Below are 72,089 nucleotides of genomic sequence, written 5' to 3' on the forward strand. Positions count from 1 at the left end.
AATCTAGTGTGTTGTTTAAGGTCGCTGCGTCCTTGTTGTTATTTTGTCTAGAAGATCACTCCCTTCTGGCCTGATGTGACAGTGGGGTGTTAAACTCCCTTACTATACTTGTATTGCTGTCCGTCTCTCCCTTAAAGTCTACCAAAAAATTTTTTCATATATTTAGGTGCTCCTATATTGGGTGCATATATGTTCATAAGGGTTATATCCTCATGTTGAATCAATCCATTTATTATTACGTGGTGCCCTTCTTTGTCCCTGTTATGGCCTTTGTTTTGAAGTCTATTTTGCCAGATATAAGTATTGCGACCCAGGCTTTGAATTTTTTGTTTCCATTTGCATGGAATATTTTTTTTCATCCTTTTACTTTCAGCCTCAGTGTATTTTTGGTTCTGAGGTGGGTCTGTTGTAGACAGCATATATATACATAATGTTTTCTTATCTATTCAGCTATTCTATGTCTTTTGATTGGAGCACTTAATCCATTTGCATTTAAGGTTATTATTGATAGGTACTTATTTATTGCCATTTTTAAATTCTGTGTTTCTCTCTCATCTCTCTCTCTCCCTCTCTCCTTCTTAAAACAGTCCCTTTAGCATTTCTTGAAATGCTGGTTTGGTGATAATGAATGCTTTTAGTCTTCCTTTTGTCTGGAAGGAAGACTAATTCACTTCCAATTTTAAATGATAGCTTTGCTAGACAGAGCAGTTTTGTTGGCCACTCCCTTCTGGCCTGAAGTGTTTTCTGTTGACATTTCAGCTGACAGCCTTATGGGAACTTCCTTGTCGGTAACTGTTTCTTTCTTGCTGCCTTTAAGATTCTCTCTGAGTTTGACCTTGGCCATTTTAATTATGATGTGTCTTGGTGTGGGTCTCTTTGTGTTTATTTTATTTAAGACCCTCTATGCTTCCTGAACTTGTGTGACATTTTCCTTTACCAGGCTAGGAAAGTTTTCTGTCATTATTTCTGCCAACAGGTTCTCTGTCCCTAGCTCTCTTTCTTCTCTTTCTGGTACCCCTGTGATGCAGATGTTGTTATGTTTCATGTTGTCCCAAACTTCCCTTAAACGAGCCTCCTGCTTTTTAATAATTTTGTCTTTTTCTCTGTTCTGATGGAGTGATTTTTTTCTATTTTGTCTTCTAATTCACTGATTTGATCCTCTGTCTAATCTATTTAACCACCAATTCCTTCCAGTGTATTCTGTATTTCAGATATGGCATTCTTCATTCCTGCCAGATTATTTTTCATGGTTTCTATATCCTTCTTCATGGTGTTGTTACTCTCAGTAATTTTCTTGAGCATCCTTATAACCATTACTTTGAATTCTACATCTGATAAATTGCTTGCTTCCATTTCATTTAGCTCTTTTTCTGGAGTTTCCGCCTGTTCTTTCATTTGGGACCTATTTCTTTGTCTCACCATTTTTGCTGTCTATTTGTGTTTATTTCTATGTTTTAGAAAGGATTGCTATGATTCCCAGTCTTGTTGGGATGATCTTCTGTCTTAAGTGTCCTGTGGCTCCCAGTGGTGCAGTCTTCTTGATCTCCTGAGCTGGATGCTCTAGGAATGTCTCTTGTGTGGGTTGTTTGGCCTTCCTCTTATAATTGGGTCTTGATTGCTGATGGCTCTTTCATGGTTAGGATCTACCCTCATGCAAATGGAAATGAAAAAAAGCTGGGGTAGCAATACTCCTACCTGACAAAATAGGCTTCAAAGTGAAGGCCATAACAAGAGACAAGAAAGGTCACTACATAATACTAAAGGGGTTAATCCAACAAGAGGATATAACCCTGCTAAACATATATGCACTCAATATAGGAGCACCTAAATATATTTTAAAAACTTGTGTAGGACTTTAAGGAAGAGATCAACAGCAACACAGTCATAGTAGGGGACTTTAACACCCCACTAACTTCACTGGATAGGTCTTCCACACAAAAAAATCAACAATGAAACAGTGACTCTAAATGACACACTAGATCAGATGGATTCAATTGACATTTAAAGAACATTTCTCCCTAAAGCTGCAAACTGTACATTCTTCTTAAGCACACATTGGTCATTCTCAAAGATAGACCACATGTTAGGACACAAAATAAGTCTCTACAAGTTATGTGGAGAAAAGGGAACCCTAGTACACTGCTGGTGGGAATGCAGACTGGTGTAACCACTGTGGAAAACAGTATGGAGTTTCCTCAAAAGATTAAAAACTGAACTGCCATTTGACCCAGTGATCCCACTTCTAGAAATATATCCTAAGAAACCTGAAACGCCAAGCAGAAAGAATATATGTGCCCCTATGTTCATAGCAGCACAATTTACAATAGCTAAGATCTGGAAACAGCCCAGGTGCCCAACAGTAGATGAGTGGTTTAAAAAGCCACGGTACATTTACATCATGGACTACTATCAGCTATAAAAAAAGATATCTTACCCTTTGAAGCAGCATGGAGGGACATGGAGAGTATTATGCTAAGCAAAATAAGCCAGTCAGACAAAGACAAGTATCATATGATCTCACTCATATGTGGAATCTAAAGAACAAATTAAACCGATGAACAAAATAGATCCAGAGACATAGAATCATGCAACAGACTGATGAATCTCAGAGGGAAGCCAAGGGTGGGTGGGTGGGTGGGTGGGAAGAGATTAACCAAAGAACTTACATGCATATATGCATAACCCACGGACACAGACAATAGAAGGCCAGGGGGAGGGGGCGGGTGCAAGATAGAAGGAGTCATGGAGAAAAAGGGTACATCTGTAATACTTCCAACAATAAAGATAAAATCAAATAAATAAATCAATAATCAAAGGTCTCCTCTTCAGCTAGTCTTCAGTTGGTAATTCAGGGTGAATGTTAGTTTTATTTAGTTTTATTTCTAGTTTGGGTCTGGGAGGAGATGCAAGAAAGATCCACCTACTCCACTGCTATCTTAAAAACTTCCTGTAGCACATCTTCTTTATTTAATCATCTATTGAAGGACCCTTTGGTTGTTTCCTTGTCTTGGCCAATGTGAATAATGCTGCAATGAACATAGTGGTGCACATGTCTTTGTGAATAAGTGTTTTCAAAATTTGGAGTAAATACCCAGATAAGAAATTACTGGGTCATATGGTAAATCTATTCTTAATTTTTTGAGGAACCTCCATACTGTTTTCCATAGAGGGTGTATCAGTTTATATTCCCAACAGCAGTGAATGAGGGTTCCTTTTTCTCCACAACCTCTACAGCACTAGTTATTCCTTGTCTTGTTGATAATAACCATTCTAACAGGTGTGAGGTGGTATCTTATTGTGGTTTTGATTTGCATTTCTTTAATAGCTAGTGAAGTTAAGTATCTTTTCATCTATCGGTTGACCATTCATATGTCAGGTGTCTGTTCAGGTCCTCCGCTTACTTTTTATTAGGGTTGTTTTGTTGGTTGGTATTGAGTTGTATGAGTTTTTTATGTATTTTGGATATTAACTCCTTGTTAGACTGTTGTTTGCAAATATGTTCTCCCATTCAATTGGTTGCCTTTTTGTTTTGCTTGTGGTTTCTTTTGTTGTACAGAAGCTTTTTAGTTTGATATAGTTCCATACAATTATTTTTGCCTTTACTTTCCTTGACTTTGGGGTCAAATTAATACAATCTTCTCCAAAACCAAGGTCCATAAGTTTAGTACCTTTATTTTCTTGTTTCAGGTCTTATATTTAGGTCTTTGAACTTTTTAAAAAAGTCCTGACCTGAGGATTTTTTTCTCATTGCTTTTCAGTGTGTGTGTGTGGGGGGGGGGGGGGGGGAGACAGACATCATGTGAGAGAAACACATTGATTGGTTGCCTCCCAAACACACCCTGCCCAGGGCTAGGGATCAAGCCTGCAACTGAGGTATGTGCCCTTGCCCTGAATCAAACCCAGAAGCCTTGTCTGTGGGCCAGAGCTCTAACCACTGAGCAAACTGGCCAGGGCTCTTTGATCCATTTTGAATTAATTTTTGTATATGGGGACTAACAGCAATCTAGTTTCATTCTTTTGCAGTGGCTTTCCAATTTTTCCTGCACCATTTATTGAACAGGTTTTTCTTTCCTCCATTGTATATTTTTGGCAACTTTGTCAATAATTATTGCCCATACTACATGTGGATTTATTTCTGGCCTCTCATCTCTGTTTCATTTGTCTGTGTGTCTATTTTTCTGCCAAAAACCATGCTGTTTTGATTATTGTCATTTTGTAGTATAATTTGAAGTCAGTGAGTGTGATACCTCAGGCCTTGCTCTTTTTCCTCAGGATTGTTTTAGCTCTTAGGGTCTTTTGTGGTTCCATACAAATCTGATGGGGTGTTTTGTTTTGTTTTGTTTTAAATGATGGGTTTTTGTTCTATTTTTTTTGAAAAATGCCATTGAGGTTTTGATGGGGATTTCAATAGATCTGTATATTGCTTTGAGTAATATAGACATTTTAACTATGTTGGGGAGTATGAAAAAAGGGAAAGACTTAGGGTAGAAGAAGCAACAGAAAAGAGCCTAGGCAAGGCTCTGCTTTGGCTCCCTAGAAACGTTATAGGAAAGCTGTATGCTCATTGGGAAATAAAGATCACAGTGACAGAAGTGAGCCCAGGCAAGGCTGCTTTTAGCTCACTGGAAAGTCAGAGAAAAAGAGGGCCTTGGAGCAAGTCTAATGGGGACCCTTACGGTTTAGGAGGAAGTAAAGAAGTTCATTCCTGAGGAGCATGAGCATGCTCTAGAGCATGCTCACACTGGTATCCTTTGTCTTGAGGGTTTATCTCTCTTCTGCAGGTGAGAATCTTAGAGGAGATTTTTAGGAGATATTCATCAGCTTTCCAGGTGCATTTTTAATATGCTGATGCATCAAAATGAGTGTATAGGAGAGTCTGGGATTATTCTTTCATCTGCTTTACTGTTTTACTTTTATCCTGTGTTTGACGCCAATTGGGTTTTTGTTATTTGTTCCCCTGACTTCATCCATTCTTGGGTTTAGCTGGCACAGAATGCATTAATTGTTCTGTATTTCCCTGACCACAGTGATTTAAGCTATGTATTCTCTGATTAGGGAGGTAAGTTGCAAACCATTTGCTCTAAAGTGTCCTTGGTTAGGGAAGATAGGTCTTGCAATTCACTAGCTGGCAATAAGTTGTTCCAATTTTTAGGTCTTGTTTAATGATCTTGTCTCTGTTTTCCCATTCAACTTGCCCAGGAAAATTCCTAGCTTTTTACTGTCCTCCCTTAGAGACTTGTATCCTTGAAATCTTTTAGGGATAATAAGGGAGGTTTGTCTTCAGTAACTGATTCCTGCTGACAACGGCCATAGTCCTTGCCTGTGTAGGGTATGGAGGTCTCTCCTTGCCTGATCTAAAGGAGACAAGGGAATGGGAAGAGGCTGGAACAGAGAGGCAGTTGGCTGATTCTCCTAAAGTAGAGATGGGCTGGAATCCCCAAAGAGTTATCAGCTTGACATGATTAAGGAAGATAAAGTCTTGGAATTCACTAGGTAGTTGTAAGTTGTTCAAATAATTTGGCCTTGTTTAAGTATCTTGTCTCAATTTTCCCATTCCATTTGTCCAAGAATTTTCCTAGCTTCTTACCATCCTGCCTCAATTGTGTCTTTTTCAGTCTTTTTAAATAATGCTGTGTAGTTTTTAGTATATAAATCTTTCACATCTTTTGTTAACTTTATTCCTAGGTATTTTATTCTTTTTGTTACAATTGCAAAAGAAATTGTTTATTTTCCATTTCTTTTTCTGAAATTTGTTAGTAAATAGGAATGCAATGGATTTTTGTACATTAATTTTGTATCTTGCAACTTTGCTGTATTTGTTTATTGTTTCTAATAGTTTTGGTGGAGTTTTTAGGATTCTTTATATAAAGAATCATGTTATCTTCAAAAGGTGATACTTTTAATTCTTCATTCCCAATTTGGATGCCTTTTGTTACTTTCTCTTGCCTGATTGGTTTAGCTAGGACTTCCAGTCCTATGTTTAATAAGATTGGTGAGTGGACATCCTTGTTTTGTTTCTGATTTTAGAGGAAAACTTGCAGTTTTTGACCATTATGTATGATATTAGCTGAGGTTTGTCATATATGGCCTTGATTATATTTAGGTACTTTCATTCTATACCCATTTTATTGAGCATTTTAATCATGCTGTATCTTATCAAGTACTTTATCTGCATCTATTTATATTATTTTTATCCTTTGTTAATATCATGTATTACATTGATCTATTTGCTAATGTTTGATCCATCCTTGTGCCCCTGGAATTAACCCCACTTGCTTGTCACATATTATTTTTTAATGTGTTCTATTTGATTTGCTAGTATTGTGTTTAGGATTATTGCATTTGTATTCATCAGAGATACTGGTCTGCAGTTTCCTTTTTTGCATGTTATTCTTGCCAGGTTTTGGTATCAGGGTTATGTTGGCCCCATAAAATGTGTTAGGAAGTATTTCCTCTACAATTTTTTGGAAGAGTTTGAGAAGGATAGGTATCAAATATTTGAATGTTTGGTAGAATTCACAAATTAAGTAATCCAGTGTTAGATTTTTATTTTTTTGAGAGGTTTTGATAATTGTTTCAATTTCCTCACTGTTGACCAGTCTATTTAGGTTTTCCAATTCTCATGATTTAGTCTAGGAAGTTTATTTATATATTTTTAGGAGTTCATTCATTTCTTTTAGGTTGTTGCATTTGGTCACATATAGTCTTTCATAGTATTCTAGTCTTACCCTTTGTATTTCTGTGATGTCTATGGTAGCTTCTCTTTCATTTTTGATTTTGAGGTTTTTTTCCTTAGTCTTTGTCAAAAGTGAGGTCTGTCAAAATTATTACTCTTTGAAAAGAACCAGTCCTTTGTTGTATTAATTTTTTGTATAGCCTTTTTTTTCTATTTTATTCCTTTCTGCCCTGCCCTTATTTCCTTTCCCCTGATGACTATGGGCTGCTTTTGGTCTTCTTTTTCTAGTTCTTGAAGATGTGATGTTAGGTTGAGATTTTTCTTGTTTCTTGAGATAGGTCTGTAATGATATAAACTTCCCTCCTATTACTGTTTTCACTGCATCCCAAAAGTTTTGCTATGTCATATTGTCACTTTTATTTGTCTATATATCTTTTGATCTCACCTTTTTTCTTTCTTTCTTGGCCCATTTTTTAGTAGTATGTTGTTTAACCTCCACATATTTGTGGGTTTTATTTTTTACTTCTCTTTTGCTGTTGATTTCTAATTTCAAAGTATTGAGGCGAGAGAATATACTTGGTATGATTTCGATCTTCTTAAATTTGTTGCTGCTAGTTTTGTGACTAAACACATGGTTTATCCTTGATAATGTTTTCCATGTGCATTGTAGAAGAATGTAAAATCTGATGTTCTGGAATGAAAAGCTCTGAAAATGTCTATTATGTCTATTATGATCTAATGTGTCATTTAAGGCCAGTAATTCTTTACTGATTTTCCATTTGGATGATCTATCTATAAAATTTTATACAGCATGGATGATGGATTTTTATTTTTGCCACTGGGTTATCAGTGGTTTTACAAAATCTGTTATACTCATGACATTTTTAAAAAAAGTTTTAAATTGATTTTAGAGAGGAAGGAAGAGAAAGAGAAACATTGATGTGACAGTGAAACATCAGCTACCTCTGCATGCCCTCTAGTGGGGATTGAGCCTGAAACATGGGCATGTGCTCTGCCCAGGAATCGAACCAGCAATCTTTTGGTGCACTGTATGACACCCAACCAACCGAGCCACACCAGTCAGGGCTTATGACATATTTTGATGCTAAGATTGTTCCATATTTGGACAGTGTGACCTTATGTCATATTTCAATAATTTTTTGAGCACTTCCCTACTTTTTGCCCCCACAAAATGTTCCAACCCCATTAGTGTTTTCTCTGTTCAACACTAATATATAGAGCACTGCTTCTTTGGATATGAGTGCTGGATAATCTCATTGCTACTGGGATGTCATTGCTTCTATGTCCTCCGCACTAGGAGATTATATATGTACCACAATTCTATGTATTTCCATAATAATCTATATATCTTTAAATACCATGACTATGCAGTCTAACACCACTGGGTTAATTCTAGCCTCCTGCTTTCCATATTGCAACTTTCTTTTCCAGCAATGTTAAACTTGGCTACCAGCAGATTTACTTACTCTCACAGATATTTACTTCTTTGATTCTAGAATAAAGTAGTTTCAGAATTGCTAATCTATTATCATTGTGTAAATCCTACCCATTGAAGTTAATTATTTACTTTCTGGGGGTTTTTCTGTCCTAGCCTGAGGGAATATGGTCACATTGTCTTCAAAAGTTGCCTGGCCAGGCATGGCTCAGTGGTTGAGCGTCAAACTAGGATCCAAGCGATCAGGGTTCGATTCCCGGGTCAGGGCTCATGCCCTGGGTTGTGGGCTGCAGCCGATCAATGACTCTCTCATCATTGATGTTTCTATCTATCTCTCTCCCTCTCCTTTCCTCTCTCTGAAGTCAATAAAGATATGTTTAAAAAAAAAAAAAAAAGAATCAACCTAGGATCCAGGAGATCGTAGTTTGATTCCGGTCAAGGCACATGCCTGGGTTGTGGGCTCAATCCCCAGTGAGGGGTGTGCAGGAAGCAGTCAATCAATGACGACTCTCTCATCATTGATGTTTCTGTCTCTCTTTCTCTCTCTCCCTTTCCCTTCCTATCTCTGAGGTCAATAAAGATATATTTTAAAAAGTTACCTGGGTTCACTTTTTTTTCTCCTTTATTGTGGGGAAAATATTTGTTTTTGCTTATACTCTAGTCTAAGGTCTCTCCCTTTGTTGATTTAAAAAATATGTATTACATTAACATGATCCCAAAAGTAAAAAGTAAACAAAAAAGCATACTCAGAAAAGTGTCACTTCCCCTATTCCTAGTACTAAAATTTCCTGTATAGTGGGGTTTTCTGTTCTCTTCCCCTGGTCTCTTCATGCATGAGTGCCACATCATTTTGATTATAGGGATCTCTTAGTATTTTTAAATATCTGGTAGGTCTGGTATCCCTATGTGCCTTTTCTTTTTCAGTGTTAGCCTAGCTATTGTGTAAAACCTATACTGTTACTACTTTGGAAGAAATGACTAAATTGTTTTCCTCCAGTAATTCTCCTTCCTAACATCTTTTCTCCTTATGGCCCTTGTCAGTATCTGAAGGTTTCTTAGTGAGGTACTCATTGGTTGTCTGCTATACAGATGTTCCTGGATATTGGGGCTCTTTAATATTCAGTAGCATATTTTTGAAGGCTAGAGCACTCTGTGGTACACTGTAGGTATGCATTATGCACAAACCCTTTGTACACATTTTTTTCATTAGCTATTCTGATAGGTGTTTAGTCGTATTACATCATGGTTTTAATTTTTCTATTTTCTTGATAATTAATGAACCTGTGTACCTTTTGACATCTTTATTGACCATTTGAGTATCTTTTTTTTCAAAGTGGTAATTTGCGAACATTCAAAATGGTGGCAAAGTAGGTGGATCCTACACTCACCTTCTCCCAGAACCAAACTGGAAGTACAACTAAAAGAACAATCACCCTGAATAACCAAGTAAAGACTAGCTAAAGAGGAGCCTTATAATCAAGTATTTACAGCATCCACATCAAGACTGGTAAGAAGGGCAGAGACATGAAAAGGGCTGGCCCTGCTCCCACAGGTGGTGGTTAAGGTTCCAGAGGGATATCTCAGCTGTGGGAGGTTTACCCTAAGAAATGTGGAGCCTAAACCCCATGCCAGGCTCCACAGCCCAGAACACCAGAGCCAGGAAGAGGTGCCCATATAACATCCAGCTGCAAAAAGTAGAGGGGTTACTATCTGCCAAGGAGATATAATCTGCACAAATTTCATGTGTGCACACTTTAGGAGACAAAGGCACCTTCCAAAATTGAATCAGGAATAATCAGAAAATCTGAACAGACAAATACAACTAGTAGAATTAAAGCAATAATCAAAAAACTCCCAACAAATAAAAGTACTGTACTGGACAGCTACATGGGCAAATTTTATCAAATATTCAAAAAAGAACTAAGACCTGTCCTTCTCAAACTATTCCAAAATTTCAAGAGGAGGAAAAACTCCCAAGCTAGCATTATCCCAATTCCAAATCCAGATAAAGGCACTACAAAGAAAAAAAATTATAGGCCAATATCCCTGATGAACACAGATGCTAAAATCCTCAACAGAACATTAATAAATCTGATATAGCAAAACATTAAAAAGATGATACACCATGATCAAGTGGGATTTATTCTGGGAATGCAAGGTTGGTACAACATCCGCAAATCAACAAACGTGATATGTCACATAAACAAAATGAAGTATAAAAACCACATGATCATATCAATAGATTCAGAAAAAGTATTTGATATAATCCAGCACCCATTTATGATAAAAATTCTCAGTAATGTGAAAACAGAGGGAACATACTTCATCGTAATGAAGGCCATATATGATAAACCCACAGCCAACATCATACTCAATGGGCAAAAACTAAAAGTGTTTCCCTTACAATCAGGAAGAAGACCCGAATATCTGCTTTTACCACTCATATTCAACGTAATACTGGAAGAATGAGCCAGAGCAATCAGACAAGAAGAAATAAAAGGCATCCAAATTGGAAAGAAGGAAGTAAACTATCATTATTCCCAGATGACACATTGTACATAGAAAACTCTAATGACTCCACAAAAAAACTACTAGATTTAATAAATGAATTTGGCAATGTAGCAAGATACAAAATTAACACCCAGAAATCAATGGCATTTTTATACAGTAATAATGATCAGACATAGAAACTAAGAAAAAAATCCCATTTACTACTTCAACAAAAATAAGGTACCTAGGAATACATTTAACCAAAATGGTAAAAGACCTATACTCGAAAAACTATGGGACATTGAAGAAAGAAACTGAGGAAGATACAAATAAGTGGAAATATACATTGTGGTCATGGACTGGAAGAATGAACATCATTAAAATGTCCATACTATCCAAAGAAACCTATAGATTCAACTTAATTTCCAGTACAATAGAAATGGCATATCTCACAGATCGAGAGTAAACATTTTAAAAATTTATGTGGAACCAAAATAGACCCTAAATAGGCTCAGCTATCTTGAGAAAGAAGAAAAATGTTGGAGGTACCACAGTACTAGATATCAAACTTTACTACAAGGCCACTGCAATCGAAACAGTCTGGTACTGGCATAAGAACAGGCAAATAGATCAATGGAACAAAATAGCCCAGAAATCAACCCACACCTACAGATCAGTTAACATTTAACAAAGTTGGCAAGAACATACAATGGTCCTGCCTGGTGTGGCTCAGTGGTCGATCACCGACCCATGAACCTGGAGGTTAACGATTAGATTCCTCGTCAGGGCACATACCCGGGTTTCAGGCTTAATCCCCAGTTGGGGGCATGCAGGAGGCAGCTGATCAATGTGAGGTCTCTCATCAATGTTTCTCATTTCTGTTTCAATCTCTCTCCCTTCCTCTCTCTCAAATCAATAAAAACATTTTTAAAAATTTAAGAAAAACATTATATATCAATGTGTCAAAATGGTATCTGACAATATTGAGCAGGCATTTCTAATAAAGTTAATTAGGGACTGAAGGAAAGAACTGAGCACACAAAGCCTGTTTACCGCAAATCTAGAGCAAACATTACACTTAGTGATTCCCATTAAATTGGGGAAAACAATTAGATGCCTGCTATCACCACTAATCCTAAATCTTGTACTGGAAATTATTTCTGTTACAATAAGATTAATTAATAATAACTAAATATTCAGTAAAGAATAAAATTATATCTCTTTGCAGTTGACATAACTGCCTAGAAAACCAACAGTCTAGTAAAAATAAATTTAAAAGATTATTGGGTAATAATGAAAGCTATGACTGTATCCATATTTAAAATTTTAATGACAATATCACCATAAATACAGATATAAGCCAGATCTTGGATAAGGTAAGTTTGTCATTTATAACACAAGGTAAAGGATTTCTATCTAGAATGTTATTTTTAAGAATCCCACAATTCTTACATAAATGTTCTCTAAAAATGAAATATAGACAAAAAGCATGAATTAGCAAATTACAGTGTTTACCAATAAGCAGATGTGAAAAGATGCTCACTATTAACTCACTATTAACCAGGGACATATCAAAGCACATGCCAGAAGCAGGGATATAAATGGGGAAATAATAACTTATCATGATGAAGGGGTTGTAAATTAGCACCACAATGATGTTCTCCACTTCTCCAGGAATATCTAGTGAGGTTGGAAGTAAATATAACCTGTGATCAGGCAACCCCACACAGAAACTTTTGATAAATATCTCACAGAAACTCTTGCTTATGTATAGCAAAACACACACAAATATTCAGTAAGATATTAAGTGAGAAGTTGTATATAACCTAAAAATTACTAATAAAGGGCTAAGTACATATAGTATATTTATCTAAATAATAGGCCTATGGGTTTTTTATTCTATTGAAAAGCACCATTTAAAAAAATTGTAAAGAATTAGCTAGTTGAATAGCATGGTAAGTTGCTTTCCTCACTATATAGTTAACCATACACCTGCCATAATGCTGACATTTCCATCCTTGACGCCACCCTTTTTGGTTACAATAACATCTACCAAAGTGGAATCTCATCTGTAATAGGTATTGGGAATGGGAGTTCTATAGTGAAGTCTGATACACAGGCTTAGATAAAATTAAACATTTTTCATAGCCTTTTGATAGACAATGTGATTTTTTTCCCTTAAGAAATATCGTATACAGCCCAGCCAGGCATGGCTCAGCGGTTGAGCGTCGACCTAGGATCCAGGCGATTGGGGTTCGATTCCTGGTCAGGGCACATGCCCGGGTTGCGGGCTCGATCCCCATTGTGGGGCGTGCAGGAGGCAGCCAATCAATGACTCTCTCATCACTGATGTTTTTCTCTCTCTTTTCCTCTCTCTGAAATCAATAAAGATATGTTAAAAAAAAAAAAAAAAATATATATATATATATATATATATAGTATACAGAACTTCCATGCTTGTTTGACCACAAAATCATTTTCCAGTACCATTAAATACTTATTTTATGGAACACACTTTCAGAAATTTTGAGTTAATGTACTGTCTCTCAAGAAGACCTCTAACATAAAAATGTGAACTGAAGGAGAAAGACCTATTAGCAAAAATTAATTTTATTATAGCATTTATACTCTTTTCAGCATTACATTTTTGTGTAAACATTGTAATGTTTACAAATTTAAATTTTTTTGAAATCATGACTGGGAAATATGTATTATAATAGATGGTGAATGATTATTCACTGGCACCTGTCCAATCTGCCTATTCTGACTAATGTACTGTTTGACTATAGGAACATTATAGAATTTTGGTTCAAAATGAAGTGCGTGGCAATACTCTTTTTTTTTTTTTTAATTCTCACCTAAGGGTATTTTCTCCATTGCTTTTCAGAGAGAGTGGAAGGGGGAGAGAGAGAAAAACATCAATGTGAGAGAGACACATCAATTGGTTGCCTCCCGCACACACCCTGACTGAGGCCAGGGATCAAGCCTGCAATCCAGGTACGTGCGCTTGGCCAGAATCGAACCCTGGAACCCTTCAGTCCAGGGGCCAACGCTCTCACCACTAAGACAAACCGGCCAGGACTGAACGCCTTTTTAGATCTATTGTTCATCCTTTTTAAAAAGCTGATGAAGATAAGACAAGAATAAGAGAAACAATATACATATATTGGAGCTGAATTATGCCACTTTTTCCAACATTGTTACATTGCTCAAGTTAGAAAACCTAAAATCTGGATACCTAACTAAATCACAACAGATCAGGACCCTGGATATTCCTGGCAGATCATTTTATGTTTTATAATCATTTTAATAGACTACTGAGTTCAACTTACTAAACTCTATTTGAAATGTTTACATATATCTTGATACTGGTCCAGATTTTACTTTTTAGGGGCTATCCTCATCTATTAAGATAGTGCATTACAGAATGATCTGGCAAAATTTTAGTAGAGGTTATCTATTTTTTAAAACATTGCCTACAAAACTATTGATTCTAGTTTTCAAAAAAAAAACACAAGATCATAACTACATTTAAATTTCTTTTCCTTTGTTTATTGATCTGTTCAGGGTTTTTTTATAGTATCTAAGTCAATTTTGATTATTTATGCTTAAACCAAAAACCATTTTATTGAATCTCATGATTTTGAGGGTCAGGAATTTGGGCAGGGGCTCAGTTGGTCAATTCTTCTGTTCTATATAGCAATAACTGAGGTCACTCAATGGTATTCTGCTGATGGTTGATCTGAAGGATCCAAAACTATTCCACTCAACTGTCTGGTGTCTTAGTGGGCATGTCTGGAAGACTGGGTACTTTTCCCTCTCTGTGTATTCTCAGGACCTCTCCATGTGGTCCCTTCAACAGAGTAGCCAGACTTTTTAACCTAACAGTTTAGGGTCTGAACTTAAGCATATGCCAAGAGGTGAAATAAGATGTACCAATCAAGTCTGGGTCCAGAAACCGGCACAGCAGTACTTCTACTATATTCTACTGGTCAAAGTCTGTCCAGATTCAAGAGTAAAGGATGTACATTCCACCTCTTGATGGGAGGAATATCAATGAATCTGCAGTAATATTACTCTGCCACAGTATTATATTACCATTTTACAAATGAATAAATTGTAACAGAGCAGTTAAGCATCTAGTTCAATATAACACATGCAGGAAAGTGATGGGATAGAGATAAGTATCTTTTCCACATTTGTTATACTAATATTAGTTTGTAGAATGAATGTGAAATTTGTCAGGTTTGAGTGATGGTAGAATACATTAAATTATAAATAACCTCTTATGCCAAGTCAGTTGCATGTATGAAGCAAAAGGAATTACTAGATTCATAGAGTGTTATACAACACAGGACTGAAAAGACTTTCTTATAGTTTTACATTATGAATTTTCAGATGATGGGTAAGGTGTGAATGTTGTCTAAAGGCCTTTTTACATTCCTTGCACTCATAGGGTTTCTCACCAGAATGAATTCTCAGATGTTGAATAAGGGACGAATTAAGTCTAAAGGCCTTCCTACATTCCTTACATTCAAAGGGTTTTTCACCAGTATGAATGCTCTGATGTAAAGTAAGTTTTTGGCGCAATCTAAAGGATTTCCCGCATTCCTTACACTTATAGGGTTTCTCACCAATATGAATACTCTGATGTTGTGTAAGTTGCGAGAGTAGTCTAAAGGCCTTCCCGCATTCCTTACAGTCATAGGGTTTAACACCAATATGAATGCTCTGATGTGAAATAAGTTGTGAGTAGCGACTAAAAGCCTTCCAACATTCTTTACATTCATAAGGTTTCTCACCAGTATGAATTCTGTGATGAAGGATAAGATGATAACCACGACTAAAGGTTTTTCCACATTCTTTACATTCATAGGGTTTCTCACCAGTATGAATTCTCTGGTGGAGTGTTAGCTGCTGTCGTACTCTAAAGGCCTTCCCACATTCCTTACATTCATAAGGTTTCTCACCAGTATGAAGTTTATGATGTACTCTAAGGCCAGAGCCACACAAAAAGGCCTTCCCACATTCTTTACATTCATAGAGTTTGTCAGCAATATTAAGCTTCTGGTGTCGAGTAAGGTGTGCATACTGTCTAAAGGCCTTTCCACATTCTGTACATACATAGGGTTTCTCACCAGTATGAATCCTCTGATGGAGGGTAAGTTGTCCACGCACTCTGAAGGCCTTCCCACATTCCTTACACTCATAGGGCTTCTCACCAGTATGAATTTTCTGGTGTACTCTAAGGTCTGGGCCACATATGAAAGATTCTCCACATTCCTTACATTCATAAAGTTTTTCAACAGAATGAAGTCTCTGATGTCGAGTAAGGTGGGCAGTCTGTCTAAAAGCCATCCCACATTCCTTACATTCATAGGGTTTTTCACCAGTATGAATTCTGTGATGAAAAGTAAGTTGTTGGCGTACTCTAAAGGCCTTTCCACATTCTTTACATTCATAGGGTTTCTCAACAAAATGAATTCTCTGATGTGGAGTAAGAGATATGTGTTTCTGATAAGAGGATACTTTTTGAGATGTAATTTTCACTTGACCAATATATCCCTCTTGTCCTTCAAATTTTTTTTTGGATTTCCAATTACTTTTTAAAATTAGGTTCTTAAGGCCATGGATGTTAATTCTTTCCATTATCTTCTGCTGTAATAAGTTTATTTCATTAATGTCATTTTCTGAAGATAACCTCTTAGTCTCATACCTGGTCTCCAAATCTGAAAGAAAATAAGAGAACATGTAGTTCCTTTTTCTAAAAGTAGTAAAGTTTCTACAGTAAAAATAAAAGATAACCAAAGTAATGCCCAGTGAAATTCTAAAACTATTATAAAATTTGAGGGGGGGAAAAAAGGCTTAAGGGAACACCAGAAAAAAATGAGAGTTCATGTAAGATTGGGTATTAAGTACAGGCATGCCTCATTTTATTGTGCATCACTTTGTGGCAACCCTGCATTAAGAAAGTCTATCAGTGCCATTTTTCCAAATGCATTTGTTCATGTCTCTGTGTCAATTCTGGTAATTAATTATTGCAATATTTATGAGAAAGGGAAGGAAAGGGAACAATACATCAATAGAAGGAAGGAATTTCTATAGGTGCAGATAAACTAATATAGTGATGCTAAATATAAAGAGTGTCCTTATTTTCAGCAGTCATAATGTCTGCTTCTTTATTAGCTTTACAAATAGTTGTTTGGAATATAATGCTGCTTTAGGCACAATCCAAAGGTTATCGTGCCCAGCTTTAACATCCAAAGGTTTGCGGAGTAAGACTTCCAAGGCAGTTCCTCTGGGCTGGCAGCTCTGACACCATTTTGAAGTGGCTCCGTTTATATTATTTTATATGAGAGTAAATTTGAAACTTTAGTTGCTGATAAACATATAGTAATGCAATGCAAAGCATATGCTTCTGTGTAGTCTTTTATCTTCTATTTAAAAATTTATGAGAAAAGTTAAGAAAAAAAAAGATTTCTCCCACCATAACTAAAATGGCCTTCCCATTCCAAATCATTCTCTTTCCCCTTACTCTGCTTACTTATCTTCACAGCACTCTCTTATTACCTGGCATATTTTCTATTTCTTGACAGTTACTATGTTTCTCTTATTACAAGGTAAATTCCAAGGTGACAGGGACTCTACTGGTTTTGTTTACCACTATATCAACAGTGTCTAGCAGGATGCCCAGCACAGAGGTTATCTATCACTTAACTACCTATCTATAAATGCAAAAGAAGAAAGCAACTGAATCAAAATATAGATAGAATGGTTGTCAACAGAAAACAAAGGGAGCACCTCTCTATCCCTCACCCTCTTTCCAAAGGGGAGAAAAATTGGAGACAACCAAAAAAAAGAAAGAAAAAGAAGAGTAGTAAATGAGATAAAGAAGTGTTTCTACTAGTATCCCCAGCTAAGACCTTAATTTGCTCCTCAGGTCTCAGACCTTCTCTCTTCAGGCCATGGACCTTTACATCAGAAGGGTGGGCCTCTTCCCTAAGTGGTTGAGCTGTTTCTTCTAGTGATGGCTTCTCCTGCCCAATTGGTTCTTACTTACCTGGATATAGTGTTCTTTCTTTCCTGAAAACTTTCCAGGGCTCTTTTCCTTGCTCCAATAAGGAAATTACATCTGGCTTAGAAATGAAGCATCCTGATTAGAAAAAAAAAAATGTGTAAAGTGATACTAAAACAAAAAATAAATTCAAAATTACTTTGATTTAGCCTTGGTTAAATTTGACTACAAGTCAAATGGCAATCGAAAAAGGTTTTAGAACAAAGAGGGACAAGATGGTTTAAAAACACTCATATTGGGGGGATTCCAAGATGGCTGCAGAGTAGCCAGAGGCTCCGTTTGCTCACCTGCAACACCGGACTGGACTTGCAGCTAAATTGCAGAGCAATTGGCTTGATAAACCAGTTGGTGTAGCTGATCTGAAATACTGAGAGCAGGGAGTGCAGAGGAAGGACAGGAGGAGACACAGAGAGGGTAAGCCAACTTGCATGGCTGGAAAGCTGGAGGGATTTTGTGGTAGCAGAGCCCCCTCTCCCTGGGAGCCTGGGGTCTCAGCCTCACCCAGGGATCCCAAATCCAGAGCAACAAAGAAGGGAAGGGGAGCCCAAGTAGCATCAGGAGGTGGAAATCAGTTGGGACTCAGTCCAACTGGGAGACTCAGCCCACATTATTCCAGGGAAAGAGTGATTTATTACACCACCGGCCTGGGAAGTTTGCTCTGATCTGTATCTGCGGAGGGGCCACGCAGCAAAGCCCAAGGCTGGCGAAGGGGTCTGATTAGTACACCCAGCGGTGACTATGAGGGGCCCTCTATTAACTGGGAGAACTAGGACAGAGAGCCAGATGGAGGCTGAACAGTATGGTTTGGGAAAGAGGATCTGTCTTGCCCAGCTTGAGCCCATAGGCATGCCCCTCCCCCCACCTACAGAACTGCTTGGTCTGCCCCATCCTGCTGTGACCCAACAAGGGGGAGCAACACTGGGCTGGAAGTCTGCAACCTGTAATGCTCAGTGTGACCATGTGGAGGACTCGAACATTTGATCTGGTTGGAGTCTGGGAGGAGACCCAACCCAGTGGGGGCCAGCAGTGAAGACTGGAATGCCAAGAAAGGCTGCTTTTTTAAATTTCTATTTTATTCCCTCCTACTTGGTGGGGTGGCAAGGTGGAGCCAGGGAGTCAGGCAGAGCTGAGGCATTGAGACTGGGCCTCTGGGGTGGGCTTCTGTCCAGGAGAGAGGCAGGCATGTGCTGGGCCTTTGGCTGTATTAGGGGCAACCAGAACTGAACCCCCCACTGAGTTCAGCCAGAGCAGCCCTGGAAAGGAGAAGAAGAGCCCCCCAACACCCTCCTACAAGGTACGGGCACAACCCTCAAAGTCTCAAAGCCTGTTTACATCGACCGAGACAGGTCCTGGATAACCTCACAGAGTGCAGTTCTGTGGGGGAAGGGAGAGCAGCTCAGAGCAGGGACATTCAAGGTACAAGACCCAAGGATGGGAAAGATGAATCTACTTAATGAAGGTGCTCACTTCCAAACAAGTAAAAGGTCAAACCATTCCACTTGAGAACAGGGGGCAGAAATTGAGAAAATTTCTTGAAAGATATTGCTAACATTTCCAAAATAGAAAGCTGCCATTACAGAGAACAGTACCTGTATTACTAGAGGCAGATGAACTTACCCAGTGAGACTAAGTTGCTGTAGTTTTCCAACATCACATCTCTGTACAAGTCCCTCTGCTGCACGTCCAGGTATTCCCACTCCTCCTGAGAGAAGTCTATGGACACATCACTGAATATCACCGATCCCTGAAATGACAAACCATATAATACAAATGGCAAACCATAGAATACAATTAAAATTAAAGAAAATTTGTTTTAAGATGGAAGAGATATTGCACAAAATGGACCAAGCAAGCAAATAGGCTTGAGCTGGAAGCCTGTAACATAATGAGTTAGAAAATGATTGTGCCTGTGTTCTTGAAGGATCCTGTGGCTACAGATAGAACTTCTTATATACTCTGGAATACCTTAATTATTCAAACATGTCTGGGAAAGAAAGCAAAACAGTTTCCCAATTAAATGTATATAAGCCTTCTGCCTGCTATATGTCCCATTAATGAATTCTCAAAAAATGTGAGTCCTCCTACCTTTTCTCCTTAAGACTTAAAAAAAAAAAGTTTCTCTACATTATCTGTTAGAAAAGGATCTAAACACAATTAAAGAATTCCTTCCCAGTTCATTGTTGAATCCGATCATATCATAAGCACTTTGCTATTGATAGGTTCTTTAATAAACTTAAAATAAAATTGGCTGTGTAACAGTCTATGCGATGGACATGAGATAATCATTCTTTCCTACTTACATATTTTTCGTCTACACAAAACAGCCAAAGTCCTCCTCAATTCGGAGAGTCTACAACTACTTATATATTTACATGATCTTCCTACCTGCTATCACTTTCCATCCCTCACTGTATGCATTCTTTGTTCCTGAGTTAGAGGATTCTGATGTAGATTCTGGATACTGGTGATGCAGAATCCCAAAGATGTCGTTCTAGACAAGCACATCCTGTTCGCCTACAAATGGAATCCTGTTCCTGGTGTACAACTCTTAGGGATTCCCAAAGAAGGTTCATGATCTCTGGATATAAGACCCAACCACATTCCTACCCAGTCCTAAAAGCCTCACAAAATACAAGATCTCATGATATACTGAGGCTAAGGGCAACCAACAGCAAATCTTATGTACTTGGAAAACTCAAGTATGGAAAAGTTCAGTTTTCCCAAGAGTAGTCAAATGTGCCTATCCCTCTCATCAGCTCACTAGAGATGGTCAAACATCTCCCTCAAGGGATTTCATTTCTGCTCTACTGCATCTCTTAGCGGGAGACTGAGCACATATAGGTGATACTGAATGACTTGTTCAACGCATACATGAACAATAACTGGAAAAAAGAGGACTCATAGCATAGGCATTGTACCATCTAGCCTCATCCCTCACTGGATCTAGAGAACTGGGAGAAGGTTCTTAGATAGGTAGGAAGTTTCTGGATAAATAAATGTTCATAGGACCTTAATATGATAGTATTTCCAGAAAGAGAAAGAAAAAGTAACTTACATGGGCCATAGTTTAGAAATTCAGGAACTGGTCAGTACTCCTTGGGGTTAACTTGCCTGGAGAGGCAGAGTTCACAGAAGCCAGAGCTAGGAAGAGGAAAAGGAAGCCATGAGATCAGATGAGCCTCAGAACCCCCTAAATTACTCAAACTACTGTGTCCTTTCCCCTCCCCATCCACCACCACCACCACCACCACCACCACCACCACACACACACAGACAAATCTAATCCCTAGTCGTAAATTCCACGGCTGATAAAGGGCCACAGCCTCCAAAGGAGAATCTCTTTCAAAGCCTTGCAGGCCTGCTTGGATTTATTAGATACAAAGAGAAATTCATAAGGACCAACCCTGGCAGCCATTACCACTATCAAGCTGCTGAACACTAACTTCCAGGATCTTCTGGATTCCTCACTATTTTCAATCAGAATCATCCACATTACTTTCCTGCATGACTTCATTTGCCATTCTCTTTCTTACAAATGTAGGTAAAGGAGTTATGGATTCATACTCCCACAGGTAGATAATAGCAGATCTTTTATCAAGAACTTTCATGTGATTAGTTTTCTATATACATTAGCTATCTTCATGATTACTATGCAATATAATTATCCTATCTATGCGGCAGATCAGAAAATTCACACTAAAAGAAGTAAAATCACTTGCAGAAATTCAGTTAGTAAGTAGCAAAGCTTCATTTGGAACCCTTATTTTTCTAAACACAAAGTCAGCTCTCATTCAACCATAGCTCTTGCCTCAGAAACCCAGAATCTCTAGTTCCAATGGGAGAAATATGAGCATGCATGACTCAGTAAAAAGTAGTTCTCAGTGGTTAAGCATAGAGCTATGAACCAGGTCATGGCTTGATTCCCGGTCAGGATACGTACCGGGTTGCAGGCTTGATCCCCAGTAGCGGGGTGTGCAGGAGGCAGACGATCAATGACTCTCTCCTCATTGATGTTCCTGTCTCTCTCTTAAATCAATAGATATATTTAAAAAAAAGAAAAGAATTCCTGTTCTAGACCATTTGAGCATCTCATTTTTTTACACTAGGAAATACCCAATACAACTAGCTTGATATTTTTTTCCTGATCTATTGGAGTGGATGGGGAACTGCCCAAAATCATCACATAACGACAAATAGCTAATCTTTGCTAAGTACTTATGAAGTATCAGGCACTGTTCTAAGAGCTTCACAAAGAGTTATAAGATGAAAGTAATGGGAATTATTTGCCAAATGACTATGTGCATATCGGCACTAGGGAGGGGGCTTAGGTATCAATTCAATGGACAGGTTATTTTAGGAGAAGCAAATATTGCGACGTCCTAAAAAATAAAATTACATTTCACGGAACACAAGGAAATACCCTCTAACTTTGACCTTGACTTTTACATGAGCAACAGAAATTCATTCCTCCTCCTCGGAGCCCTTTGCTTAGAATTTGATAGGGCCGGGGAAGTAGGTAATCTTAAAACAGCCTTTTCTTGGAGCCCAGTCCAGTCTGGCTAAATCAGGGCACATCACAACCACACCTGTCCGCACCAACCGCCATCCACACAAATTCAGAGTTGAGGGAGAGAGGCTGGTGCCGTCGACCCTTGGAGAAAGGCAGTTGGCGGACGCGCGGGACTGGGAACTTCACAGCAGTTTCCCGGAGGGAACTCCGTGGTTCTGAAACCTGCAGTTGGACCCCTCAGAGCTCTAAGTGTGTGAGCACGTGTGTGTCCGCGCGCACGCGCGCGCTGGGGCCGAAGTGAGGTGGGACGACGCCCAGGGTCAGCCTTATCCCAAGATCCGGGTCTTTTTGGTGGAAATCTCTTTACCGGCGCTCAGGTATCTGACTGGGGGCCAAGTTCTCTGCGGCTGGGACCGTGCGGCTAGAGGGCAGAGGCTCAGCTCTGTTGAGGGTCGCAGTCATAGAGGCCACGACCACCTTCCGCCACACAAAAAGCTTCACCCAATTCTGTCACACACACGCCGGCACCCACCAGTCACGGCCTCACAACCGCACGCAGTCCAGGTGCCACACCTGGCCCCGCCCCCTCGCCTCCGCAGGGTTACACCACCGCGGTTCTCACGCACAGTCTGGCCTGACGCGCGGAGTTCCCCACGCTCCGCGGTGACGCAGCGCCTTCCCTTTCCCCATCCTCCGGCCGGAACTGACGCTCCGGGGCCGCGCTGCTCACCTGGGACTCCGAACCGGTTTCACAGTGATGCCCGGTAGGAGCGCGAGCGCGACAGCTCCCGGGACCTAACGGGCCGCACGCAGGGGCTGCTGGGAGCTTCGGGTGCACGCACGAAGTGCGCAGGCGTGGCCAGCCTCAGGGGGTGGGGCATCAGTCCCGCCCGCTGGTTAAGTGAGCCAGAGATCCTGTCGCGCCGCAGCCAGGACGGTTCCCGGCCTGGTCTCCTAAGGGGTTCGAGCAGAGACTGACTCTCCGTGGGACCAGCTGGGGAGTTCTGTAAATGACCAGGGAGGGCGCTGTGTGTCTGTCTTTGCGGCGGTGCCGGGTGCGATTTTTTTCACAGATGTAGCTGGTTTGTGTTTGAGAGGCTGCGACTGCGGGGACCGGAATGTAGTTGTGAAGGAGATTTTATGACTGAAATTGTGTGTCCGGCTATGTAGAACAGAATGTTGGCGGGGAAGGCTCTGAGATAATGGGATTGACGGAGTGAGATTGTGTTTCTGTGAACGTGTAATTGACGCTGAACTCTGATGGGCGGCTTTGATAGATTGTTTTCCTCTGCAGACCATGGATGTGAACCCCTTAGTGTGAGAAACAGCCCACCTGATTGTGCGGCGAGCGCAGTGCGCGCGCTCCTGGTGGGTTCTCGCGGGACTGTAACGGGGCGACTCGCTGGATGATTGGTGTGACCCAGAGCCTCCCTCTGCACAAAGAGAAAAGAATGTTGCATCTAGACGCATAAACTTGACCGAAGGATTTGGTGAAAAAACTGATTTTACATCTAATCACAGGTTTATCGTGGAGAAGAATGTGAATAAGCATAACTTTAATAATGTTTTCAAAGGGAATGCCTGCTGTGGATAGTTGATTTTCTTCTGCCCCAGATTCCCATGAGTGGGCTTTTGCTCTTAGTATTAAGGGGATTTTGTTGGGAAGATTTAGACTCTCTGGTAGTCTAAGAGAGAGGAAAAAAATCTATAAATAAGTACTAGCAGTATGGCTAGAGCAGACATCGCAGGATTAAGGGAATCAAATATCTTGGGTCCTAGATCAAGCACTCTTTTTCCTTTGTTAAAGGAGGGCAAGAAACTTGTTTAAGACTAAAAGCATGAGTTCATGCTAACATTACTGGGTTTTATTCTTACCTTTTCTTTTATATTTCTGCCTCTTTAAGAATTTTTTCTTTAGAAATCCTGGTTCTTAGTAATATTAACATTTATTTGCTTTAGCCTAGAGTCGCCATAAGTTAGTTTAAAATTGCAATGCCAATATTATTACTAACAATAATGCTAGTAAATAACAATTTAGATTGTAGTTCTTCTAAACCAGGGTTGGTAAAATGGAGCCTAGGGTGAGAATTAACAAAAAAGAAACAACAGGGCCTTGGCCAATGTACCTCAGTTGGCTGAGCATCGTCTCATGCATCAAAAGTCTATGGTTTTGATTCCTTGTCAGGGCACATGCCTGGTTTCGGGATAGAGCCCCAGTAGGGGGCATGCAGGAGGCAGCCGATGGATGTTTCTCTCTCTCTCCCTCTCCCTTCCTCTCTCTAAAGTCAGTAAAAACGTTTTCAAAAAAGAAACAATAGACCTCCAGTGAAGTCACTTGTGCTAAACCCACACCACCAAATCAAGGCTTAATACCTAACCTAATTGCAGTGGCAAGAAAAATATTCTGAGATGTTCTAAATTAAAATTACAGTGGCTGGAGAGTGAAAGAGAACAGTTAGCCTGTCAATAGCTGTGGGCCAGCTCTGACAAAAGATTGCTCACACTCCTTAGTGTATGTTGGAATTTTTTTTTTAAAAATATATCTTTATTGATTTCAGAGAGAGGAAAGGAGAGGGAGAGAGAGAGACAGAAACATCAGTGATGAGAGAGTCATTGATCGAGCCCGCAACCAGGGCATGTGCCCTGACCGGGAATCGAACCCCGATCTCCTGGATCCCAGGTCGATGCTCAACCGCTGGGCCACATCTGGCCGGGCGTATGTTGGAATTTTAAAATTAACTTCCAGGTGGGTATTTCTGATTATCTAAAAAGAGAGAATAGCCATGTTCTTTGGAACCCCAGAACCCCACTTCTTTTTTACCCATGAATTTTGTGGACTATGCTAGACCTAACCTAGAACTAGCCCTTCTTAGCCTTCTCCCATCCTCCCTGTCTATAGCTAATGTAAAATTTTCAGAATGGCTTACATATTTCTCCCCCCTATTTGATGTACAAAAACACTTGCAAAACTCTGGGACAGTGCACATATTTGTCTTTTCTACCTACCCATGCTGCTGTGGTTTACACTCCATGTCCTAAACCAATATTTTTTTTTTGCTAGCAATAGCCTAATAACCCTTTCTTTTAAAAAGACTTTCAGCCTCGCCAGTGTGGCTCAGTTGGTTGTGTATCATTGCATGCACCAGGAAACAACCTGTAAAGTATAAGAGAACATCAATAAGATCAACAGCTTACTTTTATTTTATCTTTATTGTTGAAAATATTACAAATGTCATTTTTTGCCCATTAATCCCCTCCACCCTGTACTCCTCCCCCCAGGCCTTCACCCCACTATTGTATGTGTCCGTGGGTTATGCAGATATGCATATAAGTTCTTAGGTTAATTTCTTCCCACCCACCCCCGCCTTCCCTCTGACACTTGCCAGTCTGTTCCATGCTTCTATGTCTCTGGATCTATTTTGTTCATCAGTTTATTTTGTTCATTAAATTCCACATATGAGTAAGAAGATCAGGTGAGACTTGTGTTTCTCTGACTGGCTTAGTTTAGCTTAGCATAATACTCTCTAGGTCCCACCATGCTGTCTCAAAGGATAGGGATCCTTCTTTTATATAGCTGCATAATAGTCCATGATGTAAATGTCCAAGATGATGCTTGATATGATTTCAGTCTTCTTGAACTTGTAGAGACTTGTTTTGTGTCCTAACATGTGGTCTGTCTTTGAGAATGTCCCATGTGCAATTGAGGAGAATGCCTATTCTGCAGCTTTGGAGTGGAATGTTCTGTAAATGTCAATTAAATCCATCTGATCTAGTGTGTTATTTAGAGTCACTGTTTCCGTGTTTTTTTTTTATCTGGGAGACCTATCCAGTAAAGTCAGTGGGGTGTTAAAGTCCCCTAATATGACTGTATTGCTGTTGATCTATCCTTTAAAATCCTCAAGAAGTTTTTTGGTTTTTCTTTTCCAGCCTGTGTGAGTCTTTTGTTCTGAGGTGGGTCTCTTGTAGACAGCATATATTTGGGACTTGTTTTCTTATCCATTCACCTACCCTATGCCCTTTGATTGGGCCATTTAATCCATTTATATTAAAGGTTATTATTGATGGGTACTTATATATTGCCATTTCATTTCTTTATGCCTATGTTTCTCATTCTATTTCAACTTCTTATTGCAGCAGTCTCTTTAACATTTCTTGCAATGCTGGTTTGGTGGTAATAAACTCCTGTAGCCTTTTTTCTTGTCTGGAAAGCTCTTTATTTCACCGTCTATTTTGAATGATAGCCTTTCTGGATAGTCTTGGTTTCAGATTCTTGCTTTTCATTACCTTGAATACTTCATGCCATTCCCTTCTGGCTTGTAGAGTTTCTGGTAAGAAATCAACTGACAGCCTTATGGGAGCTCCTTTGTAGGTAACAGATTGCTTTTCTGTTGCTGCCTTTAAGATTCTCTCTGTCTTGAATTTTTGGCATTTTAATTATGTGTCTTGTTGCAGGCCTTTTTGGGTTCTTGCCTGGGACTCTCTGTGCCTCCTGAAATTGTGTGACTTTTTCCTTGAGCAGGTTAGGGAAGTTTTCTGCCATTATTTCTTCAAACAGGTTCTCTATCCCTTGCTTAATTTCAACATCTTCTGGCACTCCTATGATGTGAATATTGTTACATTTCATGTTATCCCACAGCTCCCTTAAACTGTCTTCCTGTCTTTTTTTTTTTTTTGGTTCTCTGATTTTTTTTCTGCCCTGCCTTCTAATTTGCTGATCTGATCCTCAGCTTCCCCTAATCTGCTGTTCATTCCTTCCAATGTATTTTTTATTTCTACTATGTCATTCTTAATTTCCTTCATAGTTTCTATATCTTTTTTCATGCTTTTGAGCATCCTTATGATCAGTATTCTGAACTCTGTATCTGATAGGTTGCTTATCTCCATTTCACTTAGCTCTTCTTCTGGAGAATTCTTTTGTTTTCTCATTTGGGGCTTGTTTTTTTGTCTCCTCATTTGGGCTGCCTGTTTGGATTTGTTTCTATGTATTAAATAGATCTGCTAGGAATCCCAGTCTTTTGGATGGTCTCTGGTGCAGGCCAATGTCAGATGCTGTTTGTGACTGGCCTTGAGTACCCTGTTTGAAGTTTTCCACAGTCCACAGCTTCTGGTTTCCTCTGCTGGGGCTGGGTGTGTTTGAACAGGACCAAGACGTGCACCAAGGTCTGCTTTTCCAAGCCCTGGGTCCAGAAGCAAATCAGGCAAAGACTCAAAGCACCCAGAGGCTGTTATTCAATCTCTTAATGAGCCTCATGTTGTAGGGACTCCACAGGGTGGAGGGCCTGATTGTTGTCAGTCTCTTAAGGAGCCTCATACTGTAGAAACTCCACAGGGTGGGGTCAGGTTTTCCAGCAGGGTGGGGCAATTGCTTCCCCCTGCGCTCCGCCCAGGCAAAAACTACCTGGATGGTAAATGTCTGCCTGAGAAAGCTATCCTCTGCCGTATGGGGGAATGACTCAGCACCAGGCCCAGATGGGTGTCCTCTGAGATCTATTCCCCAAGCCAGCCCTGGTGCATTCTCCTCACACTGCTCTAGTCCACTCTACCTTCCCTCTGCCAGAGCCCAAGGTAAGTGGCTACACACGAAACTTTGCATGTTGGCCCTTTAAGAGGGTGCCTGCATTTCCAGCTCTCCCTCCCTGGCAGACAGAAACCCTGCTGCTTTCCACAGCCAGATGTTATGTGGACACCTTTCTCAGTTCTGGTACTCTGGGCTGGGGAGCTCAGCTTGGGGTTTAGACCCCAGAGTTCTCAGTGGAAACCCCCAACAGCTGAAATATCCCTCTGGACCTTCAGTTGCTGCCTGTGGAAGCCCAGCCAGCCCTCCTGCATTTCAGCACTTCCTACCAGTCTCTGTGCAGTCTCCACTTTTCCTCCTTGGTTTTGAGGGTGCTCTCCAGCTCATCTTTTGTTGCAGTTGATTATTCAGGGTGGTTTTTCTGTATTTTAGTTGTAATTCCAGTTTGGTCCTGGGAGAGTGTCAGTGTAGCATCCACTCAATCCACCGTCATCTTAAATCTTGATAGCTTACTTTTAAATAGGAAAAATAAAATAAAAAATGGAGGCCAGAAGGCAGTGAGATTACATATGCAAAGTGCTGAAAGAAAAAAAGTCAAGAAAGGATCCTATATCCCCCAAACAATTTTTCAAATATAAAAATGAAATAAAAATATGTCCAGATAAAAGTGATAGATTTGTTAGCAGATAAACCTTACAAGTATACTACTGGAAGTTTTTCAGGTGTGATCCCATACAGTAATTCAAATCCACATGGAAAAAATCAAAGAGCACCAGTAAAAATAATAATTATAAAAGTATATAAATGCATATTTCTTTTCCAGTACCTTCTTTGCTGATTTAAAAAGCAATTGTTGAATAAAATAATATGTATATAATCATATTTGGAGGCCTATAACATATAAAAATGTTTGCCAGTAGTACCACAAAGAAGGTGAATGGAAACAAAGCTGTATTGGGCTAAGGAAATGACACAAGACACATGGTGATAACTCACATCCACAGGAATAAAATTGAAACATAAACAGTCAATAAAAGTGTTAAACACATCCCTGTAATTAAGTGGCACATGACTGTATATCCTTTATATACTTGTTCTCCTTTCTTATCTCAGTTTCCCAAATAAATATAGCATTATATAAAGCAATAGTTAAAATAATATATTGTTGGACTTGTAGCATATATGGGTATAATATGTATAGCAATATAGCAAAAAGGAGGAAGAAGAAATAGAGCTGCATAGGAGTACAGTGATTATCTCGCACTGGATTAAATATGAAGTAGATTCTGATAATGTAAGATATATATGGTAAGCCTCAGAACAACCACTAAGAAAATAATTTTAAGTATGGTAAAAAAATCACTAAAAGAATTTAAATGTTATGTTAGAAAATATTCATTTAATGCAAAAGAAAGAAGAGGAACAAAAAGGAAATAAGACATATAGAAAACAAAAAGTAAAATGTCAGCAATAAATTCAACAATGTCAAAAATACTAGATGCAAATGTAGGCTAAATAATACAATCAAAAGACAAAGATTGTCAGATTGTAGTTTTTCAAAATGTTTTTTTAATTGATTTTTGAGAGAGACGGGGAGAGGGAGCTATAGAAACATTGATGAGAGAGAAACATCAGCAGTGATCAGCTGCCTCCTGCACACTCGCTGCTCAGGATCGAGACTGCAACCCAGCCATGTGCCCTGACCAGGAATCCAATGGATGATGCATGTGTCAACACTCAACCACTAAGCTACACTGGCCAGGCAGACTGTATTTTTTTAAAAGATCCAACTATATATTGTCTACATGAGACATACTTTTGATTCAAAGATACAAAAATGTTTTAAGTTATTTAAAAAGATATATCATGCAAATACCACCCACATTAAAGAGAAAGATTGGGCCAAAATGCCGTCACTGGTGAATTCTATCACACTTTTAGAGAACTAATACCAATTCCTCAGAAACTCTTCAAAAAGAAACAGAAGAGAATACCCACTTTGCTTTGAGTCAAATATTAACTTAATATCAAACCAGAAGAAAGACATCACAAGGAATGAATCTTACAAACCTATTTATTGTTACAAACAGAGATGCAAAAATCCTCAAATTCTGTCATGTTCCTCATAATGATGTGTCAGTGAACAACTGACTGCATGTACAACAGTGGTATGCCATATAGCCTAAATGTGTGGTAGGAAACACCATTCAGGTTTGTGTAAGACTTTATGATGTTCACACAATAAAATTGTCTAGCAACACGTTTCTCAGAACACATCCCTGTCATTAAGTGGCACATGACTGTACATCCTATTTAACTGACATAATGCTTAGAATAAATAATAAAAAAACATGTAGACAATATTGAGGCTGAATCAAGTCCATTTTTTAAAAAGAATTTATACTTGGAGGTTAGCTACTTTATCTCTGTATTTTTAATCTAAAACTGTTCACATCCAAGATATTCTGGGTAAATTACCTTGTGTTGTGCTCCCTTCTTAAATTTCCTTGTTACCAAGGCATTTGAACAATTAAAATCTCCTCCTGCAAGCCTTTAGCACACTCACTGCTCTAGTGTCCAGAAAGGTAACCCAAGTAGCAAGTAACCCACTTGCTACCTGCGGAGTTGACATATCTTTGTCTGTCCTCGTGGTTTATTTTGTTTTAAATCTGAGCTGCCATTTAAAGATCAAGAGCCATCACACACTTAAAAAAATGTAGATTTCTGGGTTCTCTGGAAGTCAGAAGAGCTGGCAAACAGGGCCTGATTTTCCTCACAGCATCAATTAGCTGGAACTGGCCACTGGGCATCCTTCTTAACTATGTCCCAACCAGGTTCATTATTCTTTTGATACATCCAGTTTGCTAATTTCTTTAGTATGCTTGCAACAACTTCATGGATGATACTGAAAAAGAGTTTCCTTTTTTGTGTCCTCCTAATGCACATCTAACAGCAAGATTATTAAAGTTTGTATGTCATGTCTACTAACATATCAAAATTCCTTGAACACTTGGTAATGTTTTGCCTGAAAAAAATTAGGTTTGGTGCTTTGTCAATTAATAGCTACTGCAGTCACATAAACTCCCCTTTTCCTATGTGTGTAAGAGTCTCCCAAGAGATGATTTTCTTTGAGTCAACACTGGCTGCTTTAATCCTCCTAAAAATAATTTTGTCTACGTTTCCAAGTGTATCAGAGAGCAGCAGAGTGTTCAGAACAGCATTTTCAGTCAGGACCTCTAAGGCTTCTCTATCTGTTTCCATATCTATTTATCCACTTTTCAAACCTAATTGCTGTTTGTCTTTCACACTTTTTCTTCAGAAGTGTCACCAATGTTTTGTCTATATTCTTATTTGTTTTAATATTAGGTATTATAAGTAGTTAAAAGGATGCTAGTCTGAATAATGTTCTTCCCACGTATTACACACATTACTTTCCCCACCAAATCCCAAGATTTCATGTTCCATAAGAAATAAATGATAGAAAAACTTCTTAATTCATTACCCTCAATAGGTCATTCTTCAATTCCATATCTTGCCTGATGTTGAGTAAGGTCTCCAGAAACAGTTGTCTTTCAACAAATAATACTAATGACAACAATGAATGTAACAATGACTAACATTCAGTGAGTATCTATTTATTATGACATGCATAATTCTAAACATTTTGTCTTATTTGACCCTTACACAAAATTATGAGGTAGGTATTATGATTATCCCCATTTTATAATTTCTACTGAGACATACATGTATAAAAACAAACAAACAAAAATCTCAGGAGGGATAAATACTAAACAGATAACATCCTTTGGGAAGGAAAATGGGTACAAGGATAGTGGTCAAAGGGTATGTTTGTCTTATTTGTAATGTTTCAATCTTTATAAGGAAAATATATTCATACATTATTTCTGCAATTAAAATAAAAGACATGATAAAAAGATATACCAAGGGATAATGTCCATCAGGGCATTGTGTATGATGGCAAAAACTCTGGAAGAAACAATAATGTCTATCACTATGGATTTAATAAAATGCTATTATAGAAACATAATGAAACACCATGAAGCCATTAAAAAGATATCTATTTACTGAGTGCAAAGTTGTTCATGAATGTTTTTACAATAAGAAAGCCTAAATTTTGTAAAGAGCAAAATGTAAGTCATCTTCAGAAATAAAGAGGTCACTTCTCTGTTATTAAAGGTACTTTAAAAATATAGGTATTTTACAAACCATGATGTAAACAGATGGACTTTACAGTCATATAAATTTAAGATGAACTAAGATTAAGAATATAATAACTACAGACAAATCAGGAGGGGAAAGAAAATGAAAATCACAGGATTACATTTCAGCATGAATTCTCTGATGTTTAAGGTTATAAAGGTGTCAAAAGTTCTGTCATTTTTAATTTTTGCTAGGTTGAATTATCTGATGTCAAGAGAAAAACAAATTTTATTAAAGAACTTCCAAAATGTATTTTACTTATGGGGTGTTAATTTTCCTACATTTATCTTGGGCTAAATAAGCTGTAGTCAACAAATAACATGCTTATACATTATCCTATTTAGAAGGATGATTATCAAGATAATTCTCTGATGTTGAATAGTTTTGAGCTGTAATTAAAAGCCTTCCCACACATTTCATATATTCTGTGGTTTATCACCAGTACAAATTTTGATGCTGAATAAGTTGTGAGGCATAATTAAAGGTCTTCCCACATTCCCTATATTCATACGGTTTTTCACCAGTATGAATTCTATGATGACTAATAAGTTGTGAACTCTGAGAATAGGCTTTCCCACATATCTTACATTCATAGGGTTTCTCACCAGTATGAATTCTCTGGTGTCGAGTAAGGTCTGAACCAGAACGAAAAGCCTTTTCACATTCCTTACATTCATAGGGTTTCTCACCTGTATGGATTCTCTGATGTTTAATAAGTTGTGAGCTCTGACTAAAGGCATTGCCACATTCTTTACATTCATAGGGTTTCTCCCCCGTATGAATTCTCTGATGTTGAGTAAAGTTTGAGCCACTACTAAAGGCCTTCCCGCATTCTTTACATTCATACGGCTTCTCACCAGTGTGAATTCTCTGATGTCTAGTGAAGTTTGAGCCACTACTAAAGGCTTTCCCACATTCCTTACATTCATAGGGCTTCTCACCAGTGTGAATTCTCCGATGTCGAGTAAGGTCTGAGCCATAAATAAAGGTTTTTCCACATTCCTTACATTCAAAGGGTTTCTTGCCAGTATAAATTTTCTGATGGTGACGGAGTCTTGAGGGATGTCTAAAGGTCTTTCCACATTCTTTACATTCATAGGGTTTGTCAATGGTATGAATTATCTGATGTGTAGTAAGCTGTGAGTCATGTCTACACTCCTTAGTTGCACAGTATTTCTCTTTATTATGAATTATTTGCTGTAAGGATAGATCCTGATTAAAAGTGGGCATGCCTTCATGGGTGTATATTGGTTGATTGAAATGTCCCTCCTGAGAGCCATGTTGTTTCTCAAACTGGTCATTACATTCCCAATCATCTCTGAAATTAGAGCACTGAAGGTCATGTCTTGTAAGTCTTCCCATTATCTCCCACTGGGCTGACTCTATTTCATTAATTTCCTTCTTCAGAAATAATTTCTTGGTTTCATATCTTGATCCCAGGACTGAAAGAAAATATGAAAGTAATCACTCACATTTTTCTTGTTTGGGAGAAATAAAACTTCAATTAAAATGGAAGAATTAAACCATATTTTTTTAAAAAATGGACTAGAAGAGTGAGAGAGATCACATAGTAAGATGAGGGCAGAAAGTAAGCCACTGGTTTGCAAACATTGCTACAGGTTAGAATTACATAGGGGAGCTTCTTAAATACACAGTCTTATTTCCTTTGTTATAGGGTGACTCTAATCATACACACACATATACACACACTCACATATATACATACAAGAGCAAGCTACAGCATAAAGTAAGGGAAATGGTCATACCTACTTAGAGTTGACAGGATTAAATTAATATGTCAAAAGAAAATTTCTAAGGGGTTGGCAAACTGCCTGCAGCACTGCAAAAATTTTTGTAAGTAAAGTTTTATTGGAACACAGCCACACTAATTTATTTATGTACCATGGCTTTTTTTTTTTTTTTAATATATCTTTATTGATTTCAGAGAGGAAAGGAGAGTGAGAGAGATAGAAACATCAACGATGAGAGAGTCATTGATTGGCTGCCTCCTGCACACCCTCGACTGGGGATCGGTCCCACAACCCGAGCATGTGCCCCGACCGGGAATTGAACCCCGATCGCCTGAATCCTAGGTCGATGCTCAGCTGCTGAGCCACGCCCAGCTGGGCCGTACCATGGCTACTTTTGAGCTACAGTGGCAGAAGTGAGTAGTTGCAACAGAGACCACACTGACTGCAAGCCTAAAATATTTACAATCTGCCCTGCCAGTGTGGCTCCGTGCTTGAGCATCAACCCATGAACCTGGAGGTCACGGTTTTATTCCCAGCCTGAGCACATGCCCAGGTTGCTGCCTCCATCTCCAGTACGGGGGTGTGCAGGAGGCAGACAATTGATGATTCTCATTGATGTTCCTTTCTCTTCCTCTCCCTTCCTCTCCCTGAAATCAATAAAAATGTATTTAAAAAATCACATATTAAAGTATTTACAATCTGACCCTTTAAGAAAAAGTTTGCTAGCCCCTGGTTAGATGTGTACTGTCCATTACAGTACCCACTAGCATATTATCTATTTAAATTGAACATAATTAAAATTAAATAAAAATTCAAAATCAGCCCTATGCACATTTCTGGTGTTCAATAGCCAAATGTAGCTAGTGGCTACCATGCTGGAAATCACAAATATAGAACATTTCCCTCGATGAAAGTTCTATTTGATAGCACCTTTCTAGATGCAGTACGTAGAGGCCCAGGGTCTCTTTAACAAATGATAGAGGGTAGCAATTCACATGGGAAAATAGCTTAAGAAAAGTCAAATGTTGAATGAATCTCGCATGAGTGGTATATAGGAAGGAGTCTTTTGTGGCTAGATAATATATTTGGGGTTTGATGAACACACTATGTGCCTTGGGATTCTGTGATGCTGATATTAGAAGGAAAGGACTTAACACATGCACAAGCACTACAGTGGTGCTGACCAACTGACAGGAAGGGCATTTGCATGTTCAAAAGGAAGAAAAGACAATATAATGGAAGGCAGTGTATTGCTATTGAAAGATGAGAGGCACAAGAGTCAGTTATATGAATTTTGAACTAAAACCCAATTAATTACAAGCATTGTTTTCTGGACAAATTAGTTCATCTTTCTGAGCCCCCAATTCTATCTTTAACATGGGAATGATAACTAACACGATCATTGTGAGGATTGGGAATAACATATGAAAAGTATTTAGTATAAAATAACCGTTTTGTATTTGAGAAATACTATTATGAAAGAATTTCTATACAAACATGGGAATGTTAGGGAAGTGTAGTATTTTTGGAAGAGCATACTATGGACCCAGAGGGAAACCTCAAGTCAAAGAAGTGAAACTCATTCTAGTGCCATCATCTTCCTCTTCCTCTCACATATGACTCAGCAAATACTGTTTAATCTTGCTCCTAATACAGCAAGAAGCTCTTCCCTGTGTCTTTACTGCCTAATGTGAAATCTCTCTCCCTGGGACTACTGGGATAGGCTTCACCTAGTTTTCCCACTTGAGGTTTACAATCTCCAACCCACGTTCCTGCAGTGGCATTGCCTGCCACTGCTCTGCTTGCAGTTCTTCAGTGGATTCCCGTGATACTGCTTTTACAGTAAAAACTAGCCCCTGAGCATGGTCTACAAAGCTCTGAGCCATGTGATTCCTGCCTGCCTCTTCAACCAAATCTCACAGCATGCTCCCTTTTCGTTTCTAAGCTCCATCTAAACTTTCAGTATTTTGCAGTTCTTCAAACACTCCCCAGCTCTTAGTCCCTCTTAAGGCCTTTCCAGGTACTACTGTTCCTTGTGTCTAGAAGGTGTCTTCTTTCACTACTGGCCTTGATCACTATTGCTCATTTTCCAGAGCTCTACTTTTAAAGGTCATACGTTTTTTACGTCTTCCCTGATCCCAGCACAAAATTATACCCTCCTTGTAATTACCGTTTTAGTAGTCTGTTCTCTTCCTTAATAGGATTTTCACAATTTGTAATTACATTTGTAATTTAGGTTCATTTAATATCTTTTTCCCTCTAAAGGTCTTAAGTTTTGTGAAGGCAAGAAAAGTGTCTAATGTCTTTATCAATGTGTATTCAATGCTGAGCACAGTATCTTGCACATATTGGAGGATCAACAAATATTTATTGACTGACTCAATTAGCACATATACTCCTTAATAATAAAGTCTAAAAAAATTCCTCTAGAAAAAAAGGACATATTCTTTTCAAACATGGCACACTGAATATATGCATTCGTTACTACTCTTCCATGAAGTCCACTAAGTGAGAGTAATTAGATTAAATGAAAGAAGAAACTCCATTAAGACAAAGAGAATGGGAGAGGAAGGAGCAGCAAAAAGATTTTGGAAGCTAGAGAGTAGATGGAATAGGAATAAATGATGTTAACAACCATAAAAAAATTGAAATAGACGTTGTTGATTGGTCCTACTGTAGAATCCCAGACATTTTCAAGAATTGCAATCATTAGGTACCTTTAAAAAGTAGGGTGTATAAGGTAAACTCTTCTAGGAAGATCATTTCCAATAAATCTACACATCCTTACAGACCAACAAGCTCTAATCAGCTTTTTAATGCCACGGTGCTTTATATGCAGATAGCCTTGAGTTACTAGCTATTTCAGGAAAATCTTAAACATGAGGGATTAAAATAAACAAAAAGAAAAAAAGAACTCAGGAAAGAGAGTCAATAGCAAATTTTTTTTTTAATTCATAAGAAGAATGCTTCTAAAAACAACATATAACAATCCCACAAGAAAATGATGTCAGAAAAAGAAATATTCAAAGAAGAAAAATGTTTTGTATAAAAATTAATTCAAGGATTAGAATGTAATAAAATCCCACAGAAAGCACTACATAAAAAGAGAGATGAAAAAAAAGAATTCTAGGGCTAGGGCAAGAAATTTAAGATTTGAATTATCAGTGTTCAATCATTTAAAAATTTAATGAGCCCTTCCTATGTATCAGACATGGTACCAGTCACTGGATAGAAAAAGTAAACAAAGCTTGAGACATAGAGAACAGAGAAAACGATGGGGAACAAATGATCAAGAAATTTTCAATTATTTAAAGTTTCTAGAATAAAATGTCTCAGTGTGTGCCCAGCCAAATGGAAGAATAAAATCAACATCATGATAACTAAACATGAAATATCAGAACATCATAAATAAAGAATAAATTATAAAAGCTTCCACTCAAAGACATTAAACAAGTCGCATAAAAGAACTAAAAACCTAATGGGTTTTGGACCTCTCAAAAACACTAAATGCTAGAAGATTTCAGAAATCCATGGCGCAATGTCATCAAAATTTTGAAGGCAAGTTTTTTAACCTAAAATTACATCTCCAGTCAAATTATCAAACATGAGAGTGAAATGAAAACATTTTCAGACATGCAGGGATCCACAAAACATACTATTTACTTCTCTTGCATACTTTCCTTGGTGCTTTTGGAAGATGTGCCTCAGTATGAGGGAATAAACCAAGAAAGGAGGACGCATGACATGCCAAAAACAGAAGAGGGTCAAAAGGGGAGAGGTAAAGGGAATCGATGGGACGATGCTAAGGGATTCCATGCAATGATCATGAAGGGAAATTCTAAAATGACAGCTATGTAACAGTCTCGACTGGGGCACAAGAACAAAGGATTAGAAGGATGTCTCAGTTTAAAAATACACCAGTAGGGGAACCCTGGTACACTGCTGGTGGGAATGCAGACTGGTGCAGCCACTATGGAAAACAGTATGGAGGTTCCTCAAAAAATTAAAAATGGAGCTGCCTTTTGACCCAGTGATCCCACTTCTGGAAATATATCCTAAGAAGCCTGAAACACTAATCAGAAAGAAAATATGCACCCCTATGTTCATAGCAGTGTAGTTTACAATAGCTAAGATCTGGAAACAGCCCAAGTGCCCATCAGCAGATGAGTGGATAAAAAAGTTGTGGGACATTTACATCATGGAATACTACGCAGCTGTAAAGAAGAATCTCGTACCCTTTGGGACAGTATGGATGGACCTGGAGAGTATTATGCTAAGTGAAATAAGCCAGGCAGAGAAAGACAAACATCACATGATCTCGCTTATACGTGGAATCTAAAGAACTTAATAAACTGATAAACAGAATAGATTCAATGACATGGAAGCATGGATCAGACTGACGAATGTCAAAGGAATGGAGGAGGGCGGGTGGGTGCAGGGGGAGAGAGTAACCAAAGAATTTATATGCATATATACACAACCCAGGGACACGGACAATGGTGGGGAGAGGGGTTGGGGAGGGGAGTGGGATGGGGTGGAATGGGTCATTGGGGAGAAAAAGGGACATCTGTAATATTTTAAACAAAAATAAAATTTAAAAAATACACCAGTTATGCCTGGCCGGCGTGGTTCAGCAGTTGAGGATCGACCTATGATCCAGGAGGTCGAGGTTCGATTCCCGGTCAGGGCACATGCCTGGATTGCGGGCTCTATCCCCAGTGGGGGGAGGGGGAGCTTCCTCTCTCAGAAATCAATAAGATATATTTTTAAAAATATACCACTTATGTGATGTGTCTGAAGAGTGAGATTAATAACAGATAAAGAGAAAACTAAGGACCTCTCAATGAAGACCAGGACTAACAGCATGGAAATTAACAGAGCTCAGCAATGTAAACCATTTACCTAGTCATTAAGTGAACTGAATAATAACTTAATTTAAAAGCTGTGATATATTTGGAAGGTGAGGAAAGAAGGTGTAGAGTAAGTAAGTTATCTTCAAATTCTACAGTAAAAAGTCAATCATAACTAAAACTAGAATTTTTGAAAAATTCTCAGAGGAGAAAGGATAGAAATGGTGACTGAAAAAAATTGGTGACAGAGTCATAGGGAAGGAAAATGATAGAAAATAAATGTGAAATATGAGTCCCAGAAGGAGAATATGGCGATGATACAAAACCAAAAGTAAAACGGATTTCCAGAGCTGAAAAAAACTTTTAGTAATCAGATGGTTCCCTTCTGTGCTGAGCAGAATTTATGAAGAAAGATTTTAACTAGGTATATCTAGGTAAAACTTCTGTGCTTCAAGGAAGAAAAGAAAACTCTATAGAACTTAAAACCTAGATGAACCAGGTTGTATCCTACTCACATGTTTGTGTTTGGTGTTGCCCCAACAATTCTCTAAAGGTATGAATAGTGGTCAGCCTTGAGATATCAGATGTAATAGAGAAATCTGGATTTCTGGCTTTCCTTGAAAGATTGGATTATCTGGCATCACTGGGCCTGCATTCTCACATGACAGCTGTCTCCTGGCCTTAACAAGTGCTTACCCCTTTGAGACAGGGTATAGCCTCTCTCTCATTAGTCACTGTCCCTACTACTGCTTAGTCCCACATGAATCCTCAGGCTGGAGCCAGTTGCCATGTACATCTGTAATATTGCTTTCCTTGTTTTCACCTTCATTCCTGAGGAGTTTTTGCTGGATATAGAATTCTGGGTTGACAGTTCTTCTATATAATAAAATACTGTTCAACTTCCTACCCGGTTTATGAAGCAAAATCCATTCATTCAAATCAGTTTCCCTACAAGTAATGCATTATTTTCTATGTTTTTTCAATACTTTTTGTCATACATGTTCAGTAACTTGATTATGGTATGTCTGAGCATGGATTCCTTTGGGTTTACCCTGTTGGGGCAGCTCAGCTTCTCCAATTGGTGTATCTTTCACCAATTTTGGTAAGCCATTATTTCTTCAGATAGTTTTTTCAGTCCTGAACTTTCTTCTCTCCTTCTGAGAATTTAATAACAAAATTGTTAACCTTTGTTATTGTTCCACATATCCCTGAAGTTGTATTCTTTTTAAGTTTTAAGTCTTTGTTTCCCTGTTATTCACATTGGCTAATTAATTCAGATCTACCTTCAAGTTCACTAGTTTCCCCTCCATTCTCCTATTTAGTCTATCCAGTGAGTGTTGTTTTTAAAAATTTTGGCCATTGTATTTTTCACTTCTGAAATTTCCATTTGTTTTTTTGTCTTCTATCTTTTAATTGTATTGTTTGGTTTTCTGCTAATGAGTTATATGGGTTTTGTATATATTTTTTAGATACTAAACCCTTAACATATAATTTGCAAATATTTTCTCCCATTCTAATAGGTTGCCTTTTCATTTTCTTGATGGTTTTCTTTGCTGGGCAGCTTTTTAGTTTGCTTTTTAGTCCCACTTGTCTATTTTTGCTTTTGTTGCCTTTGCTTTTGGTGTCAATCCAAAAAATCCAAGGCTGTCAAGGAGCTTACACCTATGTTTTCTTCTAGGAGTTTTATGGTTTCAGGTCTTTTGTTCAAGTATTTAATTCATTTTGAGTCAATTTCCTGTGAATGATGTAAGATAGTGGTCCAGTTTCATTCTTTTGCATGTTAGTTAAGTTTCCCCAATATCATTTATTAAGGAAACTGTCCTTTCCCCATTGTATATTCTTGGCTCCTTTTTAAATAAATTTATTGACCATCTATGTGTGTTTTTATGCCATTACCATACTGTTTTGATTACTATAGTTTTGTAATATACAGGTGACCCTGAACAACACAGGGGTTAGGAGTGATCACCCAAAAAGTTAGAAATCTGCATATAGCCCAGCTGGTGTGGCTCAGCAGTTAAGCATCAACCTATGATCCAGGAGATCAAGGTTCAATTCCCAGTCAGGGCACATGCCCAGGTTTCCGGCTCGATCTCCAGCAGGGGACATGCAGGGGGCAACCAATCAATGACTCTCTCATCATTGATGTTTCTCTCTCTCCCTCTCTTCCTCTCTCTGAAATCAATAAAGATATATTTTTTTAAATATGCATATAATTTAAGTAAGCCCTCCACCCACGTGAATTCCCGACCATGGTTCAGGAATACAGTTGACCCATGAACAACGCAGGTTTAAACATTTAAGTGGACAACAAAGTTCAAACCATTGCTCAAAAGTCCACTATAGCTTGAAATTAGAAGGTGTGATGCCTCCAGGTGCCTCCTCCTCCTTTCTCAAAACTGCTTTGGCTATTCAGGGTCTTTTGTGGTTCCATACTAATTTTAGGATTGTTTCTGTTTCTCTCAAAGTTGCCACTGGAATTTTGATAAGGATGGCACTGAATCTGTAGATCGCTTTGGGTCATAGGGACACTTTAACAATACTAATTCTTCCCATCCATGAGCATGGAATATCTTTCCATTTCTTTGTATCTTCTTCAATTTCTTTCATCAGTGTCCTAGAATTTTCAGTGATTATATTTATTCCTAGGTATTTCTTTCTCTTTGATACAATTGTAAATGAAATTGTTTTGAAATTTCTCTTTCTGAGCGTTCGTTGTGAGTGTATAGAAACACAACTGATTTTTGAATATTGATTGTGCAATTTTACCGAACTCATTTACTAGTTCTAACAGTTTGGTGGTTTTTGGTAGGGATCTTTAGGGTTTTCTATATACAATATCATGCCATCAGCCAACAGAAACAGTTTTACTTCTTCCTTTTCAATTTGGATGCCTTTCCTTTCTTTTTCTCACCTAAGGGCTCTGGCTAAGACTTTCAGTACTATGTTAAATAAAATTGGCAAGAATCCTTGTGTTGTTCCTGATCTTAGAGAAAAAGCTTTCAGCTTTTGCCACTGAGTATAATGTTAGCTGTGGGCTTGCCATATATGGCCTTTATTATGTTGAGGTATGTTCCCTCTACCCCCACTTTGTTGAGAGATTTTTATCACAAATGGGTATTTTAAAAATTCAACATTTTTAATGAAACTTTACTTAATGTACTTTTAAAGTTCATATGGAAGACCAAAAAAGAGAAGTATAACTGCACATTTCTGAAGAGAAAGGTGGAGGGATCTGTCCTACCAGAGATAAGAATGTTTTATAAAAGCAAGAGTAATTAGGACAGGTATAGATAAAAAAGCCAATAGGACAAGAGAGAACTATGTATACATATAATTTTAATATATGACAAAAGAAACATTGTGGATCAGTGGAAAACAAATAGGCTTTTCATTCAGTAGGACATAGGTAAGTTGTTTTCTATATGGGAAAAAATTACAACTGGTCTCTATTTCACACCTTTCACAAAAATCAATTCCAGTTACATTAATAGGACTTTGATAAGAAAGTAAAAGCATACAAAACAGAGAAAATTGGGCTAGGGAAAGGTTTCTTAAAACCCCCAAAGGTGTGAAGCATACAGGAAAAAAGTATAATTTTTAATAAACTATACATAATTTATCTACTAACTATATAATTTAACCATACTAACACAGAGAATTACAGTTCATCAAAAGATATCATAAAGAAAGTAAATAAAGAAGCTACAACTAGAACAGATGTCTATAAAACATGTTACTGGCTAAAAATTAGTATCTAGAAAATATATAAGAAATTCCTACAAATCATTTAAAACAATGAAATAAGACTTTCTATTCACCAGATTGTTAAGAAAATGAAAAAAATCTTAGAATATCAATTACAGGGAGAGAAGGTGATACAAATACTTGAAAAATAGTTTAGCATTACCTAGTAAAGCTGAATGTATGCCAAGACCCAGCAATTGTATTCCTAGGTGTATTTCCTAGCAAATCTCTTATACATGCAAATCTAGAGATGTTATCTTATAATTTTATGTTAATTATATATTATATATACCCTATTGTGTATATAACTACATTTAATAAATAACTATACTATTTTTTAAATAAAAAACTTAATGGATAGGTTAAAGAACCAAAAGCTCAGAGATAAAGATTATATTAGTGGATCAACACAAATTAAGCCACAAAATTCTATGTAGAAGCAGCATAAATGGAAAAACAGGTGAGGAGTAAAAGGTACTGGAGATGACCCAGATGTTCTAATGTTTCTTAACAAGAGCTTAAGAGAGAAAAGAGGAAATGGTAACGAGGTAATATTTGAAGAGGTGACTGCCAAGGACTTCCTATTACCAAAAAAGAGATGAATCCTCAGATTGAAAACTACACCAGAAGTACCGCTGTACTTCCTCAGGTCTCTGCACAATGTCACCTTAATGGAAAAAGCTGCTTTTACCATGTCACATAAAATAGCACCCTCTACCCCCTCTCTCCACTTTGCTTTCCTTTCAGCACTTACTATTACCTGATATATTATGTATTCACTTATTTGTGTATCTATCCCTGCGCTGGAGGGTAAGCTCTGAGAATAAAGTTTTTTCCTGTTCTATTCACTACTGTACGCTCAGTGTTAAGAGTAGTGCTGGGTGTGCAGCGGGTACTCAATAAACATATACTGAGTGATGTGCTGTCCTGTTTTCCTCCTTCATACCAAGTCTCTCTATCTTTGCCAGCTCTAAGTTCTCAGTGGAGGCACAGACCCTTTATTTCCAGTAGTCTATCTGAAGTCAATGACATGGATGCTTAAATCTCCTTCCATGACTTCTACATGGATCAACTCTTCTTCTACATCTTTAGCCCTCACTTTCTGCTGAGCTCCCTGTTTTCACCTCTCTCATGGTGGTTCCACTTTGTACAAGCTATATATAGACATGTTCTAGTACCTTTACTAAGCTATAAATTCTATAACTGCCTACTCCCTTTTTTTAATTATCTCCAGCACCTAGAAAAGTAAATTAGAAAATCAGTAAAAGCTTGTTAAAAGTGTAACTGAATCAATGAGTGTATGAACTACTGTATCTAAAAAACTCTAAAGAAAATAAGTCTTTGGCAATGTAGAAAAGAATATATTTCAGGAGACAGTGATGCTTTTATAAAGGCTAATATAAAAGAGGATGAGAAGCTGAAAAGAAACTAGATCCAAAATATGGATAGAAAGGAATATCATTAGATATTCACCAGCTGGCTAAAATTACGAGAGAAGTGGAAGAGGGAAAGAACAGGCAATGTGTTCAGTAAGGGGAAAGGTGAGGTCACTTGAAAGCTCATGCTGAAAAGGTTCTTTTGCACAACAGGCCTTAAGCTTTTTGGGGGAGCTTCCCAGAGAGCATCTCAAAGGTATAGCCTCTCCACTGAACAACTGGGTCATTACTGCCATGCCTCACTTACCTGGACACTGGCCTCCTGTCACTTCTCTGTCAACCAACCAGGGCTCCTTCCCCTGCTCCAAGAAGGAGATCACATCTGGTTTAGAAATAGAATGTCCTGCTTATAAAAGAAGTAATGAGACATGTTTATGATAAGAATGTCCCAGAATTCAAATCCAGTTCCTTCATTAAGAAAGAGTCAAAGAAAGGTATAACAGATTTATGAAACATAATGAGGATCTGAAACTTTCCCCATAACTCAACACAGCTTCTTCTTTCTCCCTCATAATATTAAAAAACATTCCTCTGGGAACTGGATTAGAAATCTAACTGGTTACTTGAAAGGTATTTCAGCCTGGAGGAAGCAGACCTTCTGAAGACAGAATCTGGATTAATATGGACAGACGTCCTTACCCATTGAGACCAGGTGGCTGTAATTCTCCAACATCACATCTCTGTACAAATCTCTCTGATCATCATTCAGGTATTCCCACTCCTCCCGAGAGAAGTCTATGCACACATCACTGAACACCACTGACTCCTGGAACAACAATCACGTATAGGACTTGATTAATTTTTTAAACAGTGTTTTTGGGAAGGAAAGGGAGAAGGAAATAAATAAGGGGAGAAGAAGTGAACAACAGCAAGCCTATAGAGAGGGGCTGCATGTCTGGGGTGCAAGTAGAGGACCGTAAACAAGCATGACTGAAGCAATGGGCTTCCTGTCGCTGTTTCCTCAGACAAAACTACCTGTTTATACGGGGACACTGCCACTACCTACATAAGTCCCGGAGGGTACAGAGTCTAAGAGGAATTGTATATACAAATGCCTAACACAATACTTGTCATACAATACGAATGTGCTTCTTTCTCTCTCCTCTTTTTCTAAATACTGAAAGTAAAATTTCAGAACAAGGGATAAACAGAAGACATTAAAAGCATCCAGAGAAGAGTATATCATATAAAAGAGAGGCAATGGGATTTTTTACAACATTATTAAAAATAAGAAATAAGAACAAGTCTTCAATATTCTTATGTAAAAAAGAAATTCTGACCAAGAATTCTATAAATGAACTATCATTCTGTTGTAAGGGTTGAAAAAAGACATTCCTAGACATAAAAGGACACAAGCACAATGTCTTAGGAAACTACCAGATGATGTGCTCCACCAGAATGGGGGAGTAAACCAGAAAAGACGACGACATGAGAGTCAAGAAATAGGTAAATTAACACAGGAAAACAGTGAAGGAAACCCCAGGAAGCAGAAAAAGGGAAGTCTTGGGAAAACTGCAGCAGGCCTAGAGAGGGCAGGACTAAAAAGGGAACGAAGGTGAAAGTCTCCATGTTCAAAAGGAATGATGTGCTTGGTCAGATGGCAAACATATTAACTGGCATGTGACAGTGATTCTGGAGGTTTTGGATAAAAATACATGGATAACTAAGCAAATGGGGGGGGGGGGAGTTAACCTCAGGAAAAATGAAAAGTCATAACAGAATAAAGCCGAGAGAGCTCAACAGCGAGTGATACTTACAGTACTAATATTCCATATACTGTTGCTTTCACCAAAAATTGTGATATAATTAATAACAGAATCAGAGGAAATGAAGGGTACAATACGGGAGTACAATGTCTCTTCCACTCTGCAGTAAGTCAAGAGGTAAGGAGTAAAATTGATTCATCAAAAAATAGCAATTAAACCATATTCAGGATTTGAGGGAGAAAGGAAGTTGGGGGGCTGGGTGAAAAAGATGAAAGGATTGATTAAGAAGAACAAATTGTCAATTACAAAAGCCACTGGGATGTAAAATACAGTATAGGCAACACAGTCAACAATATAATAACTATAGCGCCACGTGTACTTGAAATATCTTGGGTTATCGATTTGGAAATTGTATGATTATCTAACCACTATACTGTACACCTAAAACTAATATAAACTAATATTGAAAATCCACTGTAATTAAAAAATTAACAAAAGAGTTGAGGGCAATCACCTTTTAGGAGTGGGGCTGGTGATTAGATAATACTGGATTAGTACTACTTCACTTGTACTCATGTGTACAATGACTTTTAAAAACATTTATCTTAGAAAATTAAATTTGCATATAATTCAAGACTGCACCATTATAATGTCACAGTATTATATAATAAGAACTATTCCTTGTTAACAGCATATTCTTTTCATAAGAATGTTTTTCACTGAATAATATTCTATTATATGGATATAAATGGTAACTTTTCTTTTGCCTTCAGGCATTGAGGCTACAGGTGATCTTTAAAGATCTCCCCAACATTAGCCCAATGTCGCCTACAACCCCACCCACTGTTCAACTATAAATTCCCTTTCTTCCTGAGCTACTGGAAACTGAGGCAGATCATTCCATTATTAAGACTGAAATCAAACAAAACCTTATTCCACATGTTTTCTAATTGAAAACCTAGGTCTGTGGAGATGATCAGGGCTTTTTACTCATTTTCATCCTATCAAATCATTGTCCAAGCAGATTAGATTCATTAACAAATGAATCGAGATTTCTGGGAGAAGTCTAAGATAGAAGATGCTGAAGTACTTACAAAATGAGTTTGTGAACACTGTTTAAAAGAAGAAGGGAGATGCCCGGCCAGGCGTGGCTCAGCGGTTGAGCATCCACCTAGGATCCAGGAGATCGAGGTTCGATTCCCAGTCAGGGCACATGCCCCGGTTGTGGGCTCGATCCCCAGCAGGGGGCGTGCAGGAGGCAGCCGATCAATGACTCTCATCATTGATGTTTCTATCTCTCTCTCTCCCTCTCCCTTCCTCTCTCTGAAATCAATAAAGACATATTAAAAAAAATAAAAATAAAAAGAAGGGAGAACTGAGGGGCGGGCATTGGGTGGTTTAGGAGAAAATTGGGGTTAGTTTTCTGAAAGGGGACCATGTGAAGCAGTGTAAAACATTTTTTTCCCCAAACTTGGTCTCAGTCAGACAGATTTTACATTATGTAATTCACAATCTCTTTGTGGAAACAAGTAAGGCTTCTTGATGAAATTCATAAGGAATTTTCTGATAAATTTTAATCTGATTGACACTGCCTCAGAGCCACTTGACCCTCTAACAGTTATCTACACATTAAGAGTGTAAAGAAAGATCTTTAACCAGACATTCTTTTCTTTTACAATGATTATTGAGCCACTTCTTTTTTCTATAACTATCTCCACAAACAGAGAAATATGTGAACTGGCTTATTAGAGACCTTTTTCTTCAAAGCAAAGGTAAGAGAACTTAGGTATCGCTTATAACTAAACTGTCTGAAAGTTTTTTGTTTTTGTTTTTTAACGCCAAAAAGCATCATGACTAGGAAAGCAAATATTTATATATACTAGGGATAAAAATGACTCCATTTGAGCAAAAAACAAAACAAAACAAACAAAAATACAGCATCTCACCTGAGCCATGGCTTTGATATTTGCAGAAAAGGACCAGTCGTCCTCTGGACTCCTCTTTTGGAAAAAGAGCTAGGAGGGGCAAAAGAAGCTACATAAGATCTCACTTGCCTTATAGCTCTTACAACGATCATTTCCCCTCTGTTCACTCCACACAAACACTTGAGGGGTTATTAGGAGAGGAATGGGCAAATATTTCATTATCCCCAACTCCAGAAACCTCAGGCTTTGACTAGAGCAGGATAGATTTGAACAACTTAATATGGCTTGGAGAATATATGTATACATACACCCAAAGATAACTTTTTTACATAAATTGTAGCATATTATAACATACTGTTTATAGACATTTGCTATTTTAACTTAATGTATCTTGGACTGGATCCCAACTAGTATATACAGAGTTACATAATTCCCCTAGCTAAACTATACATCATTAAACAGGTATACTTTATTTTACCAATCTGCTGATGATGATCATTAGGATCCAGTCTAACAATATTATACTAAAGATCTTTGTACATATCATTTTACCAACATATGAATTTTGAATGATTAATTCCTGAAAGTTGACTGTAATCATTTTGATTTGGATATGCATTGGTCAAACCAGGTTTCAATGATCTTGGATTGTACAATCAGGTCCCAAGTCCTGAGCAAGAAACAACTGATTGATAAACCAGATCCTCTAATCCTGCCTTAAGAGTCTTACCTTAAGATAACTGAAATCCAGAAAAGTGGAAACTTCAGCAAGCTATTAAAATTAGCATAACAATAGGAAAGACTTGAGTATAGAAATTATATAGAAATTGACTACACCCACATCACTGATGCTTTAGAATAGCTTTTGACTTTACATAATGAAGTAATAATTTTAACAGTCATGTACATGCTATGTGCTTCTTAAGATGTTTAAAATGTCCAAAAGAATATACTAAAATACTAATAGAAGTCTAAATTGTTTAAGACAAGTAACCGATTTGTGACCTATGTTTAAACTTTTAAGAAAAAAATTTTTTTGCTTATTAGATATAAGAATATAATAAACTGAGCATTATAAAAGTATAAAGGGCAGTGAGCATTCCTCTCTATGCACAAAGCTCCTTGATCATTAAACAATTTATCGATAATTTCATGTAAAACTAAACACCCAGGAAGTTGCACCATGTTATCAATTATTTATTGGCTACTCACTGTATTCCCCCAGGTGTATATATATTCCAGGAAATTAAAACCAAAATAATCTACACGTCTCTTCCTTAAAATCTGAAAGCGCTCCTTTTAATATTATTACTATTTATGAAGCCCCTAATATTCTTTTACCAACCATATAGCCTATATACCAGGCACTGTACGAAATACTAAAGAATCAACAGTAATCCAGAAAGACTTGGAAGCAAAATTCCTTCTCCGATACTCCTCACTTTAGGTCTCCCTTTCTGGTCTCTCCTCCTGACCTTTCCCTGGTTAAAGGCGCATCCCTGAATGCTGCACCTTCCAAGTGGAATGAGCGGGAAACACTCTTACTTCAATACCTCCTTCTGCCTTTGTCCCATTCCCAAACCTCTTCATCTTTGCTCCTGTGGGGTATCCTCACAAGATGAATTCTTGCATCTGGGGGACCTGCTCCTCCTTTTTAAAGCCAAACATCTCCGTGGCCAAGACTATATAGTATTATTTATTTGTTTGTTTGTTTGTTTGTTAACCCTTACCTGAGGATATTTTTTCTATTTAGAAAGAGTGGAAGGGAGGTAGGGAGGGGGAGAGAGAGAAAAAGAGAAAGAGAGAGAGAGGGAGAAACAATAAATCAGTTGATCTAAAGAGTCTCTTTGAGGAACTTCAAACATACATTCCTTGATCTCTAAGCCATGTTTTTTGTTTCAAGAAATGTCCATAATAGAAGAGTGGTTTGAATAAACTATCATAAATCCATATACTGGAATATTTATGTAACTGTGTAAACAAAAGCTATGAGTATCTCTGAATTGTGATGGAGTAATGTCCAGGACATATCATTAAGTGAAAGCAGCAATGTTCAAAAGAGTATGCTATCTTTTTTTATATATATATTTTATTTTTTCTTTATTTTAATTGTTGACATTATTACAGATGTCTCCATTTTCCTCCCCTGGGCCCCCCTCCACCCAGCCCCGCCCCTCCTTCCCTCTGGCCATCACCACACTGTTTTCTGTATCTATGGGCTATGCATATACTGGATGTTCTTTGGCTAATCCCTTCACCTTCTTTCATCTAGTCCCTGCCTCCCCTCCCCTCTGACAGCTGTCAGTCTGTTCCATGTATCCATGCCTCTGTTTCTATTTTGTTCGTCAGTTTATTTTGTTCATTAGATTCCACATATAAGTGAGATCATAAAGGAAATCATTCGAAAGAATACATGTCCCTGCTCATTTGTGCAAAAGCAGCAGCAGAAGGCTAAAGCAGAAACTAATGAGGCTGATTATGTACAGGGGGTAGGCAGGAACCACATTAATGTTTTCATACTCAAAATACTGTGACATGCAACAAGCAACCGAGATGTTGGGGAACCCAAAGTGTAACACACAAAGCTAAACATAAAAATGAGTAACAAAACTACATTGAAGAGGTGGCAAAGAAAAGAGCAAAATTGGAAACCATTTTTGACTCTATACTGTAAAGCTAAAGAAGAAAAGTTGCACACAAATACTTTACTGTAGTTAGTAAATTTGTGTTTTATATAAGTATGAGCTAGCAAGTCTGAAACTACTTTACATGTATTCTAGAATATGAGTAAAAAAATACTGAAACACTAGAAACAGGTTTCTCATTGTTGGAGAAAGGAGTTACAAATAAGAAATGGCCAAACTTGATGGGAAACAATTCTCCTTGAGTCTTACATGTATCTGTACATCTTGCCATTGGAAGCACTAAGTGCTATTATTTTGTACTATTTCTCCAAGATGTTTATGTACTATTTCTCCAAGATGTTTATGAGCAGCCTTAAAGACAGAGATATTCTCTCTTCAGAGCAAAGGGCAGGCATGCTTGTTGCCCATTACATAAGATTTAGGTTCCCTAAATTCATGGGAGACACAAATACCTGTGCATTTGCATCACCCTATGGGTGTAAGTGAGCCAGTACAAGAAAGTATTGACACTTTGGCTATTGCTATGAGCAATAAACTGTCTTTCATTTCTGACCCAGAAGTCTCATGTCTTCTGCCAGCATCTGTGAAACTGTGGCAAGCTAACTTGTTAACAAACAAGTAGGTTAAATCTCAGACACTTCACAGTTCTTGACAGAATCCTGTGGTATTGGGTTGGAATTGAAAGTATAAACTAGTGGCTTTTTAAAAAATATATGTGTTTTTTTTGCCTGGCCGGGCATGTCTCAGAGGCTGAGCGTCGACCTAGGATCCAGGCGATCGGGGTTCGATTCCCAGTCAGGGCACATGCCTGGCTGGGGTGTGGGCTCGATCAATGACTCTCTCATCATTGATGTTTCTGTCTCTCTCTCTCTCTATCTCCCTTCCTCTCTCTGAAATCAATAAAGATACATATATATATGTTTTTATTGATTTCAGAGAGAGGGAGGGAGAGGGAGAGGGAGAGAGAGAGAAACATCATTGATGAGAGTGTTATTGATCCAATGCCTCCTGCACACCCCCTACTGGGATCCAGCCCAAAACTCAGGCATGTGCCCTGACTGGGAACTGAACTGTGACCTCCTAGTTGATGCTCAACCACTGAGCCACACCGTCCGGGCTAAACTAGTGGCTTTTTAATGTATACAAATAAATAGGTAGATAGATAAATAGCTATAGATTGTGTATATACACATTTGTATATTTCTAGCTCTGTCCACTGACAAAAACTAGAGCAATTATATCCAGATAGCATTGAGTATACCTAGTGCCCAGAGCTTGGTTTATAAATCCATTCTGCAATAAAAGAAACAAGGTCTCCTTGGAAAATTGCTGATTCCAGGACTGGAGAAGGGAAAAATACAAGATAAGCCTGGAACATCTCGAAGCCAGAAAGTAAGGAAGTGCTCAAAAAATGATGGCACGTTGAAAGGACACAGGAGGCAACTTGAAGGAGTTCCTAATGGCCAAATCTGGGACAATTTAGCAATAAAATATATTATAATAATAATGAATTAACACTTATAGGATAAAATAAATGTCCATGAGTTCATAAGTAAATAATCAAATAAACACATGACGAATAAGGACAGTTCTTCCTTACAGTAGAATTTAAATTAATAAATGTAGAAGGAATGATGGAAAGAGAAGATCATCACAGTAATAATTATTACAGACAAGAATTACCAATGAATGTTAAATTTAATGGGTGAAAATATGATGAGAAATATTATTTCTGCATAGTCTCAAAGCATCTAGGCACAAGATACTAATTAAAAAGAGAAAAATTGTAATTTTACATGGGAGAAACCTGGTACCCACTACCAATTAATTTGTAATAGCCCAAAACTGGAAACTATCAAATGTCCATCAACAATGTAATCAATTACTAAATTGTAATATATCCCCAAATGTAATGAGCACTAAGTACAATTACACTCAACAACATACATGAATCTCAGACATAATATGGAACAAAAGAAGGCACACATAAAAAAGTACATGCTATATAATTCTATTTATATATTAAGTTCAAGAATGGGTAAAACTAACTAATGGTTCAGACAGGTTTCTGATTAGTGATTGTGAGAGAAAAGTAACTGGGAAGGGGTATGAGGGGAACTTCTGGGCATGCTGGCAAAGTTCTTTAAATTGATCTAGGAAATTGTTGTACAGTGGTATACTTAACTTTTGTGCACTGTACCATATAAATGTATCTCATAAAAATGTTTTCAAAACTATCAGAACCATATTTTGGTAGGGATATAAGATGAAATGCTTCAAACACTGCTGTGCAAATATAAACTGGTGCACCCACTTGGGTAAATATTTTGGCATTATTTAGTAAAGTGGAAGATATCAGACAACCTAGCAATTCCATTGGCAGATAAACTCAGGCACGTGTACCTTATGTAAAAGAATGCTGTTTACAAAGTAAAACAAACAAACTAGAAATAACTCATATGTCCATCAGTACTAGAAAGGATGAGAAGCTGTAGATCAAAGGAGGGATGGATACAATATAGCAAAGAGCAAGGAGCCACTATTATATCTAACATGAAAAATTCTCTAAAACATAGCTGTACAAATAAGCAAAAATAAAAGATAAAGGGCAGCATTCATATAAAGTTTAAAAACCAGGGAAAACTACAGTATAATGCTTAGAGAGGTATACACAAGTGAAAAAAGCCTCATACATTTATCCAGTCACGCAAATCACATAAACACTACGGGAACTTAAAGCTACAGGTAACCCAGCACCCGGGGCCCCGCACGGTCACAAGGATCACGTACCGTACGTGGTCGCACCGTCCCAATCACACTGACCACAGACAAACCCTCGCAGCATTCACAGGCACCCCCACATGCACCTACAGCGCACGGTCGCACAACCACACGCCCCTACGGGGGCAAACGCTATCACATCCACCGAGCCCAAAGCTCTCCACACCCGCACATACAAAGCCGCACGTGGCCCCAGCCACACACACACACCCCGGGTACCGTCCCGTCACACCAGCAGTCACAGGCTCCCAGACTGTGCCGCACACGGTAATCACTGGAACGGCAAGTCACACCCACACGGTCAGTCACCACGTACCACCATGTAGACGAAAACCACACAATTTGAATCTGATCTCCGCGGCACAAAGCCGAGGCTCGGGCTCGGGCCCCGCCCCTCCTCGGGCTCCTCACCTCAGGCCTCTGGAGCTTGCAAAGCGACAGAACCCGCCTCCACGGCAGTTCAACAGTTGCTGGTGTAGACCCACGGGTCCCCCCAGCGCGTGACTTTGAGGCTGAAATGACGCGAGATCACGTTCTGCGGAGGAGCGCTCTGGGAAATGTAGTCGGACACGTACGTGCGGCGGGCGGCAGGGCTCCCTAACGTCGGACTCCCGCCGGGCTCAACTGCGGCGCCGCGGCTACGCTGGCGCCCCCGCGTCCAACGGCGCGCCGCACGCCTCGCGGAGCCGGCTGGGCGTCGGGCCGTGGCTCCTCAGAGAGGCCACGTCGCCGCGCTGAACGGGCTGCGTTCTCTCGTCCGCCGTACCGTCGCCGGCTGTGGGACAGGCTCTGGAGGAGCAGGGCCGGCCTGCGCGGGAGGATAACGCACAGCCGACCTTTCCGGGAAATGGAGTCCGGGACAGGGAACGCGGTGGGTGCACCGTTTGAAATTCGTCTCGATTCCTCACAGCCTGCGCCTAGCTACACCCTGGGAACTTCGGGGGGGAGGGGTGTCACTGCGCCCAAGGAGTGCCCAGGTGTCCGGAGTCGCCGTTTTGGCCCTTGTTCCGTCGTGACTTTGGCGTGGGTTCCTTCAGGGCTGAGGAGCCGTGGGACCTAAGCTCCTGAGCCCCAGAGCCGGTCCGGGAGGCCGAAGGGAGGGGACTTAGGGCCTGCAAAGGGATGGGGGGGCTGTGGGGAGGAATCGCTAGGCGCGAAACCGGGTCCGGGAGGCCAAGGGGGAGGGGTTTCCGAAATGGGCTGGTATTTTGTTTGAATGTCCAGGCCTGAGGACAATGAGGGGTGGCGAGGCAGGCTTTGCAGGAAAAAAGTCATTGAGCGTCTGGGTGTGAGTGACAGGGTGTTGGGGGTCGTAGAGAGAGGGAGAAACTGGATTCGGGGAGTGGTGCGCGTGTAATTGAAGGTTTAGGTGAGTATCACTGTATATATATTGGAGATTTTTTTTTTTTAATTTAATGGGAGAAAGGTTACACAATTGAGCTAATAAATGATTTAAAGCTTGACTTTTATGTAAAGCTAGAAGTACCTGTTATAGAATGGAAATAAAAAAAGAAAGCCAGGGGCTTGGCGGGGAGGAGCAAAGGAGAGGAAAGAAAATGGGGACATCTTTAATAGTGTCAACAATAAAAATAAAAAGAAAATATTCAAAAAATTAAGAGAGAGCCAATTTCAAAGGAACTTTTTTAAAATGGGGTGCTTGCTCTTGTTCAGACCCTGGACAAACTTATGGGTCCTTTTCGAGTCCTGAGTGAAGGGTGTAAGTCTAAGGGATTAAGTCTAAGGGAGCAGATTTGTGAAGTCCTGGACTAAGAAACAACTTTAAAGTTTGAAGGGTAGTGTCGACCATTGCAAATAGGAAAGAAGTGAATTAGGCAGTGCTGTTCCCACTTTTTGAAGGAAAAACACACATGGCTTACAGAGACCAGGGAATGTAAGTTTGAAGTTCCTCAAGGAAACTCGACAGATCAACTGATTTACCAGTTCCCTCCGGCTACCTCCAGGCCAGATGGATTTTGTTAGGCATATAAAAATAATTTTTTTCTAACCGCAAAGATGCTTTCTCCAAATATTTTATTGCACTTACAACATAATTTAAAATTCTATTTTAGAGAAACATGGATTTGTTGTTCCACCTGTTTAGGTATTCACTGGTTGATTAATGTGTCCTGACCGGGGATGAACCTTGGCCTATCCGCAATTGAGCTACCTGGCCAGGGCTAATGTAATTTTAAATAAAGGGAGAAAGTAAAGTAGTGGGTATAAATTTGTGTAAATAAACTTCATATATACAAATAAAACCCTGCAATAGGATTAAATGCTTCATAATTTTAGCAATAAAGTAAAATATGCTTGAGACACTACTGAAAGGTACACAAAAAAACTTAGCGAATGAAATAAATTATACTATATCCTTCAATAAAAGTCCTTAACATAAACATCATTTTAAATTAATTTATGAATTTAACATGATCCTACTTAAAATAATATCCTTTTCTAAGTAGGATTTTTCTAAAGTTCAAACGGAAAAAAAGAAAGAATAGACAGTATATTGCTGGGGAGGGATGCAGTATGGGGCAGTTGGAGCTAATCTTACCAGATAACAAACTTCAAAAATTGAAATGTGGGACTGTCATCTGACTTGACAGACCAGTGGAACAGTAGAGAGAATTCCAAAAAAGAACCAAGTAAAGGATTTTAGTGTATGGTAAATGCATTTCACATCAGTTTGGTAATAAGGGACAATTTAGTAGTCTTTCTGGTGGGGGGGGAAGAATGGAATAGTGTATTTCTCTCAGTTTGGTGTAAGAGTAATGCTGATCTTGTAATATAAGTTAGAGCATGTTTACTCCTCTTTAACGTTTGGAAGAATGTGAGAGGAGTGGATGTTTATCCTTTTTGAAATGTTTAATAGAATTGAGCAGTGAAGCCATCTGGTCCAGGCATTTCTTTGTTGGAAGATTTGATCACTACCTCAACTTTCTTGCTAGTTACAGGTCTGCTGAGATTTTCTAGTCACGATTCAGTTTTGGTAAGTTGTGTGTTTCTAGGAATTTATTTCATATAGGTTATCCATTTGTTGATGGATATTCATAGTATTCTCAATCTGTTTTATTCTGCAAAATTACTTTTTCAATTTTAGTAATTTGAGTCTGTTTTTCTTATTCAATGTTACCATTTTTTTAAATATAACTTTTGGTTTCAGTAATTAAATTGTTTTTCTATTATTTATCTCTGCCCCAATATTTATTTTCTTCCCTTTGCTAGTTAAGGGTTTAGCTTGCTCCTGTTTTCCTAGTTTCCTAAACTTAGTTGTTGATTCAAGCTCTGTGTGTTTACAACTTTAAATTTTCTCCTTAGCACTGCTTTTGCTGCATCACATACATTTTGATATGTTCAGTTTTCATTTTCATTTCTTTCAAAATGTTTTTTAAATGTACCTTTTGATTTCTTCTTTGATTCTTTGTTTAAGAGTGTGATATTTAATTTCTGTGTATTTGGAATTTTCCACTTTTTCTGCTGTTATTGAGGTCAAGTTTCAATTACATATAATTGGAAATTATATTTTGTATTACTCAACCTTTTAAAATTTATCAAGACTTGTTTTGTGACCTGACATTGTCTATTCTGCAAAAAATTCTATATGAACTTGAGAAAAAATTTTATTCTGCTGTTGCTAGGTACAGTGTTTTCTGTTAGGTTTAAATAGTTCGTTAAGTCTTTTATGTCCTTATTGATTTTCCTGTTGTTCTAGCCATTATTGAAAGTAGAGTGCAGTTAGGTAATTTTTTCATTACGTGAACTTCATAAAGTATACAGGCATACCTCATTTTATTGCACTTCATTTTATTGCAGTTTATAGACACCATGTTCTTTACAGATTGAAGGTTTGTAGCCACCCTGTGTTGAACAACTCTATTGGTGTCATTTTTTTAATAGGGTCAGATGATAATTAGCATTTTTAGCAATAAAGTATTTTAAAATTACAGTGTATACATTTTTAGACATAATGCTTTTGCACACTTAATAGACTATAGTGCACTAGGAAACAAAAAAATTCATGTGACTCACTTTATTGTGATATTTGCTCTATTGTGGTGATCTGGAATTGAACCCACAGTATCTCTGAGATATGCCTGTACTTACACAAACCTAGATGATAAAGCTTACTATACACCTAGGCTGTGTAATATACCCTATTGCTCCTAGGTTACAAACCTGTACAGCATACTGTAGGCAGTTGTAACCCAGTGGTATTTGTGTGTCTAAACATAAAAAGGTGCAGTAAAAACCTATAGCATAGCCCTGGCTGGTTTGGCTCAGTTGGTTGAACATCATTCCGAACACCGAAAGGTTGCTCGTTTGATTCCCGGTCAGGGCACAAGCCCAGGTTGCAGGATTAGTCCCCAGTCCGGGTGCATACTGGAGGCAACTGATTAATATTTCTCTCTCACATTGGGGTTTCTCTCTCTACCCCCTCTGCCTTCCCCTTCCTCTTTAAAATCAATTTAAAATATTTAAAAGAAACATAGCATAAAAGATAAAAAATGGTATACCTGAATAGAGCACTTACCAATAATGGAGATTATAGGTCTGGGAGTTGCTCTGGGTGAGTTGAATTAGTGCTGATTTAATGTGAAGCCTAGGGCATTATCATACACTACTGTAGACTGACTTTATAAACAGTGCATACTTAGGCTACACTAAATTTATTTACATTTTTTCAATCATAAATTAACATTGGCTTACTGTAACTTTTTAACTTTATAAACTTTAAAAGTTTTAACTTTTTTGCCCGGCCGGGCGTGGCTCAGCGATTGAGCATCGACCTAGGATCCAGGCGATCAGGGTTCAATTCTCAGTCAGGGGACATGCTCTGGTTGCAGGCTGCAGCTGATCAATGACTCTCTCATCATTGATGTTTCTATCTCTCTCTCCCTCTCCCTCCCTCTCTCTCTGAAATCAGTAAAGATATATTTTTTTAAAGTTTTAACTTTTTTATTCTTTTGTAATACTTAAACATTGTACAGCTATACAAAATATTTTTTTCTGTATATCCTTATTGTATAAACTTTTTTTTAATTAAAATGTTTAACTTTTTTAACTTTTTTGTTAAAAAGACATAAATACACACAAGTAGCCTAGGCCTACACAAGGTCAGGATCATCAATATCACTGTCTTCCACCTCTGTCTACATCTTGTCCCACTGAAAGGTCTTCAGGGGCAGTTACTTGCATGGTTGTTATTTCCTATGATGATAATGCTTCTTCTGAAATACCTCATGAAGTACCTGCCTGAGGCTCTTTTAAGTGTCACTCTTTTCAAAAACATGTCCATAGTAGTTTGGTTTTTTTCCATCATAGATTTACTTGTAAGTAGATAATGCACCATGAACATTCCTTTCTATTAAAGAAAACCTTTCGATGTTGGGGTCCATGTTTTCAAACATTTTAAGAAGCTGGTTGAGGTCTGCAGACCCACTGAACCCTCTACTGTGAATTTCCTTCAGGCTTTCCTCCTGTAGTTTTATTTTCTCTCGCCTCTTCCGCTATGCACTCCACTCTGGCGTTACGACTACAGTGTCACTGGGCAGTAGGAATTTCTCAGCTTCATTATAATCTTATGGATTATAATGTCATATATATGGCCCGTTGCTGACCAAATCATTACGTGGATTATGACTGTATTGAAATATCCAACTATTACTGAATAAGTATTTTTCCCTTCAGTCCTATTAGATTGCTTCATATATCTTGGGGCTCTGATGTCTGGCACAAATGTTTATAATTCCTATATTTCTTAGTTGACACACCCTTTTCTCTTACAACAGTTTACTCAATGTCACCTTTCTCTGATACTATTATAGTTACCTCCTCCCTTTTGATTACTACTTGCATGGACTATCTTTCTCCATCCTTTTACCTTCAACTCGTTTGTGTTTTTAGATCTAAAGTATCTTGTATACAGCATAGTTGGATCATGTTTTAAAAGTTTATTGTTGGAAATATTACAGATATCCCTGCCCCCCTCCCCTTACATCTTTTCCCCTCCCCCTCCCCAGGCCTTTCCCACACTGTCTGTCCGGGGGGCTATGCATATATGCATATAAATTCATTGGTTAATCTCTTCCAGCCCCCCCCCCCACCTTCCTGGATCATTTTTTTTTTAATCCATTCTGGCAACCTCTGCATTTTGACTGAATTGAATAAATATATATTTAATTAATTACTGAAAAGAATTGCTATTTTGCTGTTTCCTGTATGTCTTTACAGCATTCCCCTCTCATTTTCTCCATTACTGCCTTCATTCATTTTTAAATTTGTGACATATTTTGATTCTCTTCCAATTTTCTTTTGTCCTGTGGATAGATCTTAGTTAGTTACCATGGGGATTACATATAACAGCCTAATGTTTTAACAATCTAAATACCAATTTACCTACTATCACATAAAAAAATTCTATAACTCTGTTCTCTAATGTCAAAATGTGTCTTTATTCAGTGTGTCCAATTAACAAAGGTTTATAATTATTTTTATGAATGTCTGATCAATTCCATAGAAAATAAGAAGTGGAGTTACAAACTAAAATTACCCCAGGTTCTCCTCCAGGCCGTAGATTATCTATTGTGTCTCTACCAATAACCTCTTGAGCCAGTTATCTATGGGTTTGTAATCCACCTTGCAGCTTTTGTGAGCAGTGCCTGCTCATTTTCCCAACTGCATTCTGATGAGTGCCTTGTATCATTCCTTCATGTATCAAGAAAGGTTAGAAAAGATGTACACAATTTGTAAGCATGATCTGCTTTGCTCCCTCGTTTGAGGGGGAACTGGGTTGCTGCCTGCTCAAGACCAAGATCAGTGCCATGCTGGGGAGTAGTGAGGCAAGAGTGAAAATGCCATAAAACTACTAACATTTGAAGATGGCTTTTTCTTTATTGGGCATTGCTTGTTCCTATAATCTTTTGACTATTTTCCAGGGGTACTACAGAGTTAGTTCAGAAAGCTGCTGTTTTATTGTTTGTGGGGAAACAATAAACTGGAACTTTTTAGTTCAACATTTTGGTGATGTCACTCCAGGAATTATATTTGTCACGTTTCCTGTTTCAAGGATTCTTATTTTAAAATGAAGAAATTGAGGCTTAGGGAAGTTGTGTAAATTCCCCCAAACTACAAAGTTTAATGAAGTTAGGATTACACTCTCCTAATGAGAATGTTCCTGTTCCCCAGTGCTGAGGTCCGGGAAGTTGTGCTTGCTTGGGCAGTTGCAGGACTGCCTAATAAACATATTGTGAAGGTGTTTTCTTATCGGCATAAAGATGCCAATAAAACTAATTCAGGGTTAAAGCCTATTCTGTTTATTTGATTGACAGTTTGAATCTGTGATTGCTGATGGTGTCAGAGCTGTGAGACTGGCTGTTGGACATATTAAACTATTTTAATAAATTGTGCTTGTACAACAGAAAGCCATCCAGAAGAAAATAACAATGAATCTTACCTCACTACATGACATTAAATTCTACATGGATTAAATATTTACATATCGAGAAAACCAACTTGCAAGGCAACCTAAGAAATAATATATACAATCTAGAGATATATTTTTAAAAGTTTAATTTTATTTATCACTATTCCCTCTGTGCTCTCTTCCACCTCTACCCCTCCCCCAAACTATCTTCCTAATTCATAAGGTTAGAAAAAATTAATACATATTTAGTTACATAGAAATTTAAAAATACTTTAATGGAAAAAGTAACTTTTTATAACAAAAATTAGACAAATTCCTAGTATCTAATATATGAAGAGGTCTTCAGAATTGAAAATATACATAATCCTTTAGGAAAATGGGTTAATAGTATCAAAATGTACAAAGAAGCAAATCTAGGAGCAGGTGAGATACTCATCAGATAAGCATAAATTTGAGTAGTTTCATACCCTCTATTGAAGGGCTAGATGTCTTTATTTTTTAAATTTATTGGAGTGACATTAGTTAATAAAATTGTTTCAAGTGTACAATTCTTTGATACATGATCTGTATATTGCATTATGTGCCCACCACCCTAAGTCATATCTTCAGTCACCATATATTTGACCCCCCTTTACTATTACCCATCCCCCTTTCATCTAGTAACCACCATACTACTGTCTTGTTTGTTCCTTTTAGTTTTATATCCTGTATGAGTGAAATCATATGATTCTTGACTTTTTCTGCCTGCCTTTAGCTTAGCAGATATTCTCAAATTATCACAAATCGCAGTATTTCATCTTTTCTTATGGCTGAGTGATATTCCATTGCATATATGTGCACGTTTTCTTGTCTTTTTTTAAGTTGACTGACAATATCTATTAAAATTTAAAAATAGCATATATCCTTTGATATGTCTAGCAACCTCTTGCCTATAATCTACTCTGCAGCAATAAAAATGCCTAAATGCAAGGGCCAATTACAAGGGTGTTTACTCTAGTGTTGTTTACTCTAGTGATGAATCAATAGGGAGATGGCTGAATAAATTTACAGTACACAATATCATAGATACTATGCAGCAATTGCTCTTCTTACTGTATCTGACCATTATAATTATTCTTGTTGCTGGGTCTTGGTACTGGCCACTTACAGGCAGCAAAAGGTAGTCTCCCTAGTTTGGCCTGACTTAAGAGTTCCTAGTTCTTCTGGTGACTTCTGCACAAGGGCAGACCACTTAAGACATATGAGAAAGTGTTTAATGAAGACTGAAATAGAGAACTTAGATTCATGTAGATATACATGTATGTAGTTTAGGTACATTACCTCAGAAAATCAACCACTGGTATTTATACCCTTATCTCAAGACTAACCTTCAAAAATGCTAACAAGCAGTGCAGTGCTATAGTTACATTAGCATTTTATTATTTTGAGTTTAAAAGAAATTGAAATATATGAATTAGCCTAATGTCTAAAAGTTGCATACTCATTTTTCTATTAACAAAGAGCATTAAAAGCTTTCTGTTTGTCAAGCTGTTGTGAAAAGGGATCAAGTATCACTTTCAAAAATCTTAAAAAAAAAGATTTTCTGCAAATACTGTTTAGGTCTCTCTTTTCAGCACTTTTCCCCAAGAAAACAAATGCAGAGTGGGGAACTGATCGATTATGTCCGGCAGAACAGAGAAAAAATTAGTCTGAGGTTAAAATTGAGGCCAACATGCAAGAGTGGATGTTTTACTCAATGGCATATTAAAAAACTTAAGAGCAGCATGGTTTCCTCATTTTAAAATGGTCTGATTTCCATTGCCAATACTGGTTATATAAGGTATTAAAATTTCTGATAAATGTTTCAGTGAAAGCAAGTTATTTCTATCAGGTCTGTGCATGTATTATTAAATACAATCCTTAAATGGTAATTCAATCTGTTAAGCTGCCATCACAATTAAAAATTTTTTTATATTTTAAAGATATACTTTTAGAAATTTTAATAAAAATTTAGCATCTGTTTGGGATGTAAGTCCATTTTAACATGTACTTCATGTACAGCTTCCCTACTCCCATCTCTATTTTAATTTTCAGAAGTTTAAAAGAAATAGCACAAAAAATAAACACATACTGCCACAACCCAGAATTAACTAACATTTTGTTATGGTTATCTGGAATTTTTTTAATGAGAGATATTTAGATACAAAACTAAAGTATCCTTTAACTACCATGCTTGATCCCATTTCCCTTCCACTACCTTTCTTTCTGGAGGCAACCACTTTGGGAACTAAGTGTATATCCTTGCAATCCATTCTTCATAGTTTTACATCAAAATGTTCATCTATAACCAATGCTTAATACTGGTGTTGGTTAGTGGTGATTTAATTCAGATTCACACAACTGTATTTATAATATATTCATCACTTTCATTTTTCTTCATTCTACATCATTTTTTCAGGTTTTCCCTTGTTGATAGACATGTTTAACTTGTACTTAACTACTAGAGAATATTCTACTGTGTGACTATCATATTTTATTCAACCATTTCACAAGAGACAGACATTTGTTTCCAATGTTTTGCTAATATAATTCACGCTCCAGTGAACACAGAGGTACATGATTCCTTGGGTACATGTTTGTTGGGTATATGTATATATACTCAAGGGTGAGTATTCTGGAATCAGTTTTAGAAATTATTTCCTACTTCAAGGTTTTAAAAACATTCTATAAAATTCTTATTGTTTCACATTTTGCATTCTAGTCTTCAATATTATTAGATTTCATAAGTAAATATTTTAATGTATGATGACAGCAAATATCTAATGTTTTTCCATATGAAAAGTCAGTTACCCTGAGACCATTTTTTGACTCATGCATGATTTCCCTACCAAGTTGTGATACCACATCTGTCAATTACCAGTTTCTCAAAAAGGCATGCATCTGTTTCAGGATACAATATTCTGAGACAATCTGTTTTTTAACGACTGGATCAAGAGCAAATAACTGATGATTACCATATAGCAAAACATGTAACACAAATGACAATTTTCTCTCTTAATTATAAATCTTTATACCTCTCTTATTTTTGTCTTAATGCCTCAGGTAGGCCTTCCAGAACCATGGTGGTTGGTGTTCATGAGTAGATCTTTACTTCAGTGAGAATGTTCCTAAGAAGTACAGCATTAATAATGTTTGTTGTGTGGGCTCTGGAGGTATAAGTTTTCATAACACTATACTTTTTATTTAAAATCTCAGTATTTTAAGTTTTTGAGTGCTGAAGGGTTTTCCACATTCCTGTCACTTTTTTGAAAGATGGATTTTCTGATATACTAAAAAAAGTGAATTCTGTTGAAGGTTTTCCTAAATTCAAGGCATTCATAGAACTTCAATGAGTATGAATTCTCTGGTGTCTAATGTGATGTGACTTCTGGCTAAAAGCTTTCCCACATTCACTACACCGGTAAGGCTTTTCTCCAGTATGGATTCTCATATGTAGAGCAAGAGTTGAGAACTGAGAGAAGGCTTTTCCACATTCATTACAACCATAGGGCTTCTCACCTGTATGGCTTCTCATATGCACAGTAAGAGATGAGCTTTGACAGAAGGCTTTCCCACATATTTTACATTCATAAGGTTTATCCCCTGTGTGGATTCTCACATGTACAATAAGTGATGTAATTCGAGAGAAGGCTTTTCCACATTTATTACATTCATAGGGTTTCTCTCCTGTATGAATATTGTGATGTTTAATGAGATATTGCTTCTGCCTAAAGATTGTTCCACATTCATTACATTTATAGGGCTTTTCTCCAATATGAATTTTCTCATGCTCAGTGAGATTTGATTTGCCACTGAAGGCTTTCCCACATTCCTTACAGACATAGGGTTTCTCTCCTGTATGACTTCTCTGGTGTCTAATGAGGCTTGATTTCTGGATGAAAGCTTTCCCACACCCTTTACATTCATAAGGTTTCTCTCCAGTATGTATTCTTTGATGGATGATGAGGTTTTCCTTCTGGCTAAAGGCTTTTCCACATTCATTACATTTAAAGGGTTTCTTTCCACTATGAATATTCTGATGTTTAATGAGGTATTGTTTCTGGCTGAAGGCTCTTCCACATTGATTACATTCAAATGGTTTCTCCCCCGTATGAATCTTCTCATGCTCAGTGAGACAGGATTTGCCATTGAAGGCTTTCCCACACTCCTTACATACATATGATTTGTTTCCAGTATGATTTCTCTGGTGCTTAATAAGACCTGGCATCTGAACAGATGCTCTCCCACATTCATAAGGTTTCTCTTCAGTATGATGTTTCTGATGAGAAAGGAAGTTTCCCTTCTGGCTAAAGGCCTTTTCACATTTACTGCATTTATATGGTTTCTTTCCTTTATGGCTTCTCAAATGTAGAGTAAGGGATGAGACTTGAGAGAATACTTGACCACACTGATGACATTCATTTGACTTCTCTCCTGTGTGCATTTTCTTATGCTCTATGAGGTTTTGCTTCAGACTAAAGGTTTTCCCACATTCATTATACTCACAAGGTTTCTCTCTAGTATGAATTTGATCATACTGAAGGAGATCTGATTCAGTCTGAAAGCTCTTCAACATTGTTATCATGCAGATATTTGTTCCAAGACTTCTTTTGTATCTCTTGACGTGTCACATAGACGAAAGCTTTTCCACATTCAGGAAATTCACCTGGTTTTTCCCCAATATCAATAATATCAATTCTCAGTTATCTAATGAAGTTGAATTTATGATGGAAATCTCTTCACACTGATTATCCTGAGATTCGGCGAAACAGAATGAAATATAGCATTCTCATTATATTCTTAGTGGTCTTTTCTTAGCTTCTCTCATATTGAATGAAGCATAAATTATGTTCCAAACTCTTTTAAATTGAGTACCATACATACAGATATAGTCTTAAGAAACAATGTCTGTGATCAGAGGAAATACTTTTCTGTTTCCTAGGTTTTCTGAGTTTTTCCTGAGCTGTATTTTCATGGAGAAGGATGAGATTTAACTCACAGGTCTCTCATGATGTGTCTTTATAATTCCTCAGGACTCTTCTGAAAGTAAGTATAAAAAATCATCATTGAAGAGTTAATAACTATAAAATATTTAGTGCCTGGCATGTAGTAAAAATCCAATAAAGCAGCTATGGTCAACATAAATAACACTTGTGAATTTCTCCACAATTAATAAAAAATTTTAAATATGCTATTATAAACAAACTCTTTATTTCAAACCTAGCCTACATATAAAAGAAAGCTCAAATGTAAATGACATTCATGGATACATATAGCTTAAATTGCTTTTACATGTAACCTTGCACACTTCATAAATTAGTAAAATAAGAGAAAACATCCTTATGTGGTAGGTGATAGGATGAAAGGACAAACATAAAATTGGGAGAGCCTAGGATGAAGGGATAAAAAAAAAAAAAATGAAATAAACAAGTATTATTAAAGAAGATGTGTGGTTAAATAAGATACAGCTATATGCTGCATGATAACATTTTGGTCAATGATGGACCGCATATACGACAGTGGTCCCATGGGTTATATATATATAACCTAGGTATGTAATAGGCTATACCATCTAGGTTTGTGTAAGTACACTCTATGACGTTTGCACAGTGATGAAATTGCCTGAAGCATTTCTCAGAGTGTATCTCCATCACTAGGTGCTGCATGGCTGCATTTATTTCTATATCTCCCTTCTACTCCATTAAAATGATGATAAGGGGGTGAAAGGGAGTGCATACTCATAAAAACTAAAAGGCTGAGAAGACATCAGGTGACGAAAAGTTTTAGGAAATTTTGAAAGGAAAAAAAAATAAAGGACTGTAAATTAACTGCAGAACTCAGTGGCTAAATAAAAAGCCAGCAGATGAGGATGATACCTAAAAGCAAGATAATTTGTAATTCAGCCATCAACAGAAAGGCTCTATGGGTAAGAGTGAAAGGTGAAGCGTAATAAAATGATTATAAAAAGAGCAGTTGATGCGCCCAACTCTCCTAGCTGGAAGGAAATAGGAATTTATTATCCAGACAAAGTATAATGGAGAGTCTCCAAATTTAGTAATGACAGGCTAAGTAGCTAAGCGTACCATACAGAAAAGGAGGGAATGAGTAAAAGTTTATATACAGAAGAGGGTCCCTATCCCTTTCTACTACCAAACTGTAGATGAAGCGCTGATGGTTGCCAGGTGTCGTATGACAGAAAGTTTCTTTTCTGAAAAGAATGAGACCTTGAGAACACCTATAGATACTGACACTTGGAGTCACATAAAGGAAACACCCAGATATCTGACTTAATGCTGTACAGTGAAGCCCACCATTTCACAAGCCCCACCCATGCACACAGAGATTACAATAATCTTTTAGGTCCTCTGGAGAATATTATGCTAAGTGAAATAAGCCAGGCAGAGAAAGACAAATATCACATGATCTCGCTTATACATGGAATCTAAAGAGCTTAACAAACGAACAGAGTAGATTCAATGACATGGAAGCATAGATGAGACTGACGAATGTCAGAGGGATGGAGGAGGGCGGGTGGGTGGAGGGGGAGAGAGTAACCAAAGAACTTATATGCATATATGCACAACCCAAGGACAGGGACAATGGTGGGGAGAGGGACTGGGGAGGGGGAAGGGACGGGGTGGAATGGGTCATTGGGGAAAAAAAGGGACATCTGTAATATTTTAAACAAAAATTTTAAAAATTAAAATCATCTTTCAGGTCCTAATGTTCATCTTAATGTAGATCTGAAGATCACAAGAATTTGCTGAAAGCCCTACATGAAAGGTAGATCAAAACAAAAAGGAAAAAAACAGGCAAGAAACAGAAGAACACACACATACAAATGATACAAGACTATACTTAGTATCACAGAAACTAAGAGATTTTACAGCAATGAAATATGAACAGAGTTCTATAAAGAAGTACTTTTGGAAATTATATGCTGTTGACCTTAAAAATTCAATAGATTCAGGAAAAAAATACATTTCTTTGGTACACCCCATATATATACATATATATGCATGCATCTAAAATAGTATGTATCAGAAATTCTGAAAATAAAGAAAATAAAATTAGAAAGAGAATCATGAATATGTAAACTATAGAAATCCAAGATACAAAAACACAATAACTGAGAAGACTACCTCTCTCAACCTATGATCAAATCCATTAAATATGTGACTATATTAAAAAATAGGAAAATAAAAATTCATACTAATTTATAATATATAGCTAATCAGTTTATTCTGCATCTTCAAAATAGTAAACAATCTTTTTTTAAATGCTTAAGGAACAATTCTCAAAATTAGCCTATATAACAGTCATATAAACCCTCAAATATTCTCCAAACTAGAAAAGGGATAGACAAAATACTATGACAAAAAAAACCCAACAACCCTAAAGAAGGAAATAAAAAATCAGTTGTAAATTTCAAATTTTACTGCCTTGAACAAACTTTTTGGTCAAAGAAAAAATTAAACTGCAGAATAGTCATAAATATTAGACAGAAAACAATGTATATCAGAACCCACAGAACACATTTGAAAAAATGCTTGTAGAAGTTTTAGCATTAAGTGTTTACCTTATTTTTAAAAGAAATGAAATGATAAAGTAAGCATTCAAGTTAAGGATTTACAAAAAAGAAAAGCAGACATAATAAAAACAAACATTTGTAAAGAAAATAATATATTACAAACAAAAAATAGAAATAAGTTTGTGAGCTGATTCTTAGGAAAAAACTAAAAGGGAATAAAACCAAAATTTAAAAAATAAAAAACGAATATTTGGAGGCCTGATTTGCTTTTGGACCAGGACTTGGAAAAGCAGACCTTGGTGCACATCTTGGTCCTGTTCAAACACACTCAGCCCCAGCAGAGGGAACCACAAGCTATGGCGTGCAGAAAACTTCAAACAGGGTACTCAAGGCCAGTCACAAACAGCATCTAACACTGGCCTGCACCAGAGACCATCCAAAAGACTGGAAGTCCTAGCAGATCTACCTAATACATAGAAATCCAAACAGGCAGCCAAAATGGGAAGACAAAAAAAATAGTCCCAAATGAAAGAACAAAAGAATTCTCCAGAAGAGCTAAATGAAATGGAAATAAGCAATCTATCAGATATAGAGTTCAGAATACTGATACAAGGATGCTCAACAGCACAAGAAAAGATATGGAAACTATGAAGAATGACATAGTAGAAATTTAAAAAAACAATGGAAGGAATAAACAGCAGATTAGGGGAAGCTGAGGATCAGATCAGTGAATTAGAAGACAGGGTAGAAAAAATAATTTAATGAGAGAACCAAAAAGAAAAGACAATTAAAAAACAGAAAGACAGTTTAAGGGAGCTATGGGACAACATAAAATGTAACAATAGTTGCATAAAACAAATTTCATAAGACGAAAGTAAGCAAGGGTTAGAGAACCTATTTGAAGTAATAATGGCAGAAAACTTCTCTAACCTGGTGAAGGAAAAAGTCACACAAGTTCAGGAGACACAGAGTCCCAAGCAAGAAGAACCCAAACAGGCTTAGGCCCAGACACATCATAATTAAAATGCCAAAAATTCAAGACAAAAAAAATCTTAAAGGCAGTAAGAGAAAAGCAATCTGTTACCTACAATGGAGCTTCCATAAGGCTGTCAGCTGATTCTCAACAGAAACTCTACAGGTCAGAAGGGAGTGACATGAAGTATTCAACGTAATGCAAAGCAAGACTGCTCTATCCAGAAACGCTATCATTCCAAATAGATGGTGAAATAAAAAGCTTCCCAGACAAAAAAAGGCTAAAGGAGTTTATCAACACCAAACCAGTATGGCAAGAAATGTTAAAGGGACTGCTGCAATAAGAGGTTGAAATAAAACAAGAAACATAGGCATAAAGAAATGAAATGGCAATAGATAAGTACCTATCAATAATAATCTTAAATATAAATGGATTAAACATTCCAATCAAAGGACATAGGGTAGCTGAATGGGTAAGAAAACAAAACACAAATATATGCTGTCTACAAGAGACCCACCTCAGAACAAAAGACTCACACAGGCTGAAAAAAAAACTTCCAGAGTACTTTAAAGGAGGGATGGACAGCAATACAGTCACAGTAGGAGACTTTAACACCCCACTAACTTCACTGATCTTCCAGACAAAAATCAACAAGGAAACAGTGACTCTAAATGACCCACTAGATCAGATGGATTTAACTGACATTTACAGAACATTTCAACCCAAAGCTGCAGGATAGGCATTCTCCTCAAGTATACATGGAACATTCTCAAAGATAGGCCACATGTTAGGACACAAGTCTCTATAGGTTCAAGAAGACTGAAATCATATCAAGCATCTTCTCGGATATTTACACCATGGAATACTATGCAGCTATAAAAATAAAGGGTCTCTTACCCTTTGAGACAGCATGGAGGGAACTAGAGAGTACTATGCTAAGCGAAATAAGCCAGTCAGAGAAAGCAAGTATCACATGACCTTACTCATATGTGGAATCTAATAAAATAAACCGATGAACAAAATAGATACAGAGACAAAGAAGCATGGGACAGACTGAGGAATCTCAGAGGGAAGGCGGGGGTGAATGGGTAGAGATTAACAAAAGAATTTATATGTATAGCCCAGCCGGGCGTGGCTCAGCGGTTGAGCGTCGACCTAGGATCCAGGTGATTGGGGTTCGATTCCGGGTCAGGGCACATGCCCGGGTTGTAGGCTCGATCAGTGACTCTCTCATCATTGATGTTTCTATCTCTCTCTCTCCCTCTCCTTTCCTCTCTCTCAAACCAATAAAGATATATTTTTTTAAAAAGAATTTATATGTACATATGCATAACCCATGGACACAGACAATAGTGTAGTGAAAGCCTGGGGGGAGGGGTGCAGGATGGAGGGGATCAATGGGGGAAAGGGGAACATATGTAATACTTTCAACAATAAAGATTTCCCTATTCTAAATATTTCAAAAAAAATGACTATTTGGAAATAGTCATAGATAGAAAATAAGGATTTTCTTCGTTAATAATAAAAAAATAAGGTAGAGATTATTTTGCTCAACCCTATGCAAGTAAATCTGAAAACCTAGCAAATACAACCTATGAAAACTGTAACCAGAGAAGACAAAACCTAAACAGAAAAATAAACATAGGAAAAAAATAAAGACAACTGTTAAGATGCTTCATCACCCCAAAGCCCACAGCACAAATGGCTTAGCATGTGGATTTTACTAAACTTTGAACAAATTACAGTAATACTATATTTTAAAATTTCCAACTGATTGTTTAAGTCATTAAATTTGCAAAAGCATGATATACAACAGATTGGGACTTAAGCTACTAAATTCCTAATAACCCAAAAGGAAACACAAAAATTACATTTCCTTTGTAATTATAACCCCTCATATTTTTACAGGATTTACATCAACATTCTTCACACATACTTACCAGAACTGAATTTTTCATACTCTAAAATGACAGTCTTGAACTGAACTAGACAACATCATCTGAATAGCAGGCAAAAAGGTCCTTACAACAGAATTGATCTTGTGATTTAAAAAATATTTTCAAAATATAAATCAAAATGCTCTAACGTCAGGCAAACTACTTTTGTGCTATAATCCCTGAGTTGAGTAGTTGCAACAGAGATCCTACAAAGTCTAAAATATTTATTATCTGGCTTTTTACAGAAAGGTTACTGACCGCTGCACTAGCGTAGTGATTCCTTCCTCCTCTACCTGATTGGAACTAGGATGTACTGTTGCTCCAGCTCCAACCACAACTAAATAATAAAGAGACAACTTGCAAGAAATGTGGATCCTTAAAGAACCACAAAGACCAAAGCTACCACACAACTGACTACTCACCACATAACTGTTATATGACCAGGACAGGAATTGGAAGTTATTGTTGAGGATCAACGCAGCATCTCAGATTTCAGGCCGAGCCTTTAGGACTCTCAAGAGGTTTTAAAGGATAAGGGAAGTGCAGCTCCTGGGGATGCACAAGGAAGCTGGCCTATGAAAAAGAACAGAGTAATGATGACCCTTTAGCTTAGAAGCTAGAGCACACACACACACGAGCACATGGAAAAAAATATTTGTACTTTGCATCTCAGGCCAAACCCATCATACAGCTTAAAGGATGCACACATTTCAGAAATGGAACACAGAAAGTAACATTTCCATAATTTAGGTTATACAGAGAAACTATGAGACTGAGTTGCCAGAGTCCTCTAGAATCACAACCCACACAGGTATTTTTAAGTAGGTGTCACTTGTGGCCTTGCTCTTGATTGAACAGTCACAGTTTTGAATATAATTTTCTCCAATAATTTTCTCCCTTTTCTCGTAAGTGTGAAGTCACGAAACTTGAGTGATACAAATAAAATATAAGGGAAATTATTCTGGTATTATTCATGGCTCAGAGTTCTTAAACTATTTAGAAGCCTAATATTTTACCTAGGTTATGCAACTCTAGGAGAAATTAAATATAAGTGTCCTATAATTATATGGTCATTTATGGATTTAGCAAACACATTTATCATTTATTAAATGTGATATATAGACCAATTTTTAATGGGGTATGAGATAAAAGGGTCAAACTTACTCAGAAGCCCTTCCATTACTCAGATGTAAGAGGCTTAGCATCTGGCTGGACAGTGCTATGAATTGATGAACAGGTAATACAGAAGAGGTAACGGATGGAGGCAAACTGCAGGAGGAAAGAAGTATCAGTACGACATTTTGGGCTTAAAGAGTGAAGTTCCCGTGCAACCTCCACGTGAACTGTCCGTCGGGCAGCTGCATGTCTGAATGAGGAGCTTAGGACAAACCTCAAATAGGAATGGATACTTATTTGTCAGCTG

The 72,089-nt window shown here is 37.8% G+C and overlaps 2 protein-coding genes across 2 annotated transcripts in view; both read right to left on the reverse strand.

The window, feature by feature from the left end:
* Positions 1–14,993: 14,993 nt before the first annotated feature.
* LOC107543415 (uncharacterized) lies at positions 14,994–53,146 on the reverse strand. Its single transcript, XM_087827387.1, has 11 exons — positions 53,101–53,146; positions 47,380–47,448; positions 44,367–44,493; positions 43,975–44,073; positions 32,389–33,385; positions 23,541–23,640; positions 22,575–22,684; positions 20,753–20,762; positions 19,315–19,441; positions 17,683–17,775; positions 14,994–16,351 (listed from the first exon to the last, which is right to left on the reverse strand). The coding sequence occupies exons 1-11, from the start codon at positions 53,104–53,106 to the stop codon at positions 14,994–14,996; spliced, it is 3,096 nt and encodes a 1,031-aa protein (XP_087683513.1). The 5' UTR covers positions 53,107–53,146.
* A 6,066-nt stretch (positions 53,147–59,212) lies between these two features.
* Positions 59,213–72,089, reverse strand: part of ZNF260 (zinc finger protein 260) — a 14,278-nt gene continuing 1,401 nt past the window's right edge. Inside the window, exons 1-3 of the mRNA XM_016220947.2 lie at positions 71,831–72,089; positions 71,089–71,239; positions 59,213–65,265 (exon numbers count right to left, since the gene is read on the reverse strand). The exon at positions 71,831–72,089 is cut by the window's right edge and continues 1,401 nt beyond it. Coding sequence (XP_016076433.2) covers positions 63,572–64,810 — 1,239 coding nt within the window. The 5' untranslated portion in view covers positions 64,811–65,265; positions 71,089–71,239; positions 71,831–72,089 and the 3' untranslated portion in view covers positions 59,213–63,571. The remainder of the gene's footprint in view (positions 65,266–71,088; positions 71,240–71,830) is intronic.

This window comes from Miniopterus natalensis, chromosome 18, assembly GCF_054644295.1.
Source record: "Miniopterus natalensis isolate mMinNat1 chromosome 18, mMinNat1.hap1, whole genome shotgun sequence".
Lineage (NCBI taxonomy): Eukaryota > Metazoa > Chordata > Mammalia > Chiroptera > Miniopteridae > Miniopterus > Miniopterus natalensis.

Bases quoted from the DNA above. Each gene is read 5' to 3' on its own strand.
- LOC107543415 (XM_087827387.1), bottom strand. The intron at 44,074-44,366 runs GTAAGGACGTCT...TTCTTTTATAAG, and splicing joins CAGCCACCTGGTCTCAATGG to CAGGACATTCTATTTCTAAA. The intron at 16,352-17,682 runs GTAAGTAAGAAC...ATTTTCTTTCAG, and splicing joins AGAAAGAACACTATATCCAG to ATTTGGAGACCAGGTATGAG.